The following is a 71,787-nucleotide window of genomic DNA, read 5'->3' on the forward strand; positions in this document are numbered from 1 at the left end:
ATGGAGAGTTGGAAGAGAAAATCTATATGGATCAGCCTGATGGATTTGTAGTAAAAGGTGAAGAAAGAAAGGTGTGCAAGTTGCTGAAATCTTTATATGGCCTGAAACAAGCACCTAAGCAATGACATGAGAAGTTTGAAAGAACTTTAACTTCTGTAGGCTTTGTTGTCAATGAGGCTGACAAGTGCGTTTACTATGGCCATGGTGGGGGCGAAGGTGTTATATTGTGTTTGTATGTGGATGATATTCTGATATTTGGTACAAACATGAAAGTAATACACGAGGTCAAGTCTTTCTTGTCAAAGTGCTTTGATATGAAAGACCTGGGAGAAGCTGATGTGATTCTGAACATCAAGCTTATTAAGAACGAGAGTGGGATTACTCTAACGCAATCCCATTATATTGAAAAGATCTTGAGCCAGTTCGGCTATATTGGTAGCAAGTCTTCTCCAACACCTTATGATCCCAGTGTGACATTACGCAAGAACCGGAGGATTGTCGTAGATCAATTGAGATATTTTCAGATTGTTGGCTCACTCATGTACTTAGCGAGCGCGACTAGACCTGACATCTCTTTTGCTGTTAGCAAGTTGAGTAGGTTCATGTAAAACCCGGGTACTGATCATTGGCATGCACTTGATAGGGTCACGAGCTACCTATGTGGTACAATGAGTTATGGGATTCACTATTCAGGGCACCCAGCTGTGCTTGAAGGATATAGTGATTCAAACTAGATCTCTGATGTAGCTGATCTCTACGCCACTAGTGGGTATGTATTTACCTTTGGAGGTGGTGCAGTGTCATGGAGATCTTGCAAGCAAACCATATTGACAAGGTCAACTATGGAAGCAGAACTTACTGCTTTGGACACAACCACTGTTGAATCAGAATGGTTGCGTGAGCTCTTGATGGACTTGCCTGTGGTTGAAAAAACTGTACCGACAATCCTTTTGAATTGTGACAATCAAACTATAATTGTCAAAGTGAACAATTCTAAGGATAACGCGAAGTCATCAAGACACGTCAAAAGACGTTTGAAGTCTGTCAGGAAATTGCGAAACTCCGGAGTAATAACTGTTACATATATTCAAACAGACAAAAACCTGGCAGATCCCTTTACAAAGGGACTATCACGTAATGTGATAGAAAGTGCATCGAGGGAGATGGGTTTAAGACCCGTTGATGTTACACCATAGTGGTAACCTAACCTTTGTTATCGGAGATCCCGTGAATTAGGACCTGGGAAGAACAAACTAGTGGTTTAATTGAGGAGAGTATTATGTAACCATTTGTATGTGAAGATGCACAACTCTCAATTGCTATAAGGCAGGTTGGCAACAAGACTTAATGTGTTTATGTTGGCTATTTTAGCAAAGATGTTGTCCTACAGAGCATTCTTGAAATAACACACCTATATGAGTCCGATTGTTAAACGTCGCAGTCTATGAGATTTGGGTGATCTCTAGTAAACTCATGAAGAGATCACGAAGTATGATGCATATGCTTCACCCGCTGGGTAGGCTACTGGTAGCCATGTACTGGTTATGACTTTGAGTGAAACCCTGTTCACACAAAACTTGCAATTCAAGGTTTAGTCCATTGTTTAAGTGTGAATGGATGTAGCTTAAGGTTCTAGGCGGAAGTTCAACTTAACAGTCTCCGCTGAAACACTGGTATATAAACAAGCAGCGAGTATTGGTAAATCTCTAAATGGGCATTTGAGATCTGGTGGGGGATTGTTGAAATATTGGGTCCACTTTTAGTGGCCCACATTAGATTTCACATATCCCTAAAAATCTCAAAGCCCACGTTGTGGCAGCCCATGTGAGTTTGAGCCCAAGTGGGTGGCAGCTCAGTAGGGAGTGGCAAGAGATGGGAAGTTTAGTCCCACATGGAAAGTTGGGAGGAAGTTAGACCACCTTATAAGGTGGGTTGTTCCACCAGTAGTAAGTGAGTAAGAATAGGAGTGGTTCACGCGCACTCCTCCTCCTCCTCCTCGCTCGTCTCGACACGACGCGACGCGACGCGACGCGACGCGCGCCGCGCTCGTGGTGAGTGGATTGAGCCTCGAGCCGAGACTTTCCTCACTTTTTGCATGTCAGGAAAACGAACAGAGTCCTAGACGGACGCGTCGCAGTTAGTCGGTTCGGGTCGCTCCCTGACCGTGGGCTGTCTGTAACCGACTCAAAACGTGTGTGTGACGTGGGCGTGGCCCACGTTGCCTAGGGTTTCTTGAGCCTATATAATCTCTTGCCCGGATACCGCAGAAATACATCTAATACACGAGTTAGGGTTTTTCCACCTCTCTCTGCTTGCGCCGCCAACGTAGCCTACTCCATCCCGCGCGCCGACGTGCATCGGCGAACGGGAGAGCAGGTCTCCAAAACCGCTCGCCCTTGCGATCCTGTACGGGAGAGGGCGAATTAGGTTTTCGAGAAGCGTTGTGCGCGACTGCTAAAGCTCTTCATCACGGGTCGCCTTCCGTCCAAGTCGGGCAGTGCTGCCTACCGTCGTCTTCAACGCCGTCTACTTCGACCCGTCGTGCCTGTCGTCAACAACGTTGTCATCAACAACGTTACTGCCGAGACATCATCTGCTACACCTCCACCGCCACCTCCACAAGATCGGTACGTGCGACATATCTCGATCTGTTTAACGATGGATGTTTTGTTGTTTGCCCTGCTACTATTCATGTTGATTAATGCATCTAGTATGTTCGAGTTTCACATGTTAGTAGTTGTTGTCGTCATGTTTAATATTCTGGAAATAATCATGAAAATTGTGCCTAATTATCCAACAACTACACCATCAAACTGCCCCAATAAGTCCATTTAAAACATCTAGCATGGTTATATTTTTGGTATCTGGATCAACCCAACTCTTTAGAGTACACAAATGGAGAAGATGGTCCCAACATCAATTATTGCAGATCCTCTTTGCTCTAGGTTCTTAGCCATGCCGACACCCAAACACTTCTCTTGCAACTCTACGAAGGTGATCAAAAACCACATGCACCGCTCTTTGCACCTTTTCTTTATGTAGGGTTATCCATTCGTTCAACAACCAAGACAGACACAAAATAACATTAGCAAGATCCTTAGGCTGAATTCTTTGAAAACATGCAACATTTGTAGTTTTCCATAAATACCATAACAAACCAGCAGTTCCTATCAACGCAACAAGCTTAGTCATCCCAGAAAACTTAGAAATCCAGTTCCGACAGAAATCAAAATGATTCTTAGTTCTACAAACAACACCCAAAATACTCCCTACCACATTCCAGTTATACCTAGCCATAGGACAATAAAAAAATAATGATTTAGCGATTTCATATCCTCCACAAAACTCACAAAACCTAGAGCCCTTCCGCCCTCTTTTAATTAAATTACATTTTGTAAACATCATATTCTTAACCAAAAGCCAAACAAAATCTTCGATTTGAGAGGCAGTGATAGCCGCCAAATCATCTTATAAGCAAAAAAAAATCACTCTACGAGCTAACATAGTTGTATATTTATTTCGCCAAGAAGCTCCCCGACTTAGTTAATAACCAAACTTTCTTTGTCAGGTTCTCCTGAGAGGATTGTCTGACAACAGAAATCCAAAAATTTATTCCACAGTTCTATAGTCTCATCATATACGGAACATCTGAATCTAATACATTTGAAATCATGAGCAAAAACTTTAGCAACTGTTGTTTGATGAGTAAATGAAAGATTATAAATTCAAGGAAAAAAGGACATAGAGATGTTTTGCCTAACCCATACATCTTCCCAAAATCTAATTTTCTCCCATTCCCTAGAATTCTCTTACACCAACTATAGAACACATTCTTCACTTCCATCAAGCCAAACCAGAAGTGAGAGCACCTAACATAGTTTCTATCTTGATTAATAGTTCCGTATTTCACTTACTTAGTCATTATCCTCGGCTTCGAGTCTCCACAACCATTTACATTATAAGCTATTGTTCCTCAAATTTAAATTAGTAACACCCAACCCTCCGTGATATCTAGGATGACAAACATCGCTCCACTTAACTAAATGATAATTTTGACACCTTCTTTATGTTGCCACGGAACTCTAGCTCTAAAAGTTCCATACACTTCAAAGCACCTTTAGGAACTCCAAGTAAGGAATGCATAAAATTTGGAATCGTTACTTAAGCAAGTCTCCGTAAGAATAATTCTACCTCCCACCGAAAGCATATTCCCCTGCCAACTTGGTGTTTTCTTTTCGATTTCCTCTTCTCGAGGTTTTCAATAAGAGTTACTTAGTACTTTATAATGCACAGGGATCCCTAAGTATCTAAAAGGGAAATCGCGAGCTTTGCAAGTGAATATATACTCATATTCTTCCGGTTTTTTCATTAGCTTGCTTAAAACAAATTTTGCTTATAGGAAAATTAGTTTACAATGTTGAAAAGTGCATAAGATAATTTATAAGTTTCTTCCACTCTCCAAGTCATCCTCAAACATAAAAATCGTGCCATCAGCGTATTGTAGCATCGACAATGCACCTTCATAAAGCTCTTGAATTAAACCTTTGATGAAGCCTTGTTCAATAGCCCTCATAACCAGTGTAGCTAGAACATCTGATGTTAAAAAGGATAGGCCACGACAGACATTGTTGGAGACCTTTTCTAGTCTTAAAATAAGGACCAACTAAATCATTTACAAAAACATTAATACTTCCACCAATCACCACATGTTTAATCCAATTATTAAAAGCTACAGGGAAACCTTTTATTTCTAATACTGAAAACATAAAATTCCAATTAATTTTATCTATATTTTTTCAAAGTCAACTTTAAAAAGTACACACTTTTTTGTTGAATATAATGAATTGTTTCATGAAGCACATCTACACCATCTAAGAAAAATCTGCCCTTAATAAAAGCTGATTGTATCTTAGAAATAACCTTATCAACCACTAGGATGGCTCCATTATTCAAAACTTTGGTGGAAAAATTGAACACAACATTCAAAAGACATATAGGTTTGTATTTTGTCTGCCCCCTTCCCTTTGGCAATAAGTATGATTGTCCCATTTGAATCTACAAATATTAACTTTTCCTTCATAAAAATCCGAGAACATCCTAAAGATATTGACATGGGCATACCCTTCGGGTACCCATTATTACTATACCTGGTTCGGCTCGGCCCAATATGGAGACAACCCGAAGAAGTAGTCGACTAGGACTCTTGTAAAACCCTAGGCTGGTTGCATATATAAAGCCAGCCAGGACACCCGAAATAAAGGGGAGAGGACAACAGATAGACAGAATCTAGACAACATAGATCCGCCTATGGCGACACCATGTAAACATATTATACTCTTATACTGGATTGCTAGCAGCACGTAGGGATCCTCCACCGAGGGGACCCGAAGCTGGGTACGTCGTGTGCCTAATCTCGTCCCCGGAATCTCCATCGTCGCTCTTCCCGAAAACCCTAGTCTACAATATGTAGGCATTGCCGAGGTATTCCCTCGTCAATTGGCGCCGTCTGTGGGAATCGCGACGACTGGATTTTGTTATCCGGGCGAGATCCTTCGAGTTCATCATCAACAACTTTCAGTTCGTCATCAACTACTACATCTACCGGCCGGCCAGATTTTTTTTCTTCGCGTCATTAGCAAACATCAGATCCCATCTGGCCGGTTCGTCAATAAATTCGCGGCTGCGACCGATTGCCTTGAGGAGTACGTCGCGCGTGTGAACTGTGAAAAGAGAATCGCGTGCACACGATCGAAAGGAGACAAGCAGATTTCATCACGTGAAGGCTAAAGACCAAGAGCAAGGAGTTCAGATCGGTGGTTTCGAAGTTGCGCGAACTTACAGAAAGTTTGGTCTGCCAAGAAGAAGCAACGTCCACGTCCATCAAGCACAGGAAGCTGTCACGCGGTTTTGTCCTTCGGCACGTCCGGTCGTAGCGGCAAGATTGGGTCAGAGCAGAACACCGATCGTGAAGAAAAAAAAAAGGAGGCGATCTATTCCAACGAGGTTTAAGTCAGAAATCTCACGGTGAATTTCCAAGCAAGGAGAAGACAAAAAGAAACTTCGTGGACTCGATCCGAAATTCATCTTCGTGGATTTATTATCCGACATAAAGGCTTTCAGGGGCTATATTTCCAGTTAATTATTATTTACAAAAAATTATTTGGTCAAATATTTTTTGGCACTGTTATTTGCACGCAGATTTTTGCGCCGTAATATAACTACAGATCGGAACAAGCTTCAACTACTTCGCCACGCACAGTTACCCGGGGGCTCGTTTGTTGCATTGCGGGCTCAACATATTCGGGAGCTCACCCGTCGCGGACCCATCACTTCATCGACTACTACTACATGGACCCGACCATCAAATACAAAAATATGAGATCACAATAAAATTTCGACCTCCGCTGCTGCGCCGACCCCGTTCGCCATGGCGCTCACTATGTTTCGGGGCTCATCCATCGAGGATCTGCTACATCTACCACGTCCACCGCTTCGACTGCGTTTGTCGGACGACCTACTTCCACGTTCACTCCGTCGCGCCTGATAAAAAAGCTAAGTGTTTCCTCTCCCGAGAATTAATAATTTACTTTCGCCATACCCGAATACTCGGGGGTTGCGTCATTACATTATTACAGAAAATTCACCCAAACACTGGGGCTGCGCCATTACTTCGTTATCATAAATATACTCGGTTACTTAGTGAATTTCTTTCTTCGGCTCTGGATATATCTTCTCCGGCTCAGTGAAATTATTTTCTTCGGCACAGTGGAATTACTTTCTTCGACTTAGTGGCTTTGTCTTCTTCGGCTCAATGGATTTATTTTTTCGGATTACTGGATTGGTTTTCTTCGGGTTATTATTGGTTCTCTTATACAAAACCCGATGCGTTTCCGGGTCAATGGATTCATCTTCTACGGTTATTATTGGATTTATTTTCTTTGGGTCAATGGATTCATCCTCTGTAATATCAACGGATTTACCTTCTATGGTTATTACTTGATTCTTTGGTTCAATGGATTCATCCTCTACGATATCGGCGGTTTCCTCTTCAATATATGCTCTATATTTAATGGCGTAATCTTCAATTTGGATTCATCTCAAATACTTCATCTTGGATTCATCTTCATGGGTTCATATTATATTATGGACAATGGCTTCATCATAAATGGTTTTACCTTATATAACGCCGCGACTCTATCAATTTCTTTCGACATCATGGCTAACACTCGGGGGCTCAACCATGACTTCGCCTCGGGTCGCAACTGCCACACAGCATCTAAGTAACAAATCATAACGTTACCCCAGCAGTGCTCGGGGGCTCGGCTATTTCTTCATTAACAATTTGGCGGCATTCATTATTTTCTATTTGGTGGTTTCTACTTTGGTTATACTTCTTATCTACACTCGAAGACTTCATCATGCATCGACTTCGTCGTGTCCAAAAAGCTAAGTGTTCTTTTATTTTGTACAAAGTTGATTATCATTTACTTTCGTCACACCCGACGCTCGGGGGCTGCGCGACATATATTCACTTTACATATCATCGAATCCGAGCATCTGACACCGCATGCGAAAAAGAGAGTCAAAGAAAAGATAGAAAAAGTTTGTTCATTTGTGCAGGAGAAAGCAAATTTCAAAGTATATAAAAGAGAACCCGACGAAATCAAAAAAAGCACACGAAAAATTGTCTTTAGGGAGGAACCCGACGAATTCAAAAGAGAACCCGACGAAATCTGGAGAGAACCCGACGAAATTATCTTCATGGAGGTCTCGACAAATTATCTTCATGGAGGTCTCGACAAATTATCTTCATGGAGGTCCCGAAAAATTATCTTCAAGGAGGTCCCGAAGAATTGTCCTCAAAGAGGTCCCGAAGAATTATCCTCAGGAAGAACCCGAAGAATTAGGGAGGACCCGGAAAAAATTTCTTAAAGGAGGAACTCGACGAAATTATCATCAAGGAGGAACCAAAAAAAAAAAAAAAAAAAAAAAAAGAGAAAAAGAGAGAAAAAAAAGGACGGACAAATCTTCGGGTCTATTGACTCGTCATATTGTTCCGAGCAAGAGCATCGGTGATGTACCCGACAATATAGAAGAACCAATATATTCGGCTGTCTCATCAAGCCCGAGAGAAAAATAGAAGAACCCGCAAAATGGGTCATTGCATCAGCTGAATAAGGCACTCGACAATATATTCTCAGAACGCCAAAGTTGCGATCAATTTCTGAATGCCGCAAATTTGCGAAGGTAAGACCCCAGATCCGTTCTGCTGGGCGTGGCATCGCCGAAGACTGCGCTCTGCTACTTTTATCCGTATCAACAGATACGAAGAAAAATCCTAACGGACGCGTTAGGTACCCGATAAACATGACTGGGACTCGACAGAATGGTAAGACCTTAAGCGGCACCTGTCGATGTTTACACCAGTATCCCGGGATCATGTCCAGGGACGTGATCTTGAAGTAGGTTTTTGCGGATTGCCACTAGAGCAGCTTAATCGGTACCTGATCCGTCGATGAACCAGCCCCAACTACCAATATCCCTGTACAATATAGATATGGATAACAAATAAAAATAGCAATGGCTTGGACCCGACAAATATGGCCTGCGCCAAGTTCTTTATCGAGTAGTACAACTTGAGCCTATGTCCAAGTGCAAGCACCTACCCATAGGCTCGGGGGCTACTCTTATCAAGAGAGTTGTTTACCCTCCCGACGAGATACAAGTTTTTGCCCAAATGCTCGGGAGCTACTTTGAGAAAAAGAAAAATTCAAGTATGACAATATAGAATTGCGGGAGCCTATGATCAAACACAAGCATTTGTTCATAGCCTCGGGGGCTACTCCCATCGGGAGCGCTGTTCGCGCACCCAATCAATATGAAGAAGTTCGAGAAAGAATGACAATATAGCGGCATAAAATGTTGAGCCTACAACCAAGCGCAAGCACTTGGCTGTAGCCTCGGGGGCTACTCCCATCGGGAGCGCTGGTCGCGCACCCGATAGAAAAATAACTTCGACAGCATCTACAACAGTCAGTGTTTGTAGACTCAACTCGATTCTACGACTCGAGTGGAGCCTACTCCCATCGGGAGTACATAGATTTCATCGAATTCTCCAGAAATATAGTAAAAGTTCTTCATCGAGTAGTACAACTTGAGTCTATGCTCAAGCGCAAGCACTTGTCCATAGACTCGGGGGCTACTCCTATCGAGACGCTGGCCGCGCAAAACAAGGAAAAATAATTTCAAGAATCATCGACATCATCTACGCATGATCTTCGGCATGGACCTCGCCTTGTTTTTCTTCGACTTCGGAGATGGTTATGCTTGGAGTTTATACGCAAGTCTTCGACTTCCCTATAAACTCGGGGGCTACTGACATGGGCATACCCTTCGGGTACCCATTATTACTATACCTGGTTCGGCTCGGCCCAATATGGAGACAACCCGAAGAAGTAGTCGACTAGGACTCTTGTAAAACCCTAGGCTGGTTGCATATATAAAGCCAGCCAGGACACCCGAAATAAAGGGGAGAGGACAACAGATAGACAGAATCTAGACAACATAGATCCGCCTATGGCGACACCATGTAAACATATTATACTCTTATACTGGATTGCTAGCAGCACGTAGGGATCCTCCACCGAGGGGACCCGAAGCTGGGTACGTCGTGTGCCTAATCTCGTCCCCGGAATCTCCATCGTCGCTCTTCCCGAAAACCCTAGTCTACAATATGTAGGCATTGCCGAGGTATTCCCTCGTCAGATATCATCAGCTAACAAGTCCCAAATATTCTGGTAAAACCCTATTAGAAAGCCATCTGGCCAAGACACTTTATTATGTTTGATGGAAAACACACCCTCTTCGATTTTTCCATGGAAAAACAACAATTAATTTTAGTTGAGATTCACGGATAGCACAGAGTTTACTGGGGAAAACAGGCGATAGCCCTACGGAACCAAACAAGTCTTCATAAAAACTAGTGGCATACTTTAATAAATTCTCACCCCGTGGATTATCCCTTCTTGAATAAATCTAAAGATTCTACTTAAAATCTTTAATTTACCAATTTCTTTACATATAAAATAATTACTCCGTATTTGTATTTCCCTCTCTAATATTATGCTCAAAGCTATGCTAGGCGGAGACTGGAGAAGGATAGCGGTGGGTGGGTCCCGTCCTTACGTCGTGCCCTAGCAAGCTAAGGCTGGTGCCAATGCATCACCCCACTATAGCCTGCCACGTCAGCTTTTTTCCTCACTCTCACCCCACTCTCACCCCACGGTGCCAATGCACAGGCTATAGTGCTAGCTGTCACCTCTCTCTCCTCCACATCAGCTTTTCTCTCTCCTCGACATCAGCATTTCTTTTTCAGATTACAACATTCAAAATAATGCAAGAAAATTATTTTATTGAACTAAAATTGTTACCGATTACAATATAAAAAAAATTACATAAAAATTTGAAAAAATTACATAATCTAGGCATTAGCCCACACATGCTCAATCAAATCATGCTGGAGCTGTGTATACATCGGTGAGTCCCTCATTTCGTTGTCCATCGAATCCTCGGCTGCTAGGCTTGGTGGTGCATGGTTGTGTATCGCAGGGCCGACATTGGAATCAACTGTCTCATAGATGTTCTCCAAATTTGTATCACGCTCATCGTCGATGATCATGTTGTGCAGAATGACACATGCACGCATGATCAACCCAAGAGTACGCCTCGAGTACGAGCGTCCCGGAATTGCTAGAATGTTGAACCTAGCCTTCAGCACTCCAAAGGCACACTCCACATCTTTGCGCCAAGCTGATTGAGCAGCAGTGAACAGTCGATGCTTTTCACTTTGTGGAAGAGTAACACCTTTCATGAACACCGGCCAGGAGGGGTAGATGCCGTCGGCAAGGTAGTAACCATAGTTGTACTCGTGTCCATTCACCGTGAAGTTCACTATGGGTGCTTCTCCCCTAAGCACATCAGTGAACAACGGCGACTGGTTGAGTACATTGATGTCGTTGTTGGACCCGGCCACTCCAAAAAAGGCATGCCAGATCCAACGATCATACGACGCAACGGCTTCTAAGATTATGGTAGGGTGTTTGATGTCTCCCCTTGTGAATTGACCGGCATGCGCCACTGGGCAGTTCCTCCACTGCCAATGCATGCAATCGATGCTCCCTAACATGCCCGGAAAGCCACGCTCCTCGGCTTTGGCTAACAGACGCTGAGTATCCTCGACAGTTGGTCGACGGCAAAACTGTTCGTTGGCTCCGCCTCCTCGTTGAGCATCGCCTCCTCATACTCCGCCTAGAATGCACCGATCATATCACCCTCCATTCCGTCGCTCGAACTGCTGCTAGACGAAGACATGGCGTTGAGAGGAGTGGAAATGGAGAGTGGAGGAAATGAATTGAGGTGTGGAATGAGTGAAACCATATGGGGGGTATTTATAGGGGGTGGGGATGAAATTTTGGGGTTTTTGGCTTTTTTCGAATTTTTTGAGCCAGCAACGGCTACCCCAACGGCTAGCTGAGGTGGACGAATCAGATCGCGCCACCTCAGCTAGCCGTTACCGCCTCCCTCTCGCCCCGCCTATCGCCCCGACCTGCCAACGCTGCCGCCTCCCTCTCCCCCCCCTCTCGCCCCCCTCTCGCCCCCAGCGCGGGCGGTAGCGGGCGCTACCGCCGGCGCCCGCGCCACCGCCCCGCGCTCTCGTCTCGCCTCCCTCTCGCCTCCCTCTCGCCCCGACGCCGGCGCTACCGCCCCTCCTAGCGCCCGCGTTGGCACCAGCCTAATCCGTTTGCTCTAGGCTTGCGTGTCGTCCAATCCGTACATGTTGGCCCACCGGAACACGTAGGATGCCAGTCTCGTCTTCACTATCCACACTAACAGAGCTCCGATCAGCAAACTCAACCATGATATGATGGCCTTCTCCAACGAATCGCTCAAACCTCTGAACCTGGTCACAAACCGGCAATGAACTTCCGGCTCAAGAGAGAAGAGAACACTTCCTAGCTGGCTAGCTTACGTGGAGCGAGCAGGTGGCACGTCCTATTCGCCAGCCATTTCTGCGTCCTTCCATCGTAGGATGAGGACCAGGCAGCCACCGATAAGAACTTTCCTGCTTGGCGACGAGCAGCGAGCGGCTTTTGACCGGGGCACGTACGTGTACGCTGTTCGTCATGACCGTTCGATAGCGATCGAACGGCGAGAGCGACGGACACGGTTGGCGCCCAGCGCCCTTCCCGCAGGTCGATCTCCGATCATGCGCGTGGTCTACTTTCATAATCAGTCGTGGACTCCAATCTCCAACGATACTAACTACGATGAGATCTGCCCGTGCCCGGTGCTACTACAACCTGTCGGCTGGCTTGACTGGTTGGTTGCTTGTATTTTGGCCTTCTTGAGCTTGACTAGCTATGTGCTGGAGCATGCACGTAGTACGGTTCCCATTACTCATGGGTCGCCATTGTTGAAAGCTCGGACACGCGGTGTTGATTTCTACGTGCTGGCCTGGTGTCTCTCCTGAAAATGAATATTTTGTCTGGGAGTCCAATAATTAACTACAGGAATGGCTCGGCAGCTGGAAACCCTCGGTGTAGGCTACATCGAGGGCAGCCCTCGGCGTAGCTCCTCGGGAAATATCCGCCTCGGCAGAGCCACGTGGGTCGTCGGCGCAGACCCGGCCCTCGGCGTAGCTGCCAACATTTTTTTATCAATCAATACCACATATATTTATAGTAACAAATAGTACATGATAGAGATACATGAACTGACTCCAACGATTACAAAATAAAGTCTAAAAGATAGTAACAAATCTTCGAGGTCTTCAACTTCTTTTTTCTTCCAGACCATAATCTTGTACTCTTCTGAAGGCAGAAAGATAGATAACGAACCATAGATCTGTAAATACCGACGAAAGTTCTCCCATAATTTTTTGAGTCGCAAAGCAGTCATTCAACATCGGCAAGAGTACCAAAACCAGTATGTCAGGGAATAACAACCGACTAGCTTTGTCGTCGTCGATGGAGAGCCGAGAGTACGAATCACCATTGTCGAGGACGTAGCAGCCGGGACAAAAACTACGAGGATAATCCTCCTCGCGGCAACAACGACAAAAGATCCAAAATCGATCTGGCGAAGCAAGATCTGAAAGCCCACACCTAGAGGATTGTAATCTTTCAACACCACCATTGACGTCGGTAAGGAGATCGCGTCGTCGAACGAAAGCCCGAAAATCACTTATTGCAGACGATGCCATCTCCATTGAGGGGAAACCAACAAGAAGACGACTACCAAAAACCAAACATAATCTCAACTGAAAACATTACTTTTACTGAAAACTCCACGCATAGATCGGGTTCCCCACTTCTCTCGACGCCGGCGAAGCCGATCGGAAGAGGGAGAACCGATCTATGGAGGAGGCTGAAGTGGAGGCGGGTAGGGTTTTGGAGAGGCGGCAACTATCTTTTCGCCTTTAATTTAATTTTGCATTCACTTCATCCCTAGCGAGGTAACAAAAGAAAGTTAAAATCCATAGTAGATAATGAATTTTGTGTCACTATTAAATCACCACCACCATGTTACTCCATCTAATACACACGTTCATCCACACATATTCTCCATGGTATCCTAGATACTTTGCTTATGTGGCATTATATTAAATGATGAAAGAGAGTGATGTTGTATCTTAGCTAAGATACAACTCTTGCGCAAAACCATAGGCAAAATGCATTGCTAGCTCAATCACATGCATGCATATTCCTAAAATTATTAAATGTAGATAGAACACTTAAGTTACTCCTCCATCTCAGTTTACTAGTGTCACGCCCCGAGATCGGGCCTAGACGAGACAGCCGCCGCGCGCCTATAAATCGAGAGGCTTATACTCGCGCAAGGCTAAAAATGCAGGCTAAAACCAGCACAGTGGATCTCAAGAAGCTCAAGTACAACATTTTTATAACTTTTGTTTATAGTTACACCAGAATTACAACTAGATTCTCTATTCGCTTCCCACATGCTGGTCCAGCCTAAACTTCCGATGATGGGGTCTTCCGTTAACGATCTCTGCGTCTAAAAAAACATGGGGGAGCTTGGATGAGTACGACAAGTCATACTCAGCAAACCGATTATACACAATCATATAAGATGTAAAATAGAAATGCTTTTCTAAAAACAAAAGATGATTAAAGTATTAAGCATATTAAAAATCATGGTGCCACACATGAAAGTAAGTTTCCCTGCCTGAGAATCACAGGGGTGAAATTCACACTTTTACACTCTGCAGAGGGGTACTCCGACATCGACAGCCTCAACTGGCACCACACAGACGCTAGAGGAGCAGAGCCCTTTAGCCCACTAGAACCCGGACACCTGAACCTACTGATGTCGATCGCTCCTACGGATCCATCATCGACACGTTCCACAACAGGGCCGTCCCTAGCGGAGAACTCAGTCAGTCCCATACCTGAATTGTGACCGGTACAATATATTTACCTTCGTGTAGCGTGTGGTTCGATGACATCCATCCATGATCCATGTGCAGCGTGTGGTGGTCGAGGTCTTATTCTGAACCTACATGTATGTGCATCTGCAGCTCAAGCCATGTAGTCATGTACAGCTTTGCTAGATTACTTATTCACCAGGTGAGTCTTTGGCTTAATTGGTTTAGCTAGCCTGTGACCGGTGCCATCCGTTGATATCGTTCGTCGTCGCCGTCCTTTGTGCAGCGGTAGCCCCTTTGCCTCTGGGGATCTTCCTGAGCACGCCAGAGTCCATCCGGGAGACTTGGGTCCGGAAATCGTGTGCGCCCTTCGCCACCAGGTGATCCACCTCGTGCTCGTACCGCTCGTACAGCGCCGGCACCGTCATGGTGCAGAACACAACTGCCAAAACACAAAACCGACAGAGTGAGACAGATCAATCTCTCGAGATTCAGCTATTCTGAAGAGCTAGCAACCTCTGAAGCTTCTGCAAGAAACTGAAAGTGTCAATTGCCTACCGATGTAGAGCAGGGTGAGGGAGCTGAAGCAGCTCGCGAACACTGACCCGATGTACAGAGACACCGCCGTCTGCAGTAACATGTGTATCAGATGCAGATCAGCCAGTTGATAGATGATAATTTTCGTTGTCTGAAGTGAGTCAGCTTTACCAGGATGAACATCTTCAGGTCCTGTCCGCAAGCGATGTTGTAGAGCTTGTGCACGAACCAGTTGAGCCTCATGTGCAGGCCCAGGATCACCTGCCTCGTGGTTCTCTCTGACAGGACCATCTCCGGGATCCTTGGGACAGGCCTACATGAAGGTTGCAGTTGGCATCATAAAAAAAAACTTATTTCTGCCTAGGGTTTCAGAATAATATCGAAACTAAGTGCGGATGCTTAGTAGGCTGATTTGTTGTTCATTGGGTGGGCCTGATTAGTTACATGGGCTGGAAAAGTTGGTATAGTGTATTGCACTGAAACTCCAATACCTGAGACAAATACTGCAAGATTGAAGAATGGGTGCAATACGTACAAGTTGAGGAACGCGGATGCGTTGGTCCACAGGAAGAAGGTGACCATGGCGATCATGGCCGCGTAGCACACGAGCGTGAGAAAGTGGTACTCCGCCACCTCGAACAGGCCCCACGCTGCCGTCGCCGCGCCGAGGATCGACGCCGACACCTCCTTCCGCCTCCACAGGATGATGTCCGCCGCTGCGATGCATTACACAATCGAATTCAAGAAAGGTCACACTGGCCGCAACGTATTCAGTAGAGCCATGATCGATCGATCTAGCGTTGCGAGAATTGTGGCCTGGTGGTCACCTTTGCGTCCACCTAGGACGGCATGGAGAGGCCTCTCCCTGCCGAAGAGCCTCGGCGCCCTGTGCCCACGTTGCCTAGGGTTTCTTGAGCTTATATAATCTCTTGCCCGGATACCGCAGAAATACATCTAATACACGAGTTAGAGTTTTTCCACCTCTCTCTGCTTGCGCCGCCAACGTAGCCTACTCCATCCCGCGCGCCGACGTGCATCGGCGAACGGGAGAGCAGGTCTCCAAAACCGCTCGCCCTTGCGATCCTGTACGGGAGAGGGCGAATTAGGTTTTCGAGAAGCGTTGTGCGCGACTACTAAAGCTCTTCATCACGGGTCGCCTTCCGTCCAAGTCGGGCAGTGCTGCCTACCGTCGTCTTCAACGCCGTCTACTTCGACCCGTCGTGCCTGTCGTCAACAACGTTGTCATCAACAACGTTACTGCCGAGACATCATCTGCTACACCTCCACCGCCACCTCCACAAGATCGGTACGTGCGACATATCTCGATCTGTTTAACGATGGATGTTCTGTTGTTTGCCCTGCTACTATTCATGTTGATTAATGCATCTAGTATGTTCGAGTTTCACATGTTAGTAGTTGTTGTCGTCATGTTTAATATTCTGGAAATAATCATGAAAATTGTGCCTAATTATCCAACAACTACACCATCAAACTGCCCCAATAAGTCCATTTAAAACATCTAGCATGGTTATATTTTTGGTATCTGGATCAACCCAACTCTTTAGAGTACACAAATGGAGAAGATGATCCCAACATCAATTATTGCAGATCCTCTTTGCTCTAGGTTCTTAGCCATGCCGACACCCAAACACTTCTCTTGCAACTCTACGAAGGTGATCAAAAACCACATGCACCGCTCTTTGCACCTTTTCTTTATGTAGGGTTATCCATTCGTTCAACAACCAAGACAGACACAAAATAACATTAGCAAGATCCTTAGGCTGAATTCTTTGAAAACATGCAACATTTGTAGTTTTCCATAAATACCATAACAAACCAGCAGTTCCTATCAACGCAACAAGCTTAGTCATCCCAGAAAACTTAGAAATCCAGGTTCAGAGCCAGAAATCAAAATGATTCTTAGTTCTACAAACAACACCCAAAATACTCCCTACCACATTCCAGTTATACCTAGCCATAGGACAATAAAAAAATAATGATTTAGCGATTTCATATCCTCCACAAAACTCACAAAACCTAGAGCCCTTCCGCCCTCTTTTAATTAAATTACATTTTGTAAACATCATATTCTTAACCAAAAGCCAAACAAAATCTTCGATTTGAGAGGCAGTGATAGCCGCCAAATCATCTTATAAGCAAAAAAAAATCACGCTACGAGCTCACCTAGTTGTATATTTATTTCGCCAAGAAGCTCCACGACTTAGTTAATAACCAAACTTTCTGTGTAAGGATCTCCTGAGAGGATTGTCTGACAACAGAAATCCAAAAATTTATTCCACAGTTCTATAGTCTCATCATATACGGAACATCTGAATCTAATACATTTGAAATCATGAGCAAAAACTTTAGCAACTGTTGTTTGATGAGTAAATGAAAGATTATAAATTCAAGGAAAAAAGGACATAGAGATGTTTTGCCTAACCCATACATCTTCCCAAAATCTAATTTTCTCCCATTCCCTAGAATTCTCTTACACCAACTATAGAACACATTCTTCACTTCCATCAAGCCAAACCAGAAGTGAGAGCACCTAACATAGTTTCTATCTTGATTAATAGTTCCGTATTTCACTTACTTAGTCATTATCCTCGGCTTCGAGTCTCCACAACCATTTACATTATAAGCTATTGTTCCTCAAATTTAAATTAGTAACACCCAACCCTCCGTGATATCTAGGATGACAAACATCGCTCCACTTAACTAAATGATAATTTTGACACCTTCTTTATGTTGCCACGGAACTCTAGCTCTAAAAGTTCCATACACTTCAAAGCACCTTTAGGAACTCCAAGTAAGGAATGCATAAAATTTGGAATCGTTACTTAAGCAAGTCTCCGTAAGAATAATTCTACCTCCCACCGAAAGCATATTCCCCTGCCAACTTGGTGTTTTCTTTTCGATTTCCTCTTCTCGAGGTTTTCAATAAGAGTTACTTAGTACTTTATAATGCACAGGGATCCCTAAGTATCTAAAAGGGAAATCGCGAGCTTTGCAAGTGAATATATACTCATATTCTTCCGGTTTTTTCATTAGCTTGCTTAAAACAAATTTTGCTTATAGGAAAATTAGTTTACAATGTTGAAAAGTGCATAAGATAATTTATAAGTTTCTTCCACTCTCCAAGTCATCCTCAAACATAAAAATCGTGCCATCGGGCCGTGTTGTAGCATCGACAATGCACCTTCATAAAGCTCTTGAATTAAACCTTTGATGAAGCCTTGTTCAATAGCCCTCATAACCAGTGTAGCTAGAACATCTGATGTTAAAAAGGATAGGCCACGACAGACATTGTTGGAGACCTTTTCTAGTCTTAAAATAAGGACCAACTAAATCATTTACAAAAACATTAATACTTCCACCAATCACCACATGTTTAATCCAATTATTAAAAGCTACAGGGAAACCTTTTATTTCTAATACTGAAAACATAAAATTCCAATTAATTTTATCTATATTTTTTCAAAGTCAACTTTAAAAAGTACACACTTTTTTGTTGAATATAATGAATTGTTTCATGAAGCACATCTACACCATCTAAGAAAAATCTGCCCTTAATAAAAGCTGATTGTATCTTAGAAATAACCTTATCAACCACTAGGATGGCTCCATTATTCAAAACTTTGGTGGAAAAATTGAACACAACATTCAAAAGACATATAGGTTTGTATTTTGTCTGCCCCCTTCCCTTTGGCAATAAGTATGATTGTCCCATTTGAATCTACAAATATTAACTTTTCCTTCATAAAAATCCGAGAACATCCTAAAGATATCATCAGCTAACAAGTCCCAAATATTCTGGTAAAACCCTATTAGAAAGCCATCTGGCCAAGACACTTTATTATGTTTGATGGAAAACACACCCTCTTCGATTTTTCCATGGAAAAACAACAATTAATTTTAGTTGAGATTCACGGATAGCACAGAGTTTACTGGGGAAAACAGGCGATAGCCCTACGGAACCAAACAAGTCTTCATAAAAACTAGTGGCATACTTTAATAAATTCTCACCCCGTGGATTATCCCTTCTTGAATAAATCTAAAGATTCTACTTAAAATCTTTAATTTACCAATTTCTTTACATATAAAATAATTACTCCGTATTTGTATTTCCCTCTCTAATATTATGCTCAAAGCTATGCTAGGCGGAGACTGGAGAAGGATAGCGGTGGGTGGGTCCCGTCCTTACGTCGTGCCCTAGCAAGCTAAGGCTGGTGCCAATGCATCACCCCACTATAGCCTGCCACGTCAGCTTTTTTCCTCACTCTCACCCCACTCTCACCCCACGGTGCCAATGCACAGGCTATAGTGCCAGCTGTCACCTCTCTCTCCTCCACATCAGCTTTTCTCTCTCCTCGACATCAGCATTTCTTTTTCAGATTACAACATTCAAAATAATGCAAGAAAATTATTTTATTGAACTAAAATTGTTACCGATTACAATATAAAAAAAAATTACATAAAAATTTGAAAAAATTACATAATCTAGGCATTAGCCCACACATGCTCAATCAAATCATGCTGGAGCTGTGTATACATCGGTGAGTCCCTCATTTCGTTGTCCATCTGAATCCTGGCTGCTAGGCTTGGTGGTGCATGGTTGTGTATCGCAGGGCCGACATTGGAATCAACTGTCTCATAGATGTTCTCCAAATTTGTATCACGCTCATCGTCGATGATCATGTTGTGCAGAATGACACATGCACGCATGATCAACCCAAGAGTACGCCTCGAGTACGAGCGTCCCGGAATTGCTAGAATGTTGAACCTAGCCTTCAGCACTCCAAAGGCACACTCCACATCTTTGCGCCAAGCTGATTGAGCAGCAGTGAACAGTCGATGCTTTTCACTTTGTGGAAGAGTAACACCTTTCATGAACACCGGCCAGGAGGGGTAGATGCCGTCGGCAAGGTAGTAACCATAGTTGTACTCGTGTCCATTCACCGTGAAGTTCACTATGGGTGCTTCTCCCCTAAGCACATCAGTGAACAACGGCGACTGGTTGAGTACATTGATGTCGTTGTTGGACCCGGCCACTCCAAAAAAGGCATGCCAGATCCAACGATCATACGACGCAACGGCTTCTAAGATTATGGTAGGGTGTTTGATGTCTCCCCTTGTGAATTGACCGGCATGCGCCACTGGGCAGTTCTTCCACTGCCAATGCATGCAATCGATGCTCCCTAACATGCCCGGAAAGCCACGCTCCTCGGCTTTGGCTAACAGACGCTGAGTATCCTCGACAGTTGGTCGACGGCAAAACTGTTCGTTGGCTCCGCCTCCTCGTTGAGCATCGCCTCCTCATACTCCGCCTAGAATGCACCGATCATATCACCCTCCATTCCGTCGCTCGAACTGCTGCTAGACGAAGACATGGCGTTGAGAGGAGTGGAAATGGAGAGTGGAGGAAATGAATTGAGGTGTGGAATGAGTGAAACCATATGGGGGGTATTTATAGGGGGTGGGGATGAAATTTTGGGGTTTTTGGCTTTTTTCGAATTTTTTGAGCCAGCAACGGCTACCCCAACGGCTAGCTGAGGTGGACGAATCAGATCGCGCCACCTCAGCTAGCCGTTACCCCCTCCCTCTCGCCCCGCCTATCGCCCCGACCTGCCAACGCTGCCGCCTCCCTCTCGCCGCCCTCTCGCCCCCCTCTCGCCCCCAGCGCGGGCGGTAGCGGGCGCTACCGCCGGGCGCCCGCGCCACCGCCCCGCGCTCTCGTCTCGCCTCCCTCTCGCCTCCCTCTCGCCCCGACGCCGGCGCTACCGCCCCTCCTAGCGCCCGCGTTGGCACCAGCCTAATCCGTTTGCTCTAGGCTTGCGTGTCGTCCAATCCGTACATGTTGGCCCACCGGAACACGTAGGATGCCAGTCTCGTCTTCACTATCCACACTAACAGAGCTCCGATCAGCAAACTCAACCATGATATGATGGCCTTCTCCAACGAATCGCTCAAACCTCTGAACCTGGTCACAAACCGGCAATGAACTTCCGGCTCAAGAGAGAAGAGAACACTTCCTAGCTGGCTAGCTTACGTGGAGCGAGCAGGTGGCACGTCCTATTCGCCAGCCATTTCTGCGTCCTTCCATCGTAGGATGAGGACCAGGCAGCCACCGATAAGAACTTTCCTGCTTGGCGACGAGCAGCGAGCGGCTTTTGACCGGGGCACGTACGTGTACGCTGTTCGTCATGACCGTTCGATAGCGATCGAACGGCGAGAGCGACGGACACGGTTGGCGCCCAGCGCCCTTCCCGCAGGTCGATCTCCGATCATGCGCGTGGTCTACTTTCATAATCAGTCGTGGACTCCAATCTCCAACGATACTAACTACGATGAGATCTGCCCGTGCCCGGTGCTACTACAACCTGTCGGCTGGCTTGACTGGTTGGTTGCTTGTATTTTGGCCTTCTTGAGCTTGACTAGCTATGTGCTGGAGCATGCACGTAGTACGGTTCCCATTACTCATGGGTCGCCATTGTTGAAAGCTCGGACACGCGGTGTTGATTTCTACGTGCTGGCCTGGTGTCTCTCCTGAAAATGAATATTTTGTCTGGGAGTCCAATAATTAACTACAGGAATGGCTCGGCAGCTGGAAACCCTCGGTGTAGGCTACATCGAGGGCAGCCCTCGGCGTAGCTCCTCGGGAAATATCCGCCTCGGCAGAGCCACGTGGGTCGTCGGCGCAGACCCGGCCCTCGGCGTAGCTGCCAACATTTTTTTATCAATCAATACCACATATATTTATAGTAACAAATAGTACATGATAGAGATACATGAACTGACTCCAACGATTACAAAATAAAGTCTAAAAGATAGTAACAAATCTTCGAGGTCTTCAACTTCTTTTTTCTTCCAGACCATAATCTTGTACTCTTCTTCGAAGGCGTAAAGATAGATGAATCTAACCATAGATCTGTAAATACCGACGAAAGTTCTCCCATAATTTTTTGAGTCGCAAAGCAGTCATTCAACATCGGCAAGAGTACCAAAACCAGTATGTCAGGGAATAACAACCGACTAGCTTTGTCGTCGTCGATGGAGAGCCGAGAGTACGAATCACCATTGTCGAGGACGTAGCAGCCGGGACAAAAACTACGAGGATAATCCTCCTCGCGGCAACAACGACAAAAGATCCAAAATCGATCTGGCGAAGCAAGATCTGAAAGCCCACACCTAGAGGATTGTAATCTTTCAACACCACCATTGACGTCGGTAAGGAGATCGCGTCGTCGAACGAAAGCCCGAAAATCACTTATTGCAGACGATGCCATCTCCATTGAGGGGAAACCAACAAGAAGACGACTACCAAAAACCAAACATAATCTCAACTGAAAACATTACTTTTACTGAAAACTCCACGCATAGATCGGGTTCCCCACTTCTCTCGACGCCGGCGAAGCCGATCGGAAGAGGGAGAACCGATCTATGGAGGAGGCTGAAGTGGAGGCGGGTAGGGTTTTGGAGAGGCGGCAACTATCTTTTCGCCTTTAATTTAATTTTGCATTCACTTCATCCCTAGCGAGGTAACAAAAGAAAGTTAAAATCCATAGTAGATAATGAATTTTGTGTCACTATTAAATCACCACCACCATGTTACTCCATCTAATACACACGTTCATCCACACATATTCTCCATGGTATCCTAGATACTTTGCTTATGTGGCATTATATTAAATGATGAAAGAGAGTGATGTTGTATCTTAGCTAAGATACAACTCTTGCGCAAAACCATAGGCAAAATGCATTGCTAGCTCAATCACATGCATGCATATTCCTAAAATTATTAAATGTAGATAGAACACTTAAGTTACTCCTCCATCTCAGTTTACTAGTGTCACGCCCCGAGATCGGGCCTAGACGAGACAGCCGCCGCGCGCCTATAAATCGAGAGGCTTATACTCGCGCAAGGCTAAAAATGCAGGCTAAAACCAGCACAGTGGATCTCGAGAAGCTCAAGTACAACATTTTTATAACTTTTGTTTATAGTTACACCAGAATTACAACTAGATTCTCTATTCGCTTCCCACATGCTGGTCCAGCCTAAACTTCCGATGATGGGGTCTTCCGTTAACGATCTCTGCGTCTAAAAAAACATGGGGGAGCTTGGATGAGTACGACAAGTCATACTCAGCAAACCGATTATACACAATCATATAAGATGTAAAATAGAAATGCTTTTCTAAAAACAAAAGATGATTAAAGTATTAAGCATATTAAAAATCATGGTGCCACACATGAAAGTAAGTTTCCCTGCCTGAGAATCACAGGGGTGAAATTCACACTTTTACACTCTGCAGAGGGGTACTCCGACATCGACAGCCTCAACTGGCACCACACAGATGCTAGAGGAGCAGAGCCCTTTAGCCCACTAGAACCCGGACACCTGAACCTACTGATGTCGATCGCTCCTACGGATCCATCATCGACACGTTCCACAACAGGGCCGTCCCTAGCGGAGAACTCAGTCAGTCCCATACCTGAATTGTGACCGGTACAATATGTTTACCTTCGTGTAGCGTGTGGTTCGATGACATCCATCCATGATCCATGTGCAGCGTGTGGTGGTCGAGGTCTTATTCTGAACCTACATGTATGTGCATCTGCAGCTCAAGCCATGTAGTCATGTACAGCTTTGCTAGATTACTTATTCACCAGGTGAGTCTTTGGCTTAATTGGTTTAGCTAGCCTGTGACCGGTGCCATCCGTTGATATCGTTCGTCGTCGCCGTCCTTTGTGCAGCGGTAGCCCCTTTGCCTCTGGGGATCTTCCTGAGCACGCCAGAGTCCATCCGGGAGACTTGGGTCCGGAAATCGTGTGCGCCCTTCGCCACCAGGTGATCCACCTCGTGCTCGTACCGCTCGTACAGCGCCGGCACCGTCATGGTGCAGAACACAACTGCCAAAACACAAAACCGACAGAGTGAGACAGATCAATCTCTCGAGATTCAGCTATTCTGAAGAGCTAGCAACCTCTGAAGCTTCTGCAAGAAACTGAAAGTGTCAATTGCCTACCGATGTAGAGCAGGGTGAGGGAGCTGAAGCAGCTCGCGAACACTGACCCGATGTACAGAGACACCGCCGTCTGCAGTAACATGTGTATCAGATGCAGATCAGCCAGGCATTTACATGTGTATGTTGATAGATGATAATTTTCGTTGTCTGAAGTGAGTCAGCTTTACCAGGATGAACATCTTCAGGTCCTGTCCGCAAGCGATGTTGTAGAGCTTGTGCACGAACCAGTTGAGCCTCATGTGCAGGCCCAGGATCACCTGCCTCGTGGTTCTCTCTGACAGGACCATCTCCGGGATCCTTGGGACAGGCCTACATGAAGGTTGCAGTTGGCATCATAAAAAAAAACTTATTTCTGCCTAGGGTTTCAGAATAATATCGAAACTAAGTGCGGATGCTTAGTAGGCTGATTTGTTGTTCATTGGGTGGGCCTGATTAGTTACATGGGCTGGAAAAGTTGGTATAGTGTATTGCACTGAAACTCCAATACCTGAGACAAATACTGCAAGATTGAAGAATGGGTGCAATACGTACAAGTTGAGGAACGCGGATGCGTTGGTCCACAGGAAGAAGGTGACCATGGCGATCATGGCCGCGTAGCACACGAGCGTGAGAAAGTGGTACTCCGCCACCTCGAACAGGCCCCACGCTGCCGTCGCCGCGCCGAGGATCGACGCCGACACCTCCTTCCGCCTCCACAGGATGATGTCCGCCGCTGCGATGCATTACACAATCGAATTCAAGAAAGGTCACACTGGCCGCAACGTATTCAGTAGAGCCATGATCGATCGATCTAGCGTTGCGAGAATTGTGGCCTGGTGGTCACCTTTGCGTCCACCTAGGACGGCATGGAGAGGCCTCTCCCTGCCGAAGAGCCTCGGCGCCCTGTGCCCACGTTGCCTAGGGTTTCTTGAGCTTATATAATCTCTTGCCCGGATATCGCAGAAATACATCTAATACACGAGTTAGGGTTTTTCCACCTCTCTCTGCTTGCGCCGCCAACGTAGCCTACTCCATCCCGCGCGCCGACGTGCATCGGCGAACGGGAGAGCAGGTCTCCAAAACCGCTCGCCCTTGCGATCCTGTACGGGAGAGGGCGAATTAGGTTTTCGAGAAGCGTTGTGCGCGACTGCTAAAGCTCTTCATCACGGGTCGCCTTCCGTCCAAATCGGCGATCGCCTACTGCCGTCTCTTCAACGCCGTCTACTTCGACCCGTCGTGCCTGTCGTCAACAACGTTGTCATCAACAACGTTACTGCCGAGACATCATCTGCTACACCTCCACCGCCACCTCCACAAGATCGGTACGTGCGACATATCTCGATCTGTTTAACGATGGATGTTCTGTTGTTTGCCTTGCTACTATTCATGTTGATTAATGCATCTAGTATGTTCGAGTTTCACATGTTAGTAGTTGTTGTCGTCATGTTTAATATTCTGGAAATAATCATGAAAATTGTGCCTAATTATCCAACAACTACACCATCAAACTGCCCCAATAAGTCCATTTAAAACATCTAGCATGGTTATATTTTTGGTATCTGGATCAACCCAACTCTTTAGAGTACACAAATGGAGAAGATGATCCCAACATCAATTATTGCAGATCCTCTTTGCTCTAGGTTCTTAGCCATGCCGACACCCAAACACTTCTCTTGCAACTCTACGAAGGTGATCAAAAACCACATGCACCGCTCTTTGCACCTTTTCTTTATGTAGGGTTATCCATTCGTTCAACAACTAAGACAGACACAAAATAACATTAGCAAGATCCTTAGGCTGAATTCTTTGAAAACATGCAACATTTGTAGTTTTCCATAAATACCATAACAAACCAGCAGTTCCTATCAACGCAACAAGCTTAGTCATCCCAGAAAACTTAGAAATCCAGTTCCGACAGAAATCAAAATGATTCTTAGTTCTACAAACAACACCCAAAATACTCCCTACCACATTCCAGTTATACCTAGCCATAGGACAATAAAAAAATAATGATTTAGCGATTTCATATCCTCCACAAAACTCACAAAACCTAGAGCCCTTCCGCCCTCTTTTAATTAAATTACATTTTGTAAACATCATATTCTTAACCAAAAGCCAAACAAAATCTTCGATTTGAGAGGCAGTGATAGCCGCCAAATCATCTTATAAGCAAAAAAAAATCACTCTACGAGCTAACATAGTTGTATATTTATTTCGCCAAGAAGCTCCCCGACTTAGTTAATAACCAGCTTTCTTTGTCAGGTTCTCCTGAGAGGATTGTCTGACAACAGAAATCCAGAAATTTATTCCACAGTTCTATAGTCTCATCATATACGGAACATCTGAATCTAATACATTTGAAATCATGAGCAAAAACTTTAGCAACTGTTGTTTGATGAGTAAATGAAAGATTATAAATTCAAGGAAAAAAGGACATAGAGATGTTTTGCCTAACCCATACATCTTCCCAAAATCTAATTTTCTCCCATTCCCTAGAATTCTCTTACACCAACTATAGAACACATTCTTCACTTCCATCAAGCCAAACCAGAAGTGAGAGCACCTAACATAGTTTCTATCTTGATTAATAGTTCCGTATTTCACTTACTTAGTCATTATCCTCGGCTTCGAGTCTCCACAACCATTTACATTATAAGCTATTGTTCCTCAAATTTAAATTAGTAACACCCAGCCCTCCATGATATCTAGGATGACAAACATCGCTCCACTTAACTAAATGATAATTTTGACACCTTCTTTTTGTTGCCACGGAACTCTAGCTCTAAAAGTTCCATACACTTCAAAGCACCTTTAGGAACTCCAAGTAAGGAATGCATAAAATTTGGAATCGTTACTTAAGCAAGTCTCCGTAAGAATAATTCTACCTCCCACCGAAAGCATATTCCCCTGCCAACTTGGTGTTTTCTTTTCGATTTCCTCTTCTCGAGGTTTTCAATAAGAGTTACTTAGTACTTTATAATGCACAGGGATCCCTAAGTATCTAAAAGGGAAATCGCGAGCTTTGCAAGTGAATATATACTCATATTCTTCCGGTTTTTTCCTTAGCTTGCCTAAAACAAATTTTGCTTATAGGAAAATTAGTTTACAATGTTGAAAAGTGCATAAGATAATTTATAAGTTTCTTCCACTCTCCAAGTCATCCTCAAACATAAAAATCGTGCCATCAGCGTATTGTAGCATCGACAATGCACCTTCATAAAGCTCTTGAATTAAACCTTTGATGAAGCCTTGTTCAATAGCCCTCATAACCAGTGTAGCTAGAACATCTGATGTTAAAAAGGATAGGCCACGACAGACATTGTTGGAGACCTTTTCTAGTCTTAAAATAAGGACCAACTAAATCATTTACAAAAACATTAATACTTCCACCAATCACCACATGTTTAATCCAATTATTAAAAGCTACAGGGAAACCTTTTATTTCTAATACTGAAAACATAAAATTCCAATTAATTTTATCTATATTTTTTCAAAGTCAACTTTAAAAAGTACACACTTTTTTGTTGAATATAATGAATTGTTTCATGAAGCGCATCTACACCATCTAAGAAAAATCTGCCCTTAATAAAAGCTGATTGTATCTTAGAAATAACCTTATCAACCACTAGGATGGCTCCATTATTCAAAACTTTGGTGGAAAAATTGAACACAACATTCAAAAGACATATAGGTTTGTATTTTGTCTGCCCCCTTCCCTTTGGCAATAAGTATGATTGTCCCATTTGAATCTACAAATATTAACTTTTCCTTCATAAAAATCCGAGAACATCCTAAAGATATCATCAGCTAACAAGTCCCAAATATTCTGGTAAAACCCTATTAGAAAGCCATCTGGCCAAGACACTTTATTATGTTTGATGGAAAACACACCCTCTTCGATTTTTCCATGGAAAAACAACAATTAATTTTAGTTGAGATTCACGGATAGCACAGAGTTTACTGGGGAAAACAGGCGATAGCCCTACGGAACCAAACAAGTCTTCATAAAAACTAGTGGCATACTTTAATAAATTCTCACCCCGTGGATTATCCCTTCTTGAATAAATCTAAAGATTCTACTTAAAATCTTTAATTTACCAATTTCTTTACATATAAAATACTTACTCCGTATTTGTATTTCCCTCTCTAATATTATGCTCAAAGCTATGCTAGGCGGAGACTGGAGAAGGATAGCGGTGGGTGGGTCCCGTCCTTACGTCGTGCCCTAGCAAGCTAAGGCTGGTGCCAATGCATCACCCCACTATAGCCTGCCACGTCAGCTTTTTTCCTCACTCTCACCCCACTCTCACCCCACGGTGCCAATGCACAGGCTATAGTGCCAGCTGTCACCTCTCTCTCCTCCACATCAGCTTTTCTCTCTCCTCGACATCAGCATTTCTTTTTCAGATTACAACATTCAAAATAATGCAAGAAAATTATTTTATTGAACTAAAATTGTTACCGATTACAATATAAAAAAAATTACATAAAAATTTGAATAAATTACATAAAAATTTGAATAAATTACACATGCACACATGATCAACCCAAGAGTACGCCTCGAGTACGAGCGTCCCGGAACTGCTAGAATGTTGAACCTAGCCTTCAGCACTCCAAAGGCACACTCCACATCTTTGCGCCAAGCTGACTGAGCAGCAGTGAACAGTCGATGCTTTTCACTTTGTGGAAGAGTAACACCTTTCATGAACACCGGCCAGGAGGGGTAGATGCCGTCGGCAAGGTAGTAACCATAGTTGTACTCGTGTCCATTCACCGTGAAGTTCACTATGGGTGCTTCTCCTCTAAGCACATCAGTGAACAACGGCGACTGGTTGAGTACATTGATGTCGTTGTTGGACCCGGCCACTCCAAAAAAGGCATGCCAGATCCAACGATCATACGACGCAACGGCTTCTAAGATTATGGTAGGGTGTTTGATGTCTCCCCTTGTGAATTGACCGGCATGCGCCACTGGGCAGTTCCTCCACTGCCAATGCATGCAATCGATGCTCCCTAACATGCCCGGAAAGCCACGCTCCTCGGCTTTGGCTAACAGACGCTGAGTATCCTCGACAGTTGGTCGACGGCAAAACTGTTCGTTGGCTCCGCCTCCTCGTTGAGCATCGCCTCCTCATACTCCGCCTAGAATGCACCGATCATATCACCCTCCATTCCGTCGCTCGAACTGCTGCTAGACGAAGACATGGCGTTGAGAGGAGTGGAAATGGAGAGTGGAGGAAATGAAGTGAGGTGTGGAATGAGTGAAACCATATGGGGGGTATTTATAGGGGGTGGGGATGAAATTTTGGGGTTTTTGGCTTTTTTCGAATTTTTTGAGCCAGCAACGGCTACCCCAACGGCTAGCTGAGGTGGACGAATCAGATCGCGCCACCTCAGCTAGCCGTTACCCCCTCCTCTCGCCCGCCTATCGCCCCCGACTCGCCAACGCTGCCGCCTCCCTCTCGCCGCCCTCTCGCCCCCCTCTCGCCCCTAGCGCGGGCTGTAGCGGGCGCTACCGCCGGGCGCCCGCGCCACCGCCCCGCGCTCTCGTCTCGCCTCCCTCTCGCCTCCCTCTCGCCCCGACGCCGGCGCTACCGCCCCTCCTAGCGCCCGCGTTGGCACCAGCCTAATCCGTTTGCTCTAGGCTTGCGTGTCGTCCAATCCGTACATGTTGGCCCACCGGAACACGTAGGATGCCAGTCTCGTCTTCACTATCCACACTAACAGAGCTCCGATCAGCAAACTCAACCATGATATGATGGCCTTCTCCAACGAATCGCTCAAACCTCTGAACCTGGTCACAAACCGGCAATGAACTTCCGGCTCAAGAGAGAAGAGAACACTTCCTAGCTGGCTAGCTTACGTGGAGCGAGCAGGTGGCACGTCCTATTCGCCAGCCATTTCTGCGTCCTTCCATCGTAGGATGAGGACCAGGCAGCCACCGATAAGAACTTTCCTGCTTGGCGACGAGCAGCGAGCGGCTTTTGACCGGGGCACGTACGTGTACGCTGTTCGTCATGACCGTTCGATAGCGATCGAACGGCGAGAGCGACGGACACGGTTGGCGCCCAGCGCCCTTCCCGCAGGTCGATCTCCGATCATGCGCGTGGTCTACTTTCATAATCAGTCGTGGACTCCAATCTCCAACGATACTAACTACGATGAGATCTGCCCGTGCCCGGTGCTACTACAACCTGTCGGCTGGCTTGACTGGTTGGTTGCTTGTATTTTGGCCTTCTTGAGCTTGACTAGCTATGTGCTGGAGCATGCACGTAGTACGGTTCCCATTACTCATGGGTCGCCATTGTTGAAAGCTCGGACACGCGGTGTTGATTTCTACGTGCTGGCCTGGTGTCTCTCCTGAAAATGAATATTTTGTCTGGGAGTCCAATAATTAACTACAGGAATGGCTCGGCAGCTGGAAACCCTCGGTGTAGGCTACATCGAGGGCAGCCCTCGGCGTAGCTCCTCGGGAAATATCCGCCTCGGCAGAGCCACGTGGGTCGTCGGCGCAGACCCGGCCCTCGGCGTAGCTGCCAACATTTTTTTATCAATCAATACCACATATATTTATAGTAACAAATAGTACATGATAGAGATACATGAACTGACTCCAACGATTACAAAATAAAGTCTAAAAGATAGTAACAAATCTTCGAGGTCTTCAACTTCTTTTTTCTTCCAGACCATAATCTTGTACTCTTCTGAAGGCAGAAAGATAGATAACGAACCATAGATCTGTAAATACCGACGAAAGTTCTCCCATAATTTTTTGAGTCGCAAAGCAGTCATTCAACATCGGCAAGAGTACCAAAACCAGTATGTCAGGGAATAACAACCGACTAGCTTTGTCGTCGTCGATGGAGAGCCGAGAGTACGAATCACCATTGTCGAGGACGTAGCAGCCGGGACAAAAACTACGAGGATAATCCTCCTCGCGGCAACAACGACAAAAGATCCAAAATCGATCTGGCGAAGCAAGATCTGAAAGCCCACACCTAGAGGATTGTAATCTTTCAACACCACCATTGACGTCGGTAAGGAGATCGCGTCGTCGAACGAAAGCCCGAAAATCACTTATTGCAGACGATGCCATCTCCATTGAGGGGAAACCAACAAGAAGACGACTACCAAAAACCAAACATAATCTCAACTGAAAACATTACTTTTACTGAAAACTCCACGCATAGATCGGGTTCCCCACTTCTCTCGACGCCGGCGAAGCCGATCGGAAGAGGGAGAACCGATCTATGGAGGAGGCTGAAGTGGAGGCGGGTAGGGTTTTGGAGAGGCGGCAACTATCTTTTCGCCTTTAATTTAATTTTGCATTCACTTCATCCCTAGCGAGGTAACAAAAGAAAGTTAAAATCCATAGTAGATAATGAATTTTGTGTCACTATTAAATCACCACCACCATGTTACTCCATCTAATACACACGTTCATCCACACATATTCTCCACGGTATCCTAGATACTTTGCTTATGTGGCATTATATTAAATGATGAAAGAGAGTGATGTTGTATCTTAGCTAAGATACAACTCTTGCGCAAAACCATAGGCAAAATGCATTGCTAGCTCAATCACATGCATGCATATTCCTAAAATTATTAAATGTAGATAGAACACTTAAGTTACTCCCTCCATCTCAGTTTACTAGTGTCACGCCCCGAGATCGGGCCTAGACGAGACAGCCGCCGCGCGCCTATAAATCGAGAGGCTTATACTCGCGCAAGGCAAAAAATGCAGGCTAAAACCAGTACAGTGGATCTCGAGAAGCTCAAGTACAATATTTTTATAACTTTTGTTTGTAGTTACACCAGAATTACAACTAGATTCTCTATTCGCTTCCCACCCGCTGGTCCAGCCTAAACTTCCGATGATGAGGTCTTCCGTTAACGATCTCTGCGTCTAAAAAAACATGGGGGAGCTTGGATGAGTACGACAAGTCATACTCAGCAAACCGATTATACACAATCATATAAGATGTAAAATAGAAATGCTTTTCTAAAAACAAAAGATGATTAAAGTATTAAGCATATTAAAAATCATGGTGCCACACATGAAAGTAAGTTTCCCTGCCCGAGAATCACAGGGGTGAAATTCACACTTTTACACTCTGCAGAGGGGTACTCCGACATCGACAGCCTCAACTAGCACCACACAGGCGCTAGAGGAGCAGAGCCCTTTAGCCCACTAGAACCCGGACACCTGAACCTACTGATGTCGATCGCTCCTACGGATCCATCATCGACACGTTCCACAACAGGGCCGTCCCTAGCGGAGAACTCAGTCAGTCCCATACCTGAATTGTGACCGGTACAATATGTTTACCTTCGTAACACCAAGTTTTCTCTTATAAAACAATCTTTTTCTCAGTCGATGACTTTCTATCAATATTCGTGCTAATGTCTGGTTCATACCGGTGGCTCCAGCGGATCCATCACCGCATATCGACACCGGCGCATTAGTACACACATATTTCAAAAAACTATCTCATCTCTCTACCAAGTGATCTAACAACAATTTAACAACACAACATATTCTACAAAGTACATGAGTGAGTATAAAACAGCTTGCCTTAATTCATCGACATCTGATGATATATTCTCCAAAACAACACCAGCACGCAAATATAAACGACAGTATCAATACTGCTATCCTTCAATATACGCCTCGGCTCAGCTCCTATTCAGCTCTTCCACGATACATACAGTAACACATACGCCCGCTCCCAAACTCAGTCGGCTCCAAAAATATGCGAACGGCAGTATATATCCATGCAAGGACTCTCCTCTAGCTCTCACTCTCTGGCACGCCGGTGAATATGGTGTGGTGTGTGAAATACTGTGTGCAGCAGCAGCACCTAGCTCTCTATCTCTCTCAGGGTCTAACTAACAAACTGTATATGCGAAGTGCAGCACGGCCGGAACTGCTGCCTATTTATAAATGGGGAGCGTCGGTTCCCTACCAAAATATCTACACTGGAGGCACTAGAGAGTCAAAGAAAGCTAGCTACGGGCCATGCTATTACTGGATCTCCTTTCTCTAAAAGCCACGTAGGAGCTAATTCACTCTTTCCCTGAGCATGCACATGTCCACGCATGACATGGCCGACTAGCCAGTGCCGACATGAGCATCGCTTCTATCTTGGTTCTAGCACGATCGCATGCCACTACTCATCAAAACATGCATGTACTACTCCAAGCTAATTCTCGTTTAGTACTAGCCATACATGTTGATTATTAAATGCACTACACATGCACGTAAGGAAGTAACTAGATATTGCATATTATTTTGCAACTTAAAAGTATCAGATTCAACAAAAATGAATAATCAAGAGAAAATTAGTATTTAACTTAGATTAAATAGCAACTCAATATTGGGGTTATCACAACTAGTCTTATATCCCTAGGTCGCTAATTTGCCATATATATTTTAAGTTATATAATGTAAAAATTATATCATTAGAAAATAGAATATCTAAACTTTCTAATGATATAATTTTATAACATATAACTGATGCTAACTTGATTAAATTTCTGACCTAGGGATACGCGGACGCCTAATAAACTGTGAGAGAGGGAGTACAATACATTGTGGGTATTGTCTCTTACCATATACTACTATATAGGATATCTGGCTAAGATACAATCCATTGTGAAAGGCATAAAACGGATGCACAATTTTAGAGGTGTGTGTTTGAATCTCCATGCCCGGATCATGATGTGTGGGAGGCAGTGCTATGGGCTCTTCACCTGCTTTGTCCATGCCACGGGAGTGTGGTATCCATCCACCTTGGTTCATTCTTGGCATCTCCATCCACATCTGCATCGCTCTATGCCCGCACTGCATTTGATCTATATTTGTTTTTGACATATCTTTTTCCATTTTTCTTTCTGAACTTTTCGTATTAGTTTTTGTTTCCGCAAAAAATCCTAATAGCTACTAATAATATTGATTGTAATTGTCAAAAAATGTTTCCATAATATAAGTACATATTTATATACACCGGTATCTGAAAATCTATCATATATTATCTAAAAGATATCGATACATTTAATATATTTACACCACAAAAAATCTACCATTCAGCGGATCCGGTCGAAACATATCGATACGTACTATTTACATCACTACATTTAATTTATTATTGCAAAACTTTAATTAGTATTTATTACAAATAAATAATGGACAAATATCTCATATCTCAACCTTGCTTATGATACTATAAGTAGACAAGCCCTTCCTGTCTAAACTTTGCGCAAGATCACACAATACTCTTGATCCAGATAAACTTAGTAGCACCTGAGAGCACTTGTCGATGATGGCAGAAATAGGTAAGCTTGTCCTTCTTACTGTTGTTGGCGCTTTCTTCATTGTGAGTGGTGTCCATGGGACACCACAAACAACATGCAAGGCAGCGGCTAACATTGACAAGCGTGTCAACTATGATTTCTGTGTATCGGAACTCCTTGGCCACCCTGAAAGTGCCAGCGCAGATGCGTGGGGCCTTGCCAAGATCACAGCGTTGCTCGGTGGCAGCAACGCTGGTGATGCAAAAGCTGAGATTGAGGACATGCTAGCCAAGCCTGGCACAGATGACAAGTTGAAGGTGCCGCTAGGGCAATGCCATAAGCTGTACGATCAGATGGGGCTGGCATTCGCTGATGCGGCTGATGAACTTAACTGGCGCCACTATGACCTAGGGAAGAAGAAGGCGGCGCAAGCCGTCCAGCTTGTGCAAAAGTGTGACAACGCCTTTGTCAAGGCTGGAGTTCGTTCGCCGCTGATGAAGCGAAGCGAGGACTCCGTGCAGCTTGCAATCATCTGCACGGCCATCACCAACCTCATCAAGTGAAAACATATGAGATTTGTATTCAGAAGAGAATAGAGTGGTGAAAATTTTAATTTATTTCATCCATCCATTTCTTGTTTTTAATACTATCATTTCCTAGTAATTAATTAATTACCCTATCATGTTTTCTTTCTGCTTGCCGGTATCATCGTTTTCATTCTTTTTTTTTTGAACGGGGCAAAAGATTTGTCTTCTCATTGATATAGCAGAACTGAATTGTTCACTTTTTATAAAGGAAATTGGCTGAAAACCGAAACAGTTTAAAACGAACACGCCAGATCTGAAGCCGTGCGTACTTAGTGTAGATATGGCAAAACTAGGTACCTTCAAAACGGTTTGAGGTAAACCACATACCCGTTTCGTGGTATGTCTCGCATCGAGCCGGAGCAAGTCCGCTAAACTCGAAAACTTAACATCCGGTTTTACGGTACGAATTTAGCGTGACTGCTCCGATGGAACCCACGACATACCACAAAACGAACCAAATCAAATTATTCTGGAAGTGGGAGCGTAATAGGCAGCTGATTGAACTGACGAATGGTTGACTACTGGATCATTGCTCCGATGTAGAGGCTGGGTTTTTCGCATTTTCAAAAAGAAAGGTGTGTGGATAGAGATGGTTAGGGAAACAGGGTTGCACTATTTGCTAGCTCTTCACGTATACACATGCGCGCGTGCTTTCTTACATATAGTAGATAGTACTCAGCTACGCGGAGACGGTCTTCCCGTCATCCAGTGTATGCTTTGGCTTGGCTTTAAGCTACATGCCACAACTTGTTGCACTAGGAGTTCGGATTAAGCATTGACGCAAGCGCTGTGGTTGCATCAGCATTAGGCGCGCGGGTGGCATGCCCCCAATGGTCAAGTGGTCACGGCCAGGAAACGAACGACAGATGCTGCATCATCGCCGTCTGTCATCTACTCCGTTGCATCGTGCGTAGAGGATGACGAGGAGTCGAGGACCCTGCCGTCACGTCGCGCGCGGAAGCGGGTAGGCCGATCGAGATGGAGAAGAAGTCTGCAGCTCGTGTTGCTATCTCTTGCGGTAATAATCCCTGAACAATACATCCATGGGCGGAGTACAAGTAGCTCACGTGATCGATCGCTCTCCATCGATATCGGTTCCGAGTTCCGACCACAGGCGGAGGCAGTAGGGTAGGGGGTCGAGAAGGGTCCACCGACCCGGCTCAGTTCGGGGTAAAAAAAATTTAGGACCGAGTCCTCCGACCCTGATCCCCGAGTTCAGTCGCTTGAGACCCCGCCCCCAAATCCCGTACTTGCCCAGTCGCGTCTCCCCCCATGCCGCCCGACCGTTGCCACGCCCCGTCGGCCGCGTGCGCCTCCTCCCTTGCCGGCCGCCGCCACACCCCGCCCTGTCCGGCCGCCACGCCACGCAGCAGGCAGCGCCACGCCACGCCGGTCGCCAGCGCCTCCTCTCTTGCCGGCCGCCGTCACGCCCCGCCCTTGCGGCCACGCCATGCAGTAAGCAACCCCTCGCCCAGGAAGTGCCCCGCCCCGCTCTGATGGGCAACACCAGCGCGCAGCCGGACCAGGCGAGCGTGCGTGCGTCCGTAATCGCTCGGGCAGATTGGATTAGAGCATCCAGTTGTTTGTCCCTGGGACAGCGTTTGAAAGATTTTTGGGGGACTCCGGATGAAACACTAGCTTTTTCCCGTGTTTTTAGGGTGTGCTGAGCACGGTGCTCACTTTGTCTAAAAATATCTATCTTATTTTTGTCTAGATATGCATTTTAGCTAGAGACATACTCGTATCTAGATAAAATTGATACATCTATTTTTAGATGGAAGCGAGTACATGTGATGGGCTCATCGGACAGAAGTCGCGGGATGATTCCGCTAGTTAGGTTCCACACCCACTGACCCGGCCCCATTTAACCGTTAAAATCGCTCATCTTCTTGCACGAGGTTTTGGAAGGGGTGTATGCATGTGACAACCTTTTGCCTCTCTTGCCGCCGCTGAGTTCATTGATCTCATTCGGTTTTTTTTAGAGTATGGATAGCGACGACGGGATGATGATGAAACTGTCAATGGAGGAGGAAGTCAATGCCAACGCTAATGAAGACAAGTACTTCATCATTCTCGACGCGCTTGAACATTACAAGCGGAAGAGAACTGTATGCCCAACCGCAGACGTTTAAATTAAGTGTGGGAGAAAGAAACCGAAGCCAAGGAAAACAATGAAATCCTAGGTTTGTCATCACCTTTGAAATGTACTTTGGCAATGAGGATGCATGCATATGGAATTCCTAGATATACAAAAGATGAGTACCTATGCATGTAGGAGTCCACAGCTAAAAAATTGGTGTACAAATTATGGGATGAAATGTTTAGGCCACACTATTTGAGAGGATACGTATGTCTAGTACCATGACATGGCATAGAATAAAGCGAGATAATTCCTTAGAGATATCCATTGTTAAATATATAAGCAAATTATCATATGAGTTAATCCGAACTAATACTTGATAAATCATGACTACATAAACAACAGATGAAGTAATCATGCAGATCAACAGAGTAGATGAACATATAGCATCTAGACAAGATAAACCTATTGCATCTACTCCAAACAGCAGTACTAGAAACTCTAGTAAGATCTGAAACGAGGAGGACAGAAACGTGTATCGTCCAGCGTTGGCGGCAGCAGCCGCAGCAGCAGCGATGTTGGCGGCAGCAGCATCCTGGTTGTCGCCCATGTTGAGGTTGCCGAAGAGGTTGTCGATGTCCGGGAAGAAGTCGTCGTTCGGGAAGTCGTCGTCGGACGACGTCGTGTTGCCAGTAGTCGCGCGTAAGCGCTCCCCAAAAAGATTGCCCCTCACCCGTACAGGTCTACGAGAGGTAGGGTTCCGGAGGCCTACTGTCCCGCCGCTCGGTGCACGCCGAAGGACGGGATGAGGAAGACGAAGGCGGCGGCTCAATGAACTGGAAAGAGGCGGTCGCATATGGTGTCTCGTACAGGCTAGGGTTTGCATCCGCGCTTATATAGTGCGGTTCGGGAAGATCGTGGGGCGCAGCCCACGTCAAGTCCACGATCCAGAAAAACCGGAACGAAACGGCTGCGTTAAAACGCGTCCGTTAATGACTCACAATTGATTACACAATTAATTTCCCGAACAGCAAAAAGATAAGCTCGGCTCGGCGAGATTCCCGCAACCCGCGGCGTGTCGTACGTGCGTGACGAGGCGAGGCGGGCGGTGGAGGAGGAGGAGTGCGCGAGGGCACTCTTTTTTCTCACTCACTTACTAGGACTAGAACAGCCCACCTTATATACCACTCCAACTCTCTCCCAACTAGCAATGTGGGACTAAACTTTAGTCCCACGCCTTGCCATTCCCATATGGGCCAAGAGAATTTCAGAATTTGTATTGGGACATGGGCTAAGGTCCAAGGCAAAATTCCAGCAATCCCCCACAAAGTCTCATTGGCACATCTATACCATTATTCCAGAATCATTGTTTTATATACCGGTGCACGGTGGAGACTGTTAAGTTGAACTTCCACTAAGAACTTCATGTTACACTAGTTTGCAACTTGAATAGTGGACTACGCCTAGAACTACAAGTTTTCTGCGAACTAGCTTCACACAAAGCCTAGACCGATACACGGCTGCCGCGAGGCTTCCTCGCGGTGTGGAGCTTATACGTCATATTCCAGGGACTTTCATGAGTTTATTAGAGAGCACCCAACTCTCATAGATTGCGACGTTTAACAATCAGACTCACATAGGTGTGTTCTTCAGAAGATGTTCTGCAGGACAACATCTTTGTTTGAATAAGCCACTTAGAACACATTAAGATAAATATCAACCTGCCATGCAGATCAGGAGAGTATTGCATCTTCACGGAGAGGGTAAATTCAGTATAGGGATACTCTCCTCCCAGCTGACTAACAGCTTGTCGCCCAGCTCTAATTCACGGGATCTCCGATCACATAGAGTGGGTTACCACTGTAGGCAACTCATAGTGTGGGTCTCAAGCCCATCTCACTCGATGCATTCTCTATCACATTTCGTGATAGACCCTTTGTGAAAGGATCTGCCAAGTTTCTAGACGCTTGGATATAATCCAACGCAATAACTCCGGAGTTTCTCATTTTCCTGACAGATTTCAATCTCCTCTTCACATGCCTTGATGACTTCATATTATCCTCAGAACTGTTTACTTTGATGATCACAGTTTGATTATCACAGTTCATAGGAATAGCGGGTATTGGTTTCTCAACCACAGGTAAGTCCATCAAGAGCTCACGAAGCCACTCTGCTTCAACAGTGGCAGTGTCTAGTGCTGTGAGTTCTGCTTCCATTGTTGACCTCGTTAAGATGACCTGCTTGCAAGACTTCCAGGAAACAGTGCCACCACCAAGTGTAAACAAATAACCACTCATGACCTTAGTCTCATCAGCATCAGAAATCCAATTGGAATCACTATAACCCTCAAGTACCCTCGGATACCCAGTATAGTGAATACCATAGCTCGCAGTGCCTTTCAAATAGCGCAAAACCCTCTCAAGAGCATGCCAATGAACATCTCCAGGTCTTGATACAAATCGAGCCAATTTGCTTACAGCAAAAGAAATGTCAGGCCTCGTGGTGCTAGCTAAATACATAAGCGAGCCAATGATTTGAGAATATCTCAATTGATCTCTAGTAGCTCTTTTGTTCTTTCGAATTAGCACACTAGGATCATAAGGCGTTGGAGAAGACTTGCTGTCGCTATACCGGAAGCGACTCAAAATCTTTTCCACATAGTGGGATTGAAGCAATGTAATCCCACCATCGTCATCCTTGAGAAGCTTGATGTTTAAGATTACATCAGCTACTCCTAAGTCCTTCATCTCAAAGCAACGAGATAGGAACTCTTTGACCTCCTTAATGACAATAAGGCTGGTCCCAAATATCAATATGTCATCAACATAAAGACAAAGGATAACCCCCTCGCCCCCACCATAGCGATAGTATACACACTTGTCAGCTTCGTTTATAACAAAGCCTTCAGCGGTTAATGTTCTTTCGAACTTCTCATGCCACTTCTTAGGTGCTTGCTTAAGACCATACAAAGACTTCAACAACTTACACACCTTTCCCTCTTGACCATCTACTACAAATCCATCAGGCTGCTCCATATAGATTTCCTCATCGAGCTCTCCATTTAGGAAAGCTGTCTTAACATCCATTTGATGAACGAGAAGACCATGTGAGGCAGCCAAGGAAAGTAGTACTCGAATATGATGGGATTCGTAGCATAGAAAACAAAAAATTTCCTCCTCGGATACTGCAGGTGGTGGTGGGGGACCTAGCGGTGCTTCGAGCACAAATTGCGGATTTCCACCAGTGAGGAAAATCCTCACATGACGGAACCAGTCGGTGAAGTTGCTACCATTGCTTTTAAGCTTTTCTTTCTCTAGGAACTGGTTAAAATTGATTGATGGAGACGCCATGATCTACAACATATAGTTGCAATAGTTTAGACTAAGTTTATGACAAATTGAGTTCAAATTTTAATTCAACAAAATTAAAAACTAGGTGAACTCCCACTCAAAACAATATCCCTCGCATTGTCTTAGTGATCACACGAACCAAATCCACTACACCAAGTCCGATCATCACGAGACAAGATGTAACTTCATTGGCGAACACTCAAAGTGTTCATCATATCATTCATATGATTCATGCTCTACCTTTCGGTATCCCGTGTTCCGAGACCATGTCTGTACATGCTAGGCTCGTCAAGGCAACCTTAGTATCCGCGTGTGCAAATCTGGCTTGCACCCGTTGTATGCACATGTAGAATCTATCACACCCGATCATCACGTGATGCTTCGAAACGACAAGTCTTAGCAACGGTGCTACTAAGGATGAACACTTTATTATCTTGATATTTAGTGAGAGGGATCATCTTATAATGCTACCGTCGCGATCTAAGCAATATAAGATGCATAAAAGGATTAACATCACATGCAATTCATATGTGATATGATATGGCCCCTTTGTCTTTGCGCCTTTGATCTTCATCTCCAAAGCACGGACATGATCTCCATCATCAACGGGCATGATCTCCATCATCGTCGGCGTAGCGTCAAGGTCAATGGCGCCGTCTTCATGATTGTTCTCCATGTAGCAACTATTACAACTTCTTTGAAATACTACTCAACATGAAATTTAAAGACAACCATAAGGCTCTGTCCGGTTTGCCACAATACAATAATGATCATCTCATACATATTCATCATCACATTATGGCCATATCACATCACCAAACCCTGCAAAAACAAGTTAGACGTCTCTAATTTGGTTTGCATATTTTACGTGGTTTAGGGTTTTCGAGTAAGATCCAATCTACCTACGAACATGAACCACAACGGTGATATTAGTGTTGTCAATAGAAAGAGTAAATTGGATCTTTACTATAGTGGGAGAGACAGACACCCGCAAAGCCACTTATGCAATACAAGTTGCATGTCGAGCGTGGAGCAAATCTCATGAACGCGGTCATGTAAAGTTAGCCCGAGCCGCTTCATCCCACTATGCCACAAAGACGCAAAGTACACGAACTAAAGACAACAAAGCATCAACGCCCACAAAACAATTGTGTTCTACTCGTGCAACCAATCTATGCATAGACACGGCTCTGATACCACTGATGGGATTCGTAGCATAGAAAACAAAAAATTTCCTACCGCAAGAACGAAAAACAAGCCAAGATGCAATCTAGAAGATGGTAGCAACGAGGGGATCACGAGACTAACCCTTGAAGATTTCCAAGCCTACGAGATTAGATCTCGTTGTTGCAGAAGATGATCACTTGCCGCTTTCAAAAGCGCGTAGAAGATCTTGACGGTGCCACAATCGGGCAGCACCTCCGTACTCGGTCACACGTTCGGTGTTGATGACGACGTCTTCCTCCCCGTTCCAGCGGGCAGCGGAAGTAGTAGATCCTCCTCGGAATCCCGGCAGCACAACGGCGTGGTGGCGGTGGTGGTGGAGAACTCCGGCAGGGCTTCGCCTAAGCACTACTAGAGTTGTATGTGGAGGAGGGGCGGCTAGGGTTTGGGGAGAGGGGGGCGCCGGCCTTGGTGCCTCTAGGGGTGCGGCCAAGGTGGTGATTGTAGTGGCCGACCCCCTCCCCTTGCCCCTCTTTATATAGGTGGAACACATCTAGGGTTTGCCCAGAGAACGAGTAAGACCCCAATTCGAAAACTGCCATATAGACGAATCCTATTTGGGGTGGGACTCCTCTCCTTCCTTGATGTGGTGGCCGGCCCACTATGGTGGAGTCCACCTGGGACTCCTCCTCCTTATGGCTGGCCGGCCAGGCTAGGTGGAGTCCCTCCGGGACTCCACCTTCCATGATGATTTCTTCCGGACTTTTCTAGAACCTTCTAGAACATTCCATAAATTCACCGGATCATTTCCAAACTTGGAAAGTGACTTCCTATATATGAATCTTATTCTCCGGACCATTCCGGACCTCCTCGTGATGTCCTGGATCCCATCCGAGACTCCGAACAAAACTTCGAACTCCATTCCATATTCCATATCTACTTAAACGACATCAAACCTTAAGTGTGTCACCCTACGGTTCGCGAACTATGCAGACATGGTTGAGACTTCTCTCCGACCAATAACCAATAGCGGGATCTGGAGATCCATAATGGCTCCCACATATTCAACGATGACTTAGTGATCGAATGAACCATTTACATACGATACCGATTCCCTTTGTCACGCGATATTTTACTTGTCCGAGGTTTGATCATCGGTATCTCTATACCTTGTTCAACCTCGTCTCCTGACAAGTACTCTTTACTCGTACCGTGGTATGTGGTCTCTTATGAACCATTCATATGCTTGCAAGCTAATTAGACGACATTCCACCGAGAGGGCCCAGAGTATATCTATCCGTCATCGGGATGGACAAATCCCACTGTTGATCCATATGCCTCAACTCATACTTTCCGAATACCTAATCCCACCTTTATAACCACCCATTTACGCAGTGGCGTTTGATGTAATCAAAGCACCCTTCCAGCATAAGTGATTTATATGATCTCATGGTCGAAAGGACTAGGTAACTATGTATCGAAAGCTTATAGCAAATGAACTTAATGACGTGATCTTATGCTACGCTTAATTGGGTGTGTCCATTACATCATTCATCAATGACATAACCTTGTTATTAATAACATCCAATGTTCATGATCATGAAACGATGATCATCTATTAATCAACAAGCTAGTTATACAAGAGGCTTACTAGGGACTCCTTGTTGTTCACATAATACACATGTATCAATGTTTCGGTTAATACAATTATAGCATGGTATGTAAACATTTATCATAAACATAATGATATATAATAACCATTTTATTATTGCCTCTTGGGCATATCTTCAACAGTCTCCCACTTGCACTAGAGTCAATAATCTAGATTACATTGTAAGGTACCTAACACCCATGGCATTCTGGTGTTGGTCATGCTTTGCCCTAGGGAGAGCTTTAGTCAACGGATCTGCCACATTCAGATCAGTGTGTACTTTGCAAATCTTTACTTCTCCATCTTCGATGTACTCGCGAATCGAATGAAAACGCAGCTTGATATGCTTCAGCTTCTTGTGTGACCTTGGTTCTTGTGCATTGGCGATGGCACCCATGTTGTCACAATAGATGACTAGTGGGTCCAATGCACTAGGAACCACACCAAGCTCAACAATGAATCTCTTCATCCATACCGCTTCCGATGAAGCCTCTGAAGCCGCTATGTATTCCGATTCTGTTGAAGACTTCGCCACCGTGCACTGCTTCGAGCTGCACCAGCCATCGCAAAGACCATTCAATATAAACACGTACCCAGACTGAGACTTAGAGTCATCAGGATCAGTGTTCCAACTTGCATCGGTGTAACTGGTTACAACGAGCTCTTGGTCACCGCCATAACAAAGAAACATATCCTTAGTTCTTTCCAAGTACTTCAGGATATTCTTGACCGCTGTCCAGTGTTCCATTCCTGGATCACTTTGATATCTGCTAGTCAAACTAACAGCATGTGCTATATCCGGTCTAGTACACAGCATGGCATACATGATAGAGCCTACTGTCGAGGCATAGGGGATCTGATTCATCCTCTCTCTTTCTTCTGCCGTAGCCGGACCTTGAGTCTTACTCAAGACCTTACCTGGCAACATCGGTAAGAACCCTTTCTTACTTTCATCCATTCTAAACTTCTTTAGAATCTTGTCCAGGTATGTACTCTGTGAAAGCCCTATTAGGCGTCTTGATCTATCTCTATAAATCTTGATGCCTAAAATGTACGCTGCTTCACCAAGGTCCTTCATTGAAAAACACTTATTCAAATAACCTTTTACACTGCTCAATAGTTCTATATCATTCCCAATCAATAATATGTCATCTACATATAATATCAGGAATGCTACAGAGCTCCCACTCACTTTCTTGTAAATACAGGCCTCTCCATGGCACTGTATAAACCCGAAGTCTTTGATCACCTTATCAAAACGTCGGTTCCAACTCCTGGATGCTTGCTTCAGTCCATAAATTGAACGTTGAAGTTTGCACACCCTGTCAGCATTTTTAGGATCGACAAAACCTTTGGGTTGTACCATATACAACTCTTCCTCAATGTCTCCATTAAGGAACGCTGTTTTGACATCCATCTGCCAAATCTCATAATCGAAAAATGCAGCTATTGCTAACAAAATCCTCACAGACTTTAGCTTCGCTATAGGTGAGAAAGTCTCATCGTAGTCAACACCTTGAATTTGTCGGAAACCCTTTGCGACAAGTCGAGCTTTATAGACAGTAACATTACCATCAGCATCTATTTTTCTCTTGAAGATCCATTTATTCTCGATAGCCTTATGGCTATCAGGTAAGTCTACCAAAATCCACACTTTGTTATCATACATGGATCCCATTTCGGATTTCATGGCTTCTTGCCATTTGTTGGAATCTAGGCTCATCATCGCTTCTTCATACGTCGCAGGGTCCTCATCATTGTTGTCCACAATCATGACATTTAGACAAGGATCATACCAATCAGGAGTGGTACGCTCCCTTGTCGATCTGCGAGGTTCAGTAGCTACCTCACTCGAAGTTTCATGATCATTATCGTTAGCTTCCTCTGTCACCGGTGCAAAGTGCACAGGGAACATCTTCCGCATCTTTGCGCTACTCTGATCAACGAGAGAAGGTTCAGTAACCTCGTCGAGTTCTACTTTTCTTCCAGTCACTTCTTTAGTGAGAAACTCTTTCTCAAGAAAGGTTCCATTCTTCGCAACAAAGATTTTGCCTTCGGGTCTGTGATAGAAAGTATACCCAATAGTTTCCTTAGGGTATCCTATGAAGACGCATTTCTCCTCTTTGGGTTCTAGCTTGTCCGGTTGTAACTTTTTTACATAGGCTTCGCAACCCCAAACTTTAAGGAACGACAGCTTAGGTTTCTTATTAAACCATAATTCATACGGTGTTGTTTCAACGGATTTAGATGGTGCCCTATTTAAAGTGAATGCAGCTGTCTCTAATGCATAACCCCAAAACGATAATGGCAAATCAGTAAGAGACATCATAGAACGAACCATATCAAAGAGAGTTCGATTACGACGTTCGGACACACCATTGCGCTGTGGTGTTCCTGGCGGTGTCAACTGTGAAAGTATTCCGCATTTCTTTAAATGCATGCCAAACTCATAACTCAGATATTCGCCTCCGCGATCAGAACGCAGAAACTTGATCTTCTTGTTACGTTGATTTTCTACTTCACTTTGGAATTCCTTAAACTTCTGGAAAGTTTCGGATTTATGTTTCATGAAATAGATATACCCATATCTACTCAGATCATCTGTGAAGGTTAGAACATAACGATAACCATCACATGAGGCTACACTCATTGGTCCGCACACATCGGTATGTATGATTTCCAATAAGTCTGTAGCTCGCTCCATAATACCAGAGAATGGAGTCTTAGTCATTTTTCCCATTAGACATGCTTCGCATCTATCAAGTGACTCAAAGTCAAGTGACTCAAGTAGTCCATCGGAATGGAGTTTCTTCATGCGTTTCACTCCAATATGACCAAGACGACAGTGCCACATATAAGTAGAATTATCATTCAATTTAATTCGCTTAGCATCAATGTTATGAACATGTGTATCACTACTATCGAGATTTAACATGAATAAACCATTCGTCTCAGGTGCATGACCATAAAAGATATTATTCATAAAAATAGAACAACCATTATTCTCAAACTTAAATGAATAACCGTCTTGCATTAAACAAGATCCAGATATAATGTTCATGCTCAACGCAGGCACCAAATAACAATTATTGAGGTTTAAAACTAATCCCGAAGGTAGATGTAGAGGGAGCGTGCCGACAACGATCACATCGACCTTGGATCCATTTCCAACGCGCATCGTCACTTCGTCCCTCGCTAGGCTTCGTTTATTCCGTAGTTCCTGTTTCGAGTTACAAATGTGAGCAACCGAACCAGTATCAAATACCCAAGCACTAGTACGAGAACCAGTAAGATAGACATCTATAACATGTATATCAGATATACCTTTCTTCTTCTTGACAAGGCCGCTCTTCAGATCAGCCAAGTACATGGGGCAATTACGCTTCCAGTGCCCTTTCCCATTGCAGTAATAGCACTCAGTATCAGGTTTAGGGCCACCCTTAGGCTTCTCAGGAGGTGCGGCAGCTTTCTTGCCGCCCTTCTTGACGTTGCCCTTCTTAGGTTTGCCTTGCTTCTTGAAACTGGTGGTCTTGTTGACCATCAACACTTGGTGCTCTTTCTGTATTTCCACCTCAGCAGATTTCAGCATGGAGAAGAGTTCAGGTAACTCCGTGTTCATGTTCTGCATGTTGTAGTTCATCACAAAGTTCTTGTAACTAGGTGGCAGTGATTGGAGTACACGATGAATACCCAGCTTGTTAGGAATCACTATCCCCAAGTCACTGAGCTTCTTCGCATGCCCGGACATAGCGAGCACGTGCTCACTAACGGAGCTACCCTCTTCCATCATACAGCCAAAGAAGTGTTTCGATGCTTCATAGCTTTCCACGGCCGCATGAGTTTCAAAGATAGCTTTTAGCTCATGGACCAGCTCATAAGGATCGTGGTGCTCAAAACGCTTTTGGAGCTCCGCCTCTAGGCTGCACAGGATGGCACACTAAACTTGAGAGTACCGAGTTACCCGAGTCTCGTAAACATTCTTTTCATCCTCGGATACTGCAGGTGGTGGTGGGGGACCTAGCGGTGCTTCGAGCACAAATTGCAGATTTCCACCAGTGAGGAAAATCCTCACATGACGGAACCAGTCGGTGAAGTTGCTACCATTGCTTTTAAGCTTTTCTTTCTCTAGGAACTGGTTAAAATTGATTGATGGGGACGCCATGATCTACAACATATATTTGCAATAGTTTAGACTAAGTTTATGACAAATTGAGTTCAAATTTTAATTCAACAAAATTAAAAACTAGGTGAACTCCCACTCAAAACAATATCCCTCGCATTGTCTTAGTGATCACACGAACCAAATCCACTACACCAAGTCCGATCATCACGAGACAAGATGTAACTTCATTGGCGAACACTCAAAGTGTTCATCATATCATTCATATGATTCATGCTCTACCTTTCGGTATCCCGTGTTCCGAGACCATGTCTGTACATGCTAGGCTCGTCAAGGCAACCTTAGTATCCGCGTGTGCAAATCTGGCTTGCACCCGTTGTATGCACATGTAGAATCTATCACACCCGATCATCACGTGATGCTTCGAAACGACAAGTCTTAGCAACGGTGCTACTAAGGATGAACACTTTATTATCTTGATATTTAGTGAGAGGGATCATCTTATAATGCTACCGTCGCGATCTAAGCAATATAAGATGCATAAAAGGATTAACATCACATGCAATTCATATGTGATATGATATGGCCCCTTTGTCTTTGCGCCTTTGATCTTCATCTCCAAAGCACGGACATGATCTCCATCATCAACGGGCATGATCTCCATCATCGTCGGCGTAGCGTCAAGGTCAATGGCGCCGTCTTCATGATTGTTCTCCATGTAGCAACTATTACAACTTCTTTGAAATACTACTCAACATGAAATTTAAAGACAACCATAAGGCTCCTGTCGGTTGCCACAATACAATAATGATCATCTCATACATATTCATCATCACATTATGGCCATATCACATCACCAAACCCTGCAAAAACAAGTTAGACGTCTCTAATTTGGTTTGCATGTTTTACGTGGTTTAGGGTTTTCGAGTAAGATCCAATCTACCTACGAACATGAACCACAACGGTGATACTAGTGTTGTCAATAGAAAGAGTAAATTGGATCTTTACTATAGTGGGAGAGACAGACACCCGCAAAGCCACTTATGCAATACAAGTTGCATGTCGAGCGTGGAGAAAATCTCATGAACGCGGTCATGTAAAGTTAGCTCGAGCCGCTTCATCCCACTATGCCACAAAGATGCAAAGTACACGAACTAAAGACAACAAAGCATCAACGCCCACAAAACAATTGTGTTCTACTCGTGCAACCAATCTATGCATAGACACGGCTCTGATACCACTGATGGGATTCGTAGCATAGAAAACAAAAAATTTCCTACCGCAAGAACGAAAAACAAGCCAAAATGCAATCTAGAAGATGGTAGCAACGAGGGGATCACGAGACTAACCCTTGAAGATTTCCAAGCCTACGAGATTAGATCTCGTTGTTGCAGAAGATGATCACTTGCCGCTTTCAAAAGCGCGTAGAAGATCTTGACGGTGCCACAATCGGGCAGCACCTCCGTACTCGGTCACACGTTCGGTGTTGATGACGACGTCCTCCTCCCCGTTCCAGCGGGCAGCGGAAGTAGTAGATCCTCCTCGGAATCCCGGCAGCACGACGGCGTGGTGGCGGTGGTGGTGGAAAACTCCGGCAGGGCTTCGTTTAAGCACTACTAGAGTTGTATGTGGAGGAGGGGCGGCTAGGGTTTGGGGAGAGGGGGCGCCGGCCTTGGTGCCTCTAGGGGTGCAGCCAAGGTGGTGATTGTAGTGGCCGGCCCCCTCCCCTTGCCCTTCTTTATATAGGTGGAACACATCTAGGGTTTGCCCAGAGAACGAGTAAGACCCCAATTCGAAAACTGCCATATAGACGAATCCTATTTGGGGTGGGACTCCTCTCCTTCCTTGATGTGGTGGCCGGCCCACTATGGTGGAGTCCACCTGGGACTCCTCCTCCTTATGGCTGGCCGGCCAGGCTAGGTGGAGTCCCTCCGGGACTCCACCTTCCATGATGATTTCTTCCGGACTTTTCTAGAACCTTCTAGAACATTCCATAAATTCACCGGATCATTTCCAAACTTGGAAAGTGACTTCCTATATATGAATCTTATTCTCCGGACCATTCCGGACCTCCTCGTGATGTCCTGGATCCCATCCGAGACTCCGAACAAAACTTCGAACTCCATTCCATATTCCATATCTACTTAAACAACATCAAACCTTAAGTGTGTCACCCTACGGTTCGCGAACTATGCAGACATGGTTGAGACTTCTCTCCGACCAATAACCAATAGCGGGATCTGGAGATCCATAATGGCTCCCACATATTCAACGATGACTTAGTGATCGAATGAACCATTTACATACGATACCGATTCCCTTTGTCACGCGATATTTTACTTGTCCGAGGTTTGATCATCGGTATCTCTATACCTTGTTCAACCTCGTCTCCTGACAAGTACTCTTTACTCGTACCGTGGTATGTGGTCTCTTATGAACCATTCATATGCTTGCAAGCTAATTAGACGACATTCCACCGAGAGGGCCCAGAGTATATCTATCCATCATCGGGATGGACAAATCCCACTGTTGATCCATATGCCTCAACTCATACTTTCCGAATACCTAATCCCACCTTTATAACCACCCATTTACGCAGTGGCGTTTGATGTAATCAAAGTACCCTTCCAGCATAAGTGATTTATATGATCTCATGGTCGAAAGGACTAGGTAACTATGTATCGAAAGCTTATAGAAAATGAACTTAATGACGTGATCTTATGCTACGCTTAATTGGGTGTGTCCATTACATCATTCATCAATGACATAACCTTGTTATTAATAACATCCAATGTTCATGATCATGAAACGATGATCATCTATTAATCAACAAGCTAGTTATACAAGAGGCTTACTAGGGACTCCTTGTTGTTCACATAATACACATGTATCAATGTTTCGGTTAATACAATTATAGCATGGTATGTAAACATTTATCATAAACATAAAGATATATAATAACCATTTTATTATTGCCTCTTGGGCATATCTCCAACAGAATAGTGGTCAGTCGAGCTACAGGTGAGTATGTATCAAAGAAGTCTTCGCCTTCTTTCTGGGTATAACCCTTGGCCACAAGTCGTGCCTTGTACTTTTCAATAGTACCATCGGGCCTATGCTTTTTCTTGAACACGCACTTGCATCCTATAGGTCTGCATCCATAAGGACGATCAGTAACCACCCAAGTTCCATTAGCTAAGATGGAATTCATCTCGCTACGGACTGCTTCCTTCCAGTAGTCAGCATCCTGAGATGCATAGGCTTCTGAAATAGAAGTGGGAGTATCATCCACGAGGTACACAATGAAATCATGACCAAAGGACTTTGCAGTCCTCTGTCTCTTGCTCCTTTTGGGAGCTTTATTGTCGTCCTCCACATGATTATCATAGTGTTCTATCGCAATGGTAGGTTCAGGAATTGTAACTAACTCCTGACTTGATGAGCTAGGCATCTCCTGATTTGATGAGCTAGACGTGTCTTTCATGGGAAAGATGTCCTCAAAGAAAGTCGCATCATTCGACTCCATAATTGTACCAACATGCATGTCGGATACCTCAGATTTCACTATCAAAAATCTATAGCCAATGCTATGAAATGCATATCCCAGAAAAACACAATCCACGGTTTTTGGTCCAAGCTTGCGCTTCTTGGGTATTGGCACATTTACTTTCGCCAAGCAACCCCAAGTACGTAAGTAGGAGAGTTTCAGCCTTTTCCTTTCCCATTCCTCAAATGGAGTAATGGTTTTGTTCTTTGTGGGAACACGGTTTAGGACATGACACGCGGTCATTATCGCCTCCCCCCACCATACCTTGGATAGACCCGATGTATCTAACATGGCGTTAACCAAATCAGTTAGAGTACGGTTCTTTCTTTCGGCCACCCCATTAGATTGAGGTGAGTAGGGAGGCGTCCTCTCATGGATAATACCATGCTCCGCACAAAAAGAATCAAACTCATTGAAAAAATACTCTCCACCATGATCAGACCTAAGCCGTTTAATCTTTCGATCAAGTTGGTTTTCTGCTTCAGCTTTATAGATTTTGAAGTGATTAAAAGCTTCATCTTTAGATTTCAGAAGGTACACATAACAATATCGAGTGGAGTCATCAATTAATGTCATGAAGTATCTTTTTTCACCTTTTGTCAACTCGCCATTCATCTCACAAAGATCTGAATGTATGAGTTCCAGTGGTGACAAATCTCTTACCTCAACAGTCTTGTGAGACTTGCGAGGTTGCTTAGCTTGCACACACACTTGACACTTGGAACTCTTGATAGTAGTAAATTTCGGAATTAAATTCATATTGGCTAGCCGCGTCATGCACCCAAAATTAATATGACAAAGTCGTGAATGCCAAATATTGGACTCACTATCATTGCTAACATGATTAATAATTTGAGTACATAAGTCTGATAAAGATAAGCGGAACAAGCCTCCGCACTCATAGCCTTTTCCAACAAATTGTCCATACTTAGAAATTACAATTTTATTGGACTCAAAAACCAACTTAAAACCATCTCGACATAAGAGCGATCCACTGACGAGATTCTTATTGATGGAGGGAACGTGCTGCACATTCTTCAGCTGGATGGTCTTCCCCGAAGTAAACTTCAGATTTATCGTACCAACACCATGAACAGAAGCACGTGAGCCATTTCCCATCAGCACGGAGCAAGTCCTTGCGACCTGAGAAGAAGAAAACATGGAAACATCAGAACATACATGTGTATTGGCACCCGTATCAATCCACCAATCAGGAGAGTTACATACTGAAAGGACAGTAGGGGAAATACCATACCCAGCGTCCTTCATCTCAGTATTGCCAGCAATAACAACATTAGCGGTCTTGCCGCCGTTCCCACGCTTATCATAGGGATTAGGGCAATTAGGGGCCCAATGGCCAGGCTCACCACAGACGTGGCAAGCCCCTTTCTTCTTATCAGTCTTCTTCTTGAAGTTGGTTGAGTGTGAGGCCTTGTTCTTGCCATCAAACTTGCCTTTGCCTTCAGATTTATTCTTGTTCTTGAACTTGTGGGATTGGAAGTTTTTCTTCTGTACCACATTGGCACTAGAACCTCCCTCAAAGTCTCGAGCACGTGTGTCCTTTGCTCTCGCCTTTTCTTCCACATGAAGAGACCCAATGAGATCCGAAACGGAAAACTCTTGTCTCTTATGGTTCAGAGAAGTAGCAAAGTTCCTCCATGAAGGAGGAAGCTTGGCAATAATGCCACCGGCCACAAACTTGTCCGGTAAGGTACACTTAAACTGTTCAAGTTCTTTGGCAAGTGACTGTATCTCATGAGCTTGCTCAACAACGGAGCGGTCACCAGTCATCTTGTAGTCATAGTATTGCTCCATGACATACAATTCAATGCCAGCATCCGAGACCCCAAATTTGGCCTCGAGTGCATCCCACGCATCCTTACCATGCTCAAAAATCATGTACGGGTCAACAATGTTGTCCGCAAGAATACTGAAGAGAGCCGCCTTAAACATGGCATCGACTTTCTTGTAAGCTTCCTCCTCAGCAGGAGAAAGATCACCCTCAGGTTTGCCAAGAAGGGCGCTATCGCAGTTCAGGTTTTGAAACCAGAGAACTGCCCTCGTGTGCCACCTCTTATAGTGCGAACCATCAAAGAGAGGCAACCTAGTAGCAGCGGCAATGCCACTTGAATTCATTTGCCTATAATCAGGTTTTTGGATTGTTGAATATATAAGCAAATTATCATATGAGTTAATCCGAACTAATACTTGATAAATCATGACTACATAAACAGCAGATGAAGTAATCATGCAGATCAACAGAGTAGATGAACATATAGCATCTAGACAAGATAAATCTATTGCATCTACTCCAAACAGCAGTACTAGAAACTCTAGTAAGATCTGAAACGAGGATGACAGAAACGTGTACCGTCCAGCGTTGGCGGCAGCAGCCGCAGCAGCAGCGATGTTGGCGGCAGCAGCATCCTGGTTGTCGCCCATGTTGAGGTTGCCGAAGAGGTTGTCGATGTCCGGTAAGAAGTCGTCGTTCGGGAAGTCGTCGTCGGACGACGTCGTGTTGCCAGTAGTTGCGCGTAAGCGCTCCCCAAAAACCTGATTGCCCCTCACCCGTACAGGTCTACGAGAGGCAGGGTTCCGGAGGCCTACTGTCCCGCCGCTCGGTGCACGCCGAAGGACGGGATGAGGAAGACGAAGGCGGCGGCTCAATGAACTGGAAAGAGGCGGTCGCATATGGTGTCTCGTACAGGCTAGGGTTTGCATCCGCGCTTATATAGTGCGGTTCGGGAAGGTCGTGGGGCGCAGCCCACGTACAAGTCCACGATCCAGAAAAACTGGAACGAAACGGCTGTGTTAAAACGCGTCCGTTAATGACTCACAATTGATTACACAATTAATTTCTCGAACAACAAAAAGATAAGCTCGGCTCGGCGAGATTCCCGCAACACGCGGCGCATCGGGACATACGTGCGTGACGAGGCGGGCGGAGGAGGAGGAGTGCGCGAGGGCTCTCTTTTTCTCACTCACTTACTAGGACTAGAACAGCCCACCTTATATACCACTCCAACTCTCTCCCAACTAGCAATGTGAGACTAAACTTTAGTCCCACCCCTTGCCATTCCCACATGGGCCAAGAGAATTTCAGAATTTGTATTAAAACATGGGCTAAGGCCCAAGGCAAAATTCCAGCATCCATTGTATGCATTATGAATTTTAGGTCCGACCAGAAGCTGCCCGAACTCAAGTTTTACCCAGATCTAGTAGTGGTGACTAGGGTTTTATTCGAGCCGCCCCATAGGAAAGGTGCGGGTGTCACCTGAACATTGTCCCTCGCAACTACCTAAAGCATATCTTCTGAGTATAAAAGGAGCATAGTTTTTTTTATATAAAAAACATTTCAGTTGTCCTACGTTTTGTTTACGAATGAACTCCAAGTCAAGCGATTCCTAACTTCCACATCACACCATTAAAATAGCTAGCTGAAAGTATTTTAAAAATAACGTACAAAGCATATCGCAACATGGAAATTGAACATTTAAGCTATCCTGCGCCGTACGCTAGTCTGGAGTGACACCTCCCACGCCACTAACTAATCTGCACAGAAAATTGTTAAAGGTCGTTGGTCTCAAGCTTTCACTAATTTCTTATGTTAATATATCTTTTCACAACTGCTTTGCCTGTCGGCACACCGCTCGTCGTGTTCTGCCGCACACTGCGAGTCCTGCATCTCCGCTGGTCCGGCCACACACACGTCCAAGGCCGCCGCTCCGCCCACTCCTCGCCCGACGCCGCCTTCGGGTTCCATCGCCCTCCCGATGTCCTGCTCCCCTCCGGCTGCTTCACATGCTCCACACGAACCTCGGGCTTCGGCGCACCCCGCCGCTCTGCTCGCGCCTCCTACTCCCGCGCCAGTCCTCGATGCGGCCGACTGCTCCGCCTTGTTGAGCCCTCTAGCTCCGGCGCCCGCTGGAGCCGGCTCACGACCTGTCCGCTCCCCTCACGCCATGCTCGGCCGGCCGACCTCGAGAGACTGGCAGAGAGAAGAGAAGGATTATTTCGCCAACTGCGCCTGAGCCATGATTCTGCTCATCACCCCAACATTTTCGTGAACAAAGAGGATGGGAGCGGGCGATTGCTATGGGAGGAAGAGAGGAAAAAGGATGTGGCCGCTTTGGGTTAGGCTGGTGCCAATGCATCACCCCACTATAGCCTCGCCACGTCAGCTTTTACCCCACTCTCACCCCACTCTCACCCCACGGTGCCAGTGTACGGACTATAGTGCTAGCTCTCACTTCTCTCTCCTTCCTACCGCCTTCCTACCGCCTCCCTACCGCCCCCACTAGCACCACTATCGCCTCCCTCTCGCCCCCCTATCGCCCCCAACGCGGGCGGCAGCCGGGCGGTACCGCCCCCTACCGCCGGGCGCCCGCGCCACCGCCCGCCGCTAGCCTCTCGCCCCGCTCTCGCCCGCCTCTCGCCCCAACGCCGCCGCTACCGCCCCGCCTCCAGCCTGCGTTGGCACCAGCCTAATTTGTTATTCGATCGCAACGCCTATGATCCGACTGGAATCAAACGCTAGCAATGCTACCGGTACTAGCTTGTGTTTTCAGTGGTCTGATGATCGACTTGATTTGATCTCTGCCTGCCAGACTGCTTGGCGCTTGCCCGCCCTGCCAGCCAGCAGTTGGTCCAATTCCCGAGACGCCTAACGCACCGCTTGTCCAGCGCCAATCACACACCTTGGATCTTGCTCTTGTATTTTTTTCATGCATTCTACAGGCAGGTTTCCACTGGTCCCTTGCTTAAATAAGAAGCCCAAGTTGGAGGATTCTATTGTGAGTTCGATACACTGAATCTACTGTCGTAGATTTGTTGTTTCAAGCTGGCACGAGACAGATTAAGTAACTCTTTGCAACTCCATCATCTTGAAAAGGCAGGGAATAAAGTCACCTGATTGGTTTCTTGAGGATCTTTTCCTTGCTTTAATTATTTGATTTAAATAGGTTATTGACATGTGAAAACATATTTGTGGGACTGGCTTGTCATAGAGCCCAACTTTGATACAAGATCACTTTGCCTCCCCACCCCGGATCCCGGGCATATTGGCAACTGCTCGTCGACGCATAACAGGTGCACTATCGAGTTATTACCACCCGTCTTCTCGCGTAATTGCATGACAACTCAACAATTTGTTGTACAAACACCTATAGACGCACACTAGTAAATTCACGCACCGACACGACGCCAAAGCTGATAAAAAGGGCATACCCATATCTCGTTGGATAATGTGTGTGTGTCGCATACGACAATGCACTTGAAACATGATTTTCTTTTGGAATCACTAAAAATATATTCCATAATTGTCACCGAAGTCAAAGAAATCAATCGCTCCATTATTGATCCAGCCGAAAAGCCCCATTTATCTCAAGGTCGGTATTCCAAAATGGGAAGTTCATAACTATCGATCGGAAGATTTTTCTTGACCGTGGAGTTCAAACAACCCCCCTTTCGCGGGAATGAGAAGGTGGGAAGTTTAAATTTTCTTTTGCATATGCCTTCCCGATTACACCTTAAATGCAAACGTGCGGTATGTTGGGTAGTCGGTTAATAATTATGGCACACACTTATTAACTTTTTAAACATATTTTTATTACTATTTTAAGCTACAATTGAGAAATAGGATACCATCATTTCATTATTCACATAAGTTGAAATCACTAGTTCTCGCAATGAAGAAGAGAGCAGCGCGAGTTCAAGCCACTATTGAGGAAGACCGTACTTTGTCTTAGTTTGGCGGGATTCTTTCCTATGTATGTAGGATAGCAATCCTTTCCTCAATCAATAGATTCTACCCACTGCCCATTATTGATCTGGCCGATAGGTACAGTAAAAGAAAAAGAAAAATCCCAGCTCCACTATTGATCCAGCCGAAAAGCCTAATTTATCCCGAGGTCCGTATTCCAATGGGCAGTTTGTGACCGCCGAGTTGAAACGGTTTCCTTTTCGCGAGAAGGAGAGGGTGAAAAGCGTAGATTTTCATTGGCGGATGCCTTCCATTTACACCTTAAATGCGCACGTTCGGCCAACTTGTCTCGCGCAACATTTGCCCCGTGCTGTATGTTGGATAGTCGGTTAACAATTAAGACACACATGTATTAACGTTTTAAACATGTTTTACTACTGTAATTGAGAAATAGGCTACCATCTATTCATTATTCGCATAACTGGTATCACAATTTCTTAGAAAGAAGAAGAGAGTAATGAGTTTAAGGCACTTTCGAAACCCTAGTAGTTCTCATGCCTAGTCTCTAAACATGCACCAGGTACGGAATTGTATAGAAGAGATCAAAATATATCAAACCTAAAAAAACAACAAATAAGCTTAATAATGTAGTCAGAGCCCAGAGAAACGATCAACAACTTGATGATATCCAGCATGGCAAGTCATGGCGTGGCCTAAGGAGAAACGATCAACAACTTGATGATACTAGCATCTTTCTTTATTCGCATAACGAAAATCACAACTTATCACGAGGAAAAGGAGAGCGGCGAGTTCAAGGCACTTTTGAAACCCTAGTTCTCCTACCCGATCTCGAAACATGCACTGAGTACGGCAAATCACAAGTGTACACAAGAGATGGTAATATACAAAAACCTGAAAATATACACTAATACTAATAAGCTTAATAATGTGGTTAGAGCCCAAAGAAACAATCAACAACTTGGTGATGATCCTCACCAAGTCACCATGTCAAGCCATGGCGTGGCGTGAGGAGAAACGAAGGTGAAGAAGACACCAAAGTGGGACCAGGAAGCCGCCGTGGCCCTAGCTGTAGCCACCATGACCACCCCCCATAACTTGCCATGGCCCTAGCTGTAGCCACCATGGCCCTGTTGGAGATATGCCCAAGAGGCAATAATAAAATGGTTATTATATATCTTTATGTTTATGATAAATGTTTACATACCATGCTATAATTGTATTAACCGAAACATTGATACATGTGTGTTATGTGAACAACAAGGAGTCCCTAGTAAGCCTCTTGTATAACTAGCTTGTTGATTAATAGATGATCATCGTTTCATGATCATGAACATTGGATGTTATTAATAAACAAGGTTATGTCATTAATGAATGATGTAATGGACACACCCAATTAAACGTAGCATAAGATCACGTCATTAAGTTCATTTGCTATAAGCTTTCGATACATAGTTACCTAGTCCTTTCGACCATGAGATCATATAAATCACTTATGCCGGAAGGGTACTTTGATTACATCAAACGCCACTGCGTAAATGGGTGGTTATAAAGGTGGGATTAGGTATTCGGAAAGTATGAGTTGAGGCATATGGATCAACAGTGGGATTTGTGCATCCCGATGACGGATAGATATACTCTGGGCCCTCTCGGTGGAATGTCGTCTAATTAGCTTGCAAGCATATGAATGGTTCATAAGAGACCACATACCACGGTACGAGTAAAGAGTACTTGTCAGGAGACGAGGTTGAACAAGGTATAGAGATACCGATGATCAAACCTCGGACAAGTAAAATATCGCGTGACAAAGGGAATCGGTATCGTATGTAAATGGTTCATTCGATCACTAAGTCATCGTTGAATATGTGGGAGCCATTATGGATCTCCAGATCCCGCTATTGGTTATTGGTCGGAGAGAAGTCTCGACCATGTCTGCATAGTTCGCGAACCGTAGGGTGACACACTTAAGGTTTGATGTCGTTTAAGTAGATATGGAATATGGAATGGAGTTTGAAGTTTTGTTCGGAGTCTCGGATGGGATCCAGGACATCACGAGGAGGTCCGGAATGGTCCGGAGAATAAGATTCATATATAGGAAGTCATATTCCAAGTTTGGAAATGATCCGGTGCATTTATGGCAGGTTCTAGAAGGTTCTAGAAAAGTCCGGAAGAAATCACCATGGAAAGTGGAGTCCCGGAGGGACTCCACCTTGCATGGCCAGCCAAACCCTAAGGGGTGGAGTCCCAGGTGGACTCCACCATAGGTGGCCGGCCACCCCACCTAAAGGAAAGGTGGGAGTCCCACCTTGGGTAGGACTCCCCCCTTGAGTAGGTTTCCCACCTATGGGAGGTTTTGTTGTTGGGGTCTTATTCGAAGACTTGGACTACAACTCTTGGGGATTTCCACCTATATAATGAGGAGGAGAGGGAGGGGGGCAGCCACTCTTGGCCGCACCACCTAGGGCTGCCCATGGCCGGCGCCCTAGCCACCCCTCTCCCTAAACCCTAGCCTCTTCTCCTCCACATACAACTCCCGCATACGCTTAGGCGAAGCCCTGCCGGAGTTCTCCACCACCACCGCCACCACGCCGTCGTGCTGCCGGGATTCCGAGGAGGATCTACTACTTCCGCTGCCCGCTGGAACGGGGAGGAGGACGTCGTCTTCATCAACACCGTACGTGTGACCGAGTACGGAGGTGCTGCCCGATTGTGGCACCGTCAAGATCTTCTACGCGCTTTTGCAAGCGGCAAGTGATCGACTACATCCACCACGAGATCTAATCTCGTTAAGCTTTGGAAATCTTCAAGGGTTAGTCTCGTGATCCCCTCGTTGCTACCATCTTCTAGATTAGATCTTGGCTTGTGTTTTCGTTCTTGCGGTAGGAAAATTTTTGTTTTCTATGCTACGAATCCCATCAGTGGTATCAGAGCCGTGTCTATGCATAGATTGGTTGCACGAGTAGAACACAATTGTTTTGTGGGCGTTGATGCTTTGTTGTCTTTAGTTCGTGTACTTTGCATCTTGCGGCATGGTGGGATGAAGCGGCCCGGGCTAACTTTACATGACCGCGTTCATGAGACTTGCTCCACGTTCGACATGCAACTTGTATTGCATAAGTGGCTTTGCGGGTGTCTGTCTCTCTCACCATAGTGAAGATTCAATCTACTCTTTCTATTGACAACACTAGTATCACCGTTGTGGTTCATGTTCGTAGGTAGATTGGATCTTACTCGAAAACCCTAAACCACGTAAAATATGCAAACCAAATTAGAGGCGTCTAACTTGTTTTTGCAGGGTTTGGTGATGTGATATGGCCATGATGTGATGATAAATATGTATGAGATGATCATTATTGTATTGTGGCAACCGGCAGGAGCCTTATGGTTGTCTTTATATTTCATGTAATAGTATTATTTCAAAGTAGTTGTAATAGTTGATACATGGAGAACAACCATGAAGACGGCGCCATGGACCTTGACGCTACGCCGACGATGATGGAGATCATGCCCGTTGATGATGGAGATCATGTCCGTGCTTTGGAGATGAAGATCAAAGGCGCAAAGACTAAAGGGCCATATCATATCACATATGAATTGCATGTGATGTTAATCCTTTTTGCATCTTATTTTGTTTAGATCGCGACGGTAGCATTATAAGATGATCCCTCACATTAATATCAAGATAATAAAGTGTTCTCCCCTCGTATGCACCGTTGCTACAGTTCGTCGTTTCGAAGCATCTCGTGATGATCGGATGTGATAGACTCTACGTTCACATACAACGGGTGTAAGCCATGTTTGCACACGCGGAATACTTGGGTTTGCTTGACGAGCCTAGCATGTACAGACATGGCCTCGGGACAACGGAAACCGAAAGGTTGAACACGAGTCATATGGATGATATGATCAACATGTTGATGTTCACCATTGAAGCTACATCATCTCACGTGATGATCGGTTTTGGTGTAGTGGATGTGGATCGTGTACCACTTAACAACTATGAGGGATGTTGTATTAAGTGGGAGTTCATTAGTAATTAGATTAAAACATGAACTAATTATCATGAACATAGTCTGAGTAGTATTTTGAATTAATTTTGTAGTATTGGCATCCGTTTACTACCATGCGCTAGTCTTGTAATTGAGATAGAAATACTGTTAAGTCTGACAAGAAACTTTACGGACTGGTACCGTATTGTTAAAGAATCAAGAAATGATTAAGTCCTATTGCAAACTTTTAGTAAACCTCACATTGTTGATTCAAAGAACAATGGTTTCAATTAGTACCTAGAATCATCTTGTCTCCGTGAAACTTGAAGTTCAAATCTGTTTGAAAAGTAAGGAGCTGAAAATTTTGTTTTCAGAAATAAGCGAGGTATGAGATATATGTGATATCTAAGACCTTGTTGCAAGGTGATAGAATATAATTTGGTGAGACTACATAAACTCATAAGTTTTATGGGAATGTATGAAGGTTGAAGACGCCAGGCGTCCCAATCCTCCAACTATTGGGGCACTAACGATATTCGCATATCCATGAATTGATCGTCCTTAGTATGCACTATTGCTAAGACTCGTCGTTTCGAAGCATCTCGTGATGATCGGGTGTTATAGATTCTACGTGTGCATACAACGGGTGCAAGCCAGATTTGCACATGCGAATACTAAGGTTAAAACTTCACGAGCCTAGCATGTACAGATATGGTCTCGGAAAGTCGTCATGATTTGATGGATAAAAATTATGAGTGAAATTGTTCATCACATTAAAAGGTTACTAATAGTGAAATCCGGAACACTTGTCATATGATGATCAACTTCAAAGTAAGAACCTCAAGGTTATTGGTATTTGACCGACAAACCTAGAAGTTATTAATGTTGAAGTGTTTTTCTGAATAATGAGGAAAGCTAAAAGAGAAACTACAAAAGATTATTGGCAGAAAGAAAGAAAAGACTAGAAAGTCTAGCTCAGGTGTATATAAATGATATACATGTTATGGATATATTCCTTGTTTGGTCACATAATGAAATTCTTGGGTATTTGTACCAGATTGGTTGGTATGAGATGTCATACAAGACAACGCAATACAAGAATATGATGGCCTAAGTGACTGATAAGGAATATGGTAATAATGCACGTCTGGAACATAATAAAGTGTTATTATGTTTGTCGTTGGCATTCTACCTAGCCCTTAGAATTTATAATAAAGAACTTAATAATTGTTATTTTGCTCTGGTCAAATGAAAACAATGAGTTGTTCAAATTATGACATTACTCCATGTACGATGGATAAGTTATTATAAATCTTAATGGTGAAACACACATACATAACACTGACGCTAAAATGCCATAAGGCAAATGATTTGAATTCCACTTATCTGTGGAACCGCCATTTAAGTCATGTTAGAAAGGAACGCATGAAGAAACTCCATGCAGATGGATTTTTGGAGTCATTTGATTTTTGAATCGTTTGACATTTGCAAATCTTTCCTAAAACGAATGATTGAAATACCGTTCATAGGCCAAGAGTTGAATGGACAACTAACTTAGTGGAAACATACATGATGATGTATGTAGTTCACTGGACATAGTTGTGTGCGGGAGATTCTTCTACTTCATGAAAACTTCCAACAATGAATTGAGTATATATATGTGGATATATTTATTCGATAAGGAAGAAGTTTGAAACTTTTTGAATGGATTCAAATAAATTTCAGCATGAAGTGGAAATCATCGTAAAAGTCAAATATCTATGATTGGATCATGGTGGAAATATTTGAATTACGATTTTTAGCGAACATCTAAGAGAGTTATGAAATTGTTCTACAACTCACGTTTCTCGGAACACCATAGTTATGATGGAGTGTTCGAGAGACGTATCCAAACTTTGTTGGATTAATGATGATATAAAATGACGCCATTATATTTTTGTGGATTATGCTTTAGAGACTACCGCTTTTACACTAAATAGAACATCATCATAATCCGTTGAAATGACACCATACGAGTTATGGCATGGGTATAGAACCTAATAGTCCTTTCTTAAATTTTGGTATGCATAGCATAAGTAAATAAGTTTACAACCAAAATCGGATGAATGTCTTTGTTGGTTATCCCAGAGAACAAATTGGGAATTCCTTCCACTATGGAGACAAAGACAAAAGTGTTTGTCAAATGTTTCTTACTTATTTACAAGAAATTGTTTCTAGCGAAATATTTTGAGTGGGAGGACAATGGAACTTGATAAGGTTTATGAACCTGAGCATGATGATCAGAGTAGCGCAACATCAGAAATGGTTCTGGAAGCGGCCACGATGATTATAGCTCCCATGTCTACAAAGTGTTATAGTCATGGAGATCGAAGCACCTATTGAACCTTGTAGGTATGGTTTACTTTGTGATCAAATAAATGATTTGTGAACAAAGGATTGATTTTGAACAATGATAAACCAACTACATACAAAGAAGTTATGATGGGCCCTGACTCCGTTAAAATGGCTAAGCGCCATGGAATCCAAGATAGATGAACACTTTTTGAAAGTAAATAGATCTATAAAATTGATGGACTTGGATAGGAATATCCTTGAAAAAGCTCGACTTGTCAAAAAGTTGTTTACGACAAAATTCAAAGAGTTGACTACGATAAGATTAGATCTTCCGTAGCGATGCTTATAGTCCATACGGATTGTTCTAGTAATCGCTACATATTTCTTTTATGAGATATGATAGTAGGATGGCAAAATACATTACTTAACAGAAGTATGTATTAAAAGTGTATACAAGATACAACCAAGAGTTTTGCTGGTCCATGGAATACTAGATAGGTATACAAACTTCAATTGGATGAAGTGAGTATCACGGAGTTGGAATCTTCACCGGATGAAATGATCAAAGAGTTATGATTTCATCAGAGACGATGAAGAGGCTTGCATTTGCAAGATATTAAGTGGGAGCGCTGAGACATATTTGTAATACTTTATGTAGATGACATATCGTTGATTATAAATAATGTAATTGTGTAATTGATTAAAAAGGTTTCATTGGGAATTAACTTCAATGAAAGGGTATGAACTGAAACATATTTAGTGTCAAGATCTATGAAGATAGATTGAAACACATAATAAGTTTAAGTTTAAAAGTACATAAAATGAATATTGAAGTAGTTCAATATAATAAATTAAGAAGATGTTCTTTTCATGTGAAGGTTTAACAAGACTTGAGTGTATCTGACACTCGATGAGTAAAAACACATGAGTGATTTTAGATCACGAATAATATGTACAAAATCAGATGTCCTATGCTAAAGTGTTATGAGCATATACCAGAATGATTCATGTGATGATTATTGGATGACAGTAAGAATATCCTTGGGTACTTTAGAAAGAACCAAGGATATATATAATTTTATATGGGGTAATGACAAACAAATTGCTGTAAGGTGTTGCATCGATATTAGTTTGGTCACATATAAAAATGAATTTCAAATCTCAATCAGGCTAAGTGTTGTTTAAAAGGTAGCACAATGTTAGATTTAGAAGAGTTCTAAATATTGTGACGGATTCTACAAACGAAGGCAGAGTATGTCATTGTTTTGACAATGACTAAGGATGTTAAGTCGAGGAGTTCTTTGAGAACTTGGTGTAGTTCCGATAGTGTCAGAACTTTGAAGCTATATTGTGTATGACAATATTAGTGACATATTTCAGACCGCGGAATTAAGGTTCCACCAGAAGATTGAACATATTTGATTAAAGCCGACTCATTTGGAAAATGAGTGATGCGTTGAGACGCAAATGAATTGCAAAATACATACGTTTCTGAGTGTGTTAGAACCGTTGACTAAAAACCTCTCCCGTGAGCAAAACATGATAAGCACCAGAAGGCCAAGGTGTTATATCTTTACAAATGTAAACTAGATTATTGACTCTAGTGCAAGTGGGAGACTGTTGGAGATATGCCCAAGAGGCAATAATAAAATGGTTATTATATATCTTTATGTTTATGATAAATGTTTACATACCATGCTATAATTGTATTAACCGAAACATTGATACATGTGTGTTATGTGAACAACAAGGAGTCCCTAGTAAGCCTCTTGTATAACTAGCTTGTTGATTAATAGATGATCATCGTTTCATGATCATGAACATTGGATGTTATTAATAAACAAGGTTATGTCATTAATGAATGATGTAATGGACACACCCAATTAAGCGTAGCATAATATCACGTCATTAAGTTCATTTGCTATAAGCTTTCGATACATAGTTACCTAGTCCTTTCGACCATGAGATCATATAAATCACTTATGCCGGAAGGGTACTTTGATTACATCAAACGCCACTGCGTAAATGGGTGGTTATAAAGGTGGGATTAGGTATTCGGAAAGTATGAGTTGAGGCATATGGATCAACAGTGGGATTTGTCCATCCCGATGACGGATAGATATACTCTGGGCCCTCTCGGTGGAATGTCGTCTAATTAGCTTGCAAGCATATGAATGGTTCATAAGAGACCACATACCACGGTACGAGTAAAGAGTACTTGTCAGGAGACGAGGTTGAACAAGGTATAGAGATACCGATGATCAAACCTCGGACAAGTAAAATATCGCGTGACAAAGGGAATTGGTATCGTATGTAAATGGTTCATTCGATCACTAAGTCATCGTTGAATATGTGGGAGCCATTATGGATCTCCAGATCCCGCTATTGGTTATTGGTCGGAGAGAAGTCTCGACCATGTCTGCATAGTTCGCGAACCGTAGGGTGACACACTTAAGGTTTGATGTCGTTTAAGTAGATATGGAATATGGAATGGAGTTTGAAGTTTTGTTCGGAGTCTCGGATGGGATCCAGGACATCACGAGGAGGTCCGGAATGGTCCGGAGAATAAGATTCATATATAGGAAGTCATATTCCAAGTTTGGAAATGATCCGGTGCATTTATGGCAGGTTCTAGAAGGTTCTAGAAAAGTCCGGAAGAAATCACCATGGAAAGTGTAGTCCCGGAGGGACTCCACCTTGCATGGCCAGCCAAACCCTAAGGGGTGGAGTCCCAGGTGGACTCCACCATAGGTGGCCGGCCACCCCACCTAAAGGAAAGGTGGGAGTCCCACCTTGGGTAGGACTCCCCCCTTGAGTAGGTTTCCCACCTATGGGAGGTTTTGTTGTTGGGGTCTTATTCGAAGACTTGGACTACAACTCTTGGGGATTTCCACCTATATAATGAGGAGGAGAGGGAGGGGGGCAGCCACTCTTGGCCGCACCACCTAGGGCTGCCCATGGCCGGCGCCCTAGCCACCCCTCTCCCTAAACCCTAGCCTCTTCTCCTCCACATACAACTCCCGCATACGCTTAGGCGAAGCCCTGCCGGAGTTCTCCACCACCACCGCCACCACGCCGTCGTGCTGCCGGGATTCCGAGGAGGATCTACTACTTCCGCTGCCCGCTGGAACGGGGAGGAGGACGTCGTCTTCATCAACACCGTACGTGTGACCGAGTACGGAGGTGCTGCCCGATTGTGGCACCGTCAAGATCTTCTACGCGCTTTTGCAAGCGGCAAGTGATCGACTACATCCACCACGAGATCTAATCTCGTTAAGCTTTGGAAATCTTCAAGGGTTAGTCTCGTGATCCCCTCGTTGCTACCATCTTCTAGATTAGATCTTGGCTTGTGTTTTCGTTCTTGCGGTAGGAAATTTTTTGTTTTCTATGCTACGAATCCCATCAGGCCCTAGCTGTAGCCCTGTTCCTCCCTCTGGACCTGAGATGGAGCCTGTGGTTGCACCATCTTGGGAGATGCCTCCCATTACTGATGAGATGCTCCAGAACTTTGATCTCTCACTATTTGCTCATGGTGGTCTTCCCCCTCCTACTACTAGATCTGCTTCTGCTCCTGAGGCTTCTGGATCTGGCACCTATGATGAAGGAAGTAAAACTTATGAAGAGGATGATGATGGAGACTCTCCACCCACCGGGACAGAGTTCTATTGATGGGAGCGCTAGCATTCCTGTTTTATTCTTCGCCTTTTTGGTGTTTCGATGCCAAAGGGGGAGACGAGAGTAGAGTCTAGGATCACGGGTTCCTTGGTTGCACAAGCCATGCTTGATACTTTATTTGCTTCTTATTTGGCTTGTGCTTATTTGCTGGTTTTTCATTTCCAGAAACATTTGCTACTTTGAATAATTCGTGTATGGACAAGTATTTGTATGCTTAATCTCTATGTTAGGATAATTATGCTTGATGCTTATATATCTTGATATATATATATGTCCATACCATGCTTGTCTCCTAAAGATATTGGGGGAGCTTCTCATATTCCACAAATGGTGCACTTTGCATTCAAACGCAAATTCTCCAAGTGCACACATTATGGGGGAGCTGTCCTAATATCTTATATGGAAACAAGGTTTAAGCTTATCATAATATCTATATGTGACTCTAGCTCGGTTTGTCATCGTATACCAAAAAGGGGGAGATTGTAAGGGTATTTTACCCTTATCCATTATTTTGGTAACAATGACACCGTTGCTAAGAGTATTTGGTCTAATACATGTCTATGAGATTATTCCCAGGTATTAGCCAAATAGGTGTAATGGTGTATCAATGGAACAAGAAGGAAAAAGGAGACCCCCCATTTCGACAGAAAAGAAGAAGGGCTGTTCAGCAACCGGCCGGTCCCAGCTCCGGTCGGACCGGCCGTGGCGCCGGGTGGCCCGGTTCCGACCGGGCCCAGGACCGGTGCACACCGGGCCAATTCCAGTATCGCTGGACCCTTCGTCCGGTGCTGGCCCGGTCTATACGCCGGTTTGGACCGGCCCGATCCGGTCGCCCGCCCGGTTGACCGGGCCGTGGACCGGCCGCCCATTCTGCTCGACAAGTCAGCTCCAGTCAAGACCCGGTCCCAGCTCCGGTTTGGACCGGACGGTCCGGTCACAGGTCCGATCTGACCGGGACCCTGCATGGCCAAGCCCGGGCCCTAGTTCGGACCGGGTTCCTCGAAGAAAATGCTGATGTGGCAAGTGGCAACGGCCGATATGTACAGTAAAAAATATCCTGGCTCCATTATTTCTCCGGCCGAAAAGCCTAATTTATCCCGAGGTCGATCGAAAGACTTTTTCTTGACCCTGGAGTCGAAATGGTCTCCCTTTCGCGAGAAGGAGAGGGTGAAAAGCGTATTAACGTTTTGAACATGTTTTACTACTAGTGTAATTGAGAAATAGGCTACCATCCATTCATTATTCGCATAGCTGGTATCACAATTTCTTAGAAATAAGAAGAGAGTAATGAGTTTGAGGCACTTTGGAAGCCCTAGTAGTTCTCATGCCTAGTCTCTAAACATGCACCATGTACGGAATTGTATAGAAGAGATGAAAATATATATCAAACCTAAAAAACAACAAATAATAAGCTTAATAATGTGGTTAGAGCCCAGAGAAACAATCAACAACAACAACAACTTGATGATGATACTCAGCATGTCAAGCCATGGCGTGGCGTGAGGGGAAACGAAGGTGAAGAAGACACCAAAGTGGGAAAAAAAAAAGGAAGAAACTCTGGATATTTCCTGGCGGTGGGGCCCACTACGCCCGCCTCTCCCTTCCCAGCTTTCCCCTCATATATTCTTCCCCTTCCACTCCCAAAATCCCAATAAAATCTCCCCCAAAATCGACTACCGATTTCCCCCGGGATCCCCTTTCTTTCCCCCCCCACCATGGACTCGGCCGCCGGCGGCCCCGGCCCCGGCCCCGGCTACCCCGAGTCAACGGACTCCTCCCCGCGCAGCCGCGGCGGCGACTCCTGGGACGAGCCCTTCCCCTCCTCCGCCGCCGCCGCCGCCCGCCTCCGCCTCATGTGCAGCTTCGGGGGCCGCATCGTGCCGCGCCCCACCGACAAGTCCCTCTGCTACCTCGGCGGCGAGACCCGGATCGTCGCCGTCGACCGCAACGCCACCCTCGCCGACGTCCACGCGCGCCTCTCGCGCTCCCTCCTCGCCGGCCACCCCTTCACGCTCAAGTACCAGCTCCCCAACGAGGACCTCGACTCGCTCATCTCGGTATCCACCGACGAGGACCTCGACAACCTGGTCGACGAGTACGACCGCGTCGCCGCCGCCGCCGCCTCCTCCTCCGGCGGCGCCGCCGCGTCCCGGACCTCCCGGATCCGCCTCTTCCTCTTCCCCGCCAAGCCTGAGTCCTCCTCCTCCCTCGGCTCGCTCCTCGACGACTCCTCCAAGTCCGAGAACTGGTTCGTCGACGCGCTCAACAGCGCCATCTCCGGATCCTTCGACGGCATCCCGCGCGGGATCTCCACCGACTCCGCCTCCGTCAACTGCCTCCTCGGCCTCGAGGACGACGCCTCCCAGCACTCCCGCTCCGGCCCGCCGCCCGCCGACGACCCGCGCAAGCTTCCCGCCCCGGCCGCCGCCGCCGCCGGCCGCCACGACGTGCAGTCCGTGCCCGACTCCCCGATGCTCGACAAGAACTCGTCTTTCGGCTCCACGTCCTCCGCGCCGTCGCTGTCCAATCTGCCCCCGATCAGGGTCAGGCCGGACGAACGCCAGCTCGCGCCGCCGGTCTCTGTAGAGGATCACTTTGCCCAGATGGGGATCTCGGAGCAGCAGCCTCCGCCTGTGATGATGGGATATACTATGCAGCAGCAACCGCCGCAGGCGCCGATCCCCGCCATGGGGGTGCCGGTGCCACCGGAGGCGCCCACCCGAGTCTTCTCCGACGATGAGAGGTCTGATCATGGGGGTGGAGCTCGGATGCCACAGCCCCCTAAGCAGGAGGTTCCAACTACTGCCGACCCCAACAACAGGTAAAAATTCCTGCTTTATATTCTTATTAACCAACTATATATACTATGATCCTTGGGTTGCTGATTAGAGAAGATCAAAGACTCATGCGCCACCTATATGTTCTTTCAGGGCCATGTACTACAATGATATGTCGCCTCGCAATGATATGAAGCGGGACATGCCCGTGGGAACTGATGCGGCCAGCTACCGCGCGCCAGCGCAAGCTTCAGATGCTGCTGTCGCTGCGGCCGCGGCCCAGCAGCCGCCGCCTGGCTATGTCTATGCACAGATGCAGCCGCAGCAGCACTTACAGCAGCCGCCTCAGCAGCAGTTACAGCAGCCACCACAGCAGCAATTACAGCAGCCGCCACAGCAGCAATTACATCAGCCGCCGCCTCAGCAGCAATTACAGCAGCAACCACAACAGCAATTGCAGCAGCAGCAGCAGCCTCCGCCGCAGCAACAGCATCAGCCAGCTCCGCAGCAAATTGTCACAGCAGGGAATCAGCACTTCATTCACAACCCAGCCACGGGCACGTTCATTCCGATCCAATCTTATTACCACCAGCCTGTGCCTCAAGCAGCGCCACAGCAGCAAGCGTATGACCCAAATACCGGCATGTACTACATCCCTATGCGCCCGAATGCGCCTCAGCAGTACAGCATGCCTCCTCCTGGTGCTGCTGCCCCTATGCCTGCTCCGACGCTTGTTGAAAGCGCACCGAAGCCAACCGTGCCGATTGCTCAGCAGCCGGTTCCTCAGCAATATATGAAGCCTGAATTGCAGCAACCTGGTATGTACCGAAGTGCTGTGCCTGCTGCCCCTGTTCCGGGGACTAATACAGCCCCGGGGTACCCTGGAATGGGTTACCACCATGTAATGCAAACCCACCACCATCCGGCACAGCAGCCTGCGGCAACCATGGCGGGGAATTATGGGTATGAGTATGCTGATCCCCGCGCGCAGGTCTTCTACTCTCAGGCAGGAGCACCACCTGCATCATTGCCACCACAGTATAATCCCATGGGATCACCTGATGCCAGCCAGGCTGACTTGAATCAGAACCGCGGTTCATAGCTACTGCAATGGTGAATTCTGGTATGCCGCTTGTCCTAGAGGTAATCCTGCTGTTACTTATCACATTATTGTTTATTACAACTTACACAAGTCAATGGCAAACAGTGGATGGTGTCATCGGGCTGCTGTACATTTGGGCTCAAATCAATCATGCATCTGGGGCTGTGACTAGAGGGGTTTCAAAATAAGATCCAAATGGTATGTTTGCTCTTGCCTTGTTGACACTGAGAGGGAGTTTCTGATTGGTTCTGTTGAGGGTCCAGTTGCTGATGTTGGAGTAAGTGGGGGGTGGAAGACCGTGAAGTGTTGGATTACAGTTCCAATTGCTTTGTCTTATTTTTGAATAAATATATAGTGTCTAAAAAGCTCAGTAAAAATTCGGAACCGAGAACTCATCATTTGTGTAGCCCTATGTATATTTAAACTCATGGAAGGTACTGAGGTTGAAATTCCAGATATATGTGTTTATTAGCTTGCTTGTACAAACTTCATTCGAGTTAAATATGATACAGTCTTTGTCCCTTATATTTGTACTATTGATATTGATGTTGATACCTTTCTTCTGGTTTTAATACATTGACTTGAGAGCAACAACCGGCTCACTCCAGTTCCCTCTATGTTTCCTTTTGCTTGAAGCCTTCAACTTCATTTGGGTTGTTATGCAACTGGCATTACAATTTGGCATTTCTACATATTCTACTTGTAGCTGTAGTCCTCTATAACTGGGTTAGCAAATGATTGTGTTAGGTAGTGTTCCTATCCTGATCTTTGCTGCTGGAGTTACATGGTGGTTGAACTAGATTCTTTATGAACGATCATCCAAGAAGATTAGTGTTTTGGAGAGACTGTGATGGACCAACTAATTCAACCTTAGCATGTTACTAGCAATATAGCATTGTTTGAACTTTCTTTTGTTGCGATTCAACCAAGGAGATAAATGTCTTGGAGAGATTGTGATGGACCAACTAATTCAACCTTAGCATGTTACTAGCAATCTAGCATAGCTTGAACTTTTTTTGTAACCTGGCGCATTTTTCCAGGAGAGTTAGAAGTTACAACTCTTCTTTCTAGGGCATGGGATGTGCGAAACCCTAGCAAACTGTTCCAGATAGTTTAACCTGCAAGTGGCCTCCTTTGTTCCCCGGTAGAGATTCAGTGAGAGGCCAGAGTTGGAAGTTACGAGTGAAACTTGCATCTACGACACCTGATGTGCCAAACCGAGCAAATTGCTGGGGATAGTTTAACCCGCAAGTTGCCCTCTATGTTCCCTGGGAGTAAAATTCAGCGAGAGGCCAGCATGATCGGAAGCACCCGTGCTCTTTTCCTAGGCACTCGAGTGGACGTGATCTGCCGGGGATCTTATTCTCCGTCGACGCGATCCGAGGGGCCGCTTTACAATCTCCAGGAG

General features: G+C 45.0%; 6 protein-coding genes across 8 annotated transcripts; 2 read left to right on the forward strand and 4 right to left on the reverse strand.

Moving 5' to 3' along the window:
* Nucleotides 1-10,480: 10,480 nt before the first annotated feature.
* Nucleotides 10,481-12,184, reverse strand: LOC139837794 (protein ALP1-like). Its single transcript, XM_071827074.1, has 2 exons — nt 12,029-12,184; nt 10,481-11,233 (listed from the first exon to the last, which is right to left on the reverse strand). Exons 1-2 carry the CDS (start codon nt 12,182-12,184, stop codon nt 10,481-10,483), a joined length of 909 nt encoding a protein of 302 aa, XP_071683175.1.
* Nucleotides 12,185-14,508: 2,324 nt separating this feature from the next.
* LOC127323974 (reticulon-like protein B9) lies at nt 14,509-15,934 on the reverse strand. The gene is made up of 5 exons (XM_071827075.1): nt 15,808-15,934; nt 15,516-15,696; nt 15,152-15,293; nt 15,002-15,071; nt 14,509-14,885 (listed from the first exon to the last, which is right to left on the reverse strand). The coding sequence occupies exons 1-5, from the start codon at nt 15,932-15,934 to the stop codon at nt 14,668-14,670; spliced, it is 738 nt and encodes a 245-aa protein (XP_071683176.1). The 3' UTR covers nt 14,509-14,667.
* A 3,549-nt stretch (nt 15,935-19,483) lies between these two features.
* LOC127321142 (protein ALP1-like) lies at nt 19,484-21,188 on the reverse strand. Its single transcript, XM_051350167.2, has 2 exons — nt 21,033-21,188; nt 19,484-20,236 (listed from the first exon to the last, which is right to left on the reverse strand). Exons 1-2 carry the CDS (start codon nt 21,186-21,188, stop codon nt 19,484-19,486), a joined length of 909 nt encoding a protein of 302 aa, XP_051206127.2.
* A 2,328-nt stretch (nt 21,189-23,516) lies between these two features.
* On the reverse strand, nt 23,517-24,959 carry LOC127321143 (reticulon-like protein B9). The gene is made up of 5 exons (XM_051350168.2): nt 24,833-24,959; nt 24,541-24,721; nt 24,177-24,318; nt 24,010-24,079; nt 23,517-23,893 (listed from the first exon to the last, which is right to left on the reverse strand). Exons 1-5 carry the CDS (start codon nt 24,957-24,959, stop codon nt 23,676-23,678), a joined length of 738 nt encoding a protein of 245 aa, XP_051206128.2. The 3' UTR covers nt 23,517-23,675.
* Nucleotides 24,960-34,313: 9,354 nt separating this feature from the next.
* Nucleotides 34,314-34,901, forward strand: LOC127321144 (pectinesterase inhibitor 8-like). Its single transcript, XM_051350170.1, has one exon. The coding sequence runs from the start codon at nt 34,314-34,316 to the stop codon at nt 34,845-34,847; it is 534 nt and encodes a 177-aa protein (XP_051206130.1). The 3' UTR covers nt 34,848-34,901.
* A 33,299-nt stretch (nt 34,902-68,200) lies between these two features.
* Nucleotides 68,201-70,904, forward strand: LOC127321161 (uncharacterized). Of its 3 annotated transcripts, none has more exons than XM_051350198.1 (3): nt 68,201-69,321; nt 69,431-70,420; nt 70,485-70,904. In XM_051350198.1, the coding sequence occupies exons 1-2, from the start codon at nt 68,216-68,218 to the stop codon at nt 70,377-70,379; spliced, it is 2,055 nt and encodes a 684-aa protein (XP_051206158.1). In that variant the 5' UTR covers nt 68,201-68,215; the 3' UTR covers nt 70,380-70,420; nt 70,485-70,904. The 3 variants fall into 3 exon arrangements, with proteins under 3 accessions (XP_051206158.1, XP_051206156.1, XP_051206157.1); XM_051350196.1 differs by having other exon boundaries at nt 69,431-70,400; XM_051350197.1 differs by having other exon boundaries at nt 69,431-70,904.
* The last annotated feature ends 883 nt before the right edge of the window (nt 70,905-71,787 follow it).

The sequence above is a fragment of the Lolium perenne genome, chromosome 3 (assembly GCF_019359855.2).
Source record: "Lolium perenne isolate Kyuss_39 chromosome 3, Kyuss_2.0, whole genome shotgun sequence".
In the NCBI taxonomy this organism is placed as follows: domain Eukaryota; kingdom Viridiplantae; phylum Streptophyta; class Magnoliopsida; order Poales; family Poaceae; genus Lolium; species Lolium perenne.

Coding starts and splice junctions, on each gene's coding strand:
- LOC139837794 (XM_071827074.1), bottom strand. CDS start 12,184: ATGACGAACAGCGTACACGTACGTGCCCCGGTCAAAAGCCGCTCGCTG. Junction 11,234..12,028: donor GTGCCACCTGCTCGCTCCAC/GTAAGCTAGCCA, acceptor CCAACTGTCGAG/GATACTCAGCGTCTGTTAGC.
- LOC127323974 (XM_071827075.1), bottom strand. CDS start 15,934: ATGTATTTCTGCGGTATCCGGGCAAGAGATTATATAAGCTCAAGAAAC. Junction 15,697..15,807: donor CGTCCTAGGTGGACGCAAAG/GTGACCACCAGG, acceptor AATGCATCGCAG/CGGCGGACATCATCCTGTGG. Junction 15,072..15,151: donor ACCTGAAGATGTTCATCCTG/GTAAAGCTGACT, acceptor ATGTTACTGCAG/ACGGCGGTGTCTCTGTACAT.
- LOC127321142 (XM_051350167.2), bottom strand. CDS start 21,188: ATGACGAACAGCGTACACGTACGTGCCCCGGTCAAAAGCCGCTCGCTG. Junction 20,237..21,032: donor GTGCCACCTGCTCGCTCCAC/GTAAGCTAGCCA, acceptor CCAACTGTCGAG/GATACTCAGCGTCTGTTAGC.
- LOC127321143 (XM_051350168.2), bottom strand. CDS start 24,959: ATGTATTTCTGCGATATCCGGGCAAGAGATTATATAAGCTCAAGAAAC. Junction 24,319..24,540: donor GCATCCGCGTTCCTCAACTT/GTACGTATTGCA, acceptor ACCTTCATGTAG/GCCTGTCCCAAGGATCCCGG. Junction 23,894..24,009: donor CCTCACCCTGCTCTACATCG/GTAGGCAATTGA, acceptor GTGTTTTGGCAG/TTGTGTTCTGCACCATGACG.
- LOC127321144 (XM_051350170.1), top strand. CDS start 34,314: ATGGCAGAAATAGGTAAGCTTGTCCTTCTTACTGTTGTTGGCGCTTTC.
- LOC127321161 (XM_051350197.1), top strand. CDS start 68,216: ATGGACTCGGCCGCCGGCGGCCCCGGCCCCGGCCCCGGCTACCCCGAG. Junction 69,322..69,430: donor ACTGCCGACCCCAACAACAG/GTAAAAATTCCT, acceptor ATGTTCTTTCAG/GGCCATGTACTACAATGATA.